Source organism: Ranitomeya variabilis, chromosome 4 (assembly GCF_051348905.1).
Source record: "Ranitomeya variabilis isolate aRanVar5 chromosome 4, aRanVar5.hap1, whole genome shotgun sequence".
NCBI classification, from domain to species: domain Eukaryota; kingdom Metazoa; phylum Chordata; class Amphibia; order Anura; family Dendrobatidae; genus Ranitomeya; species Ranitomeya variabilis.
In genome coordinates this window covers 573,228,096-573,300,184 of record NC_135235.1, presented here as the reverse complement: position 1 = coordinate 573,300,184, position 72,089 = coordinate 573,228,096, and the positions used below count along the sequence as shown (strand labels likewise).

Sequence of the window (72,089 nt, the reverse complement as noted above, 5' to 3'; positions counted from 1 at the left end):
GGACTTGGCACCTGTTCACATTGCCAAAAGTACCAATTCCTGCTTCAAAAACAACAATATCACTACATAGTAACATAGTTAGTAAGGCTGAAAAAAGACATTTGTCCATCCAGTTCACTGTGCTTGATTGGCCAGCAAATTCGTCTGAACTTAATCCCATAGAGAATCTATGGGGTATTGTCAAGAGGAAGATGAGAGACACTAGACCCAACAATGTAGACGAGCTGAAGGCTGCTATCAAAGCAACCTGGGCTTCCATAACACCTCAGCAGTGCCACAGGCTGATCGTCTCCATGCCGTGCCACATTGAAGAAGTAACTGATGCCAAAAAAGCCCCGACCAAGTATTGAGTGCATTTACTGAATATACATTTCAGTAGGCCAACATTTGGGATTTTAAAATCATTTTTTCAAGCTTGTGTTATAATGTATTCTAATTTACTGAGATAATGACTTTTGGATTTTCATTGGCTATAAGCCACAATCATCAACATTAAGAGAAATAAACACTTGAAATAGATCACTCTGTAATTACTCTATATAATATACTAGATGGTGGCCCGATTCTAATGTATCGGGTATTCTAGAATATACAGGTAGTATATAGCACAGGATACGTACTATATTACACAGTGATGTAGTATAAAACACAACCGACATAGTATATAACATAGCTACGTAGTATATAACAGAGCTACGTAGAATATAACACAGCCACGTAGTATATAACATAGCCACGTAGTGTATTGCACAGGTATGTAGTATATTGGTCAGCCACGTAGTATATAGTAGAGCCATGTAGTATATAACAGCCACGTAGTATATTGTAGAGCCACATAGTATATTGCATAGGCACGTAGTATATTGCACAGCCACGTAGTATATAACACAGCCACGTAGTGTATTGCACAGCTATGTAGTGTATTGCACAGCTATGTAGTATATTGGTCAGCGACGTAGTACCGTATATACTCGAGTATAAGCCGACCTGAGTATAAGCCGACCCCCCTACTTTTGCCACAAAAAACTGGGAAAACTTATTGACTCGAGTATAAGCCTAGGGGGGAAAATGCAGCAGATACCGGTAAATGTCAAAAGTAATAATAGATACCAATAAAAGTAAAATTAATTGAGACATTAGTAGGTTAAGTGTCTTTGAATATCCATATTGAATCAGGAGCCCCATATAATGCTCCATACTGTTCATTATGGCCCCATAAGATGTTCCATATTAAAATATGCCCCATATAATCCTGCATAAAGGTTAATAAAGGCCCCATAAGATGCTCCATAGACACATTTGCCCAATATAATGCTGCACAAATGCTGATTATGGCCCCATAAGATGCTCTATAAAGATATTTGCCCCTTATAGTGCTGCACAAACGTTATGGCCCTATAAGATGCTCCATACAGACACTTGCCCCATATGCCGTAGTGCCCTACAAACATTAATTATGGCCCCATACAGACACTTGCCCCATATAGTGCTGCACAAACATTATGCCCCTATATAGTGCTGCAGAAACGTTATGGCCCCATATAGTGCTGCAGAAACGTTATGGCCCCATATAGTGCTGCAGAAACGTTATGGCCCCATATAGTGCTGCAGGAATGTTATGGCCCCATATAGTGCTGCAGGAATATTTTGGCCCCATATAGTGCTGCAGGAACGTTATGGCCCCCATATAGTGCTGCAGGAATGTTATGGCCCCATATAGTGCTGCAGGAATGTTATGGCCCAATATAGTGCTGCAGGAATGTTATGGCCCCATATAGTGCTGCAGGAATGTTATGGCCCCATATAGTGCTGCAGGAATGTTATGGCCCCATATAGTGCTGCAGGAACGTTATGGCCCCCATATAGTGCTGCAGGAATGTTATGGCCCCCATATAGTGCTGCAGGAATGTTATGGCCCCATATAGTGCTGCAGGAATGTTATGGCCCCATATAGTGCTCCAGGAACGTTATGGCCCCCATATAGTGCTGCAGGAACGTTATGGCCCCATATAGTGCTGCAGGAACGTTATGGCCCCATATAGTGCTGCCGGAATGTTATGGCCCCATATAGTGCTGCAGGAATGTTATGGCCCCATATAGTGCTGCAGGAACGTTATGGCCCCATATAGTGCTGCAGGAACGTTATGGCCCCCATATAGTGCTGCAGGAATGTTATGGCCCCATATAGTGCTGCAGGAATGTTATGGCCCCATATAGTGCTCCAGGAACGTTATGGCCCCATATAGTGCTGCAGGAACGTTATGGCCCCATATAGTGCTGCAGGAACGTTATGGCCCCATATAGTGCTGCAGGAACGTTATGGCCCCATAGATGCTCCATACAGACACTTGCCCCATTTGCTGTGATAAAAAAAATAAATCACATACTCACCTCTCCGTCGCTCAGGCCCCCGGCACTTTCAATAGTCACCTGCTCCTCGTTCCGGCGCCGATTTGTCTCCAGCACTGACGTTCAGCAGAGGGCGCGCACTGACCACGTCACCGCACCCTCTGACCTCAGCGTCACTGCTGGAGACAGATCGGCACCCGGAACGAGGAGCAGGTGACTATCGCGCAGCGCTGCGCTCCCCTCCCCGTATACTCACCTGGTCCTGCCGCTGTGTAGATCCTGCTTCCCCGACGCCGCAGCGCTTCATCCTGTACTCAGCGGTCACATGGTCCCGCTGATTACAGTAATGAATATGCGGCTCCACCCCAATGGGAGGTGGAGCCGAATATTCATTTACTGTAATGAGCGGGACCATGTGACCGCTGAGTACAGGAAGAAGCTGAAGCTGCTGCTGCCGGCGCCGGGTAAGCAGGGACCGCGCCTGGACTAGGTGAGTATTTTTAGACAGCCCCCGCTCCCCTCCCCTGCCGACCCCCGGTATGACTCGAGTATAAGCCGAGAGGGGCAATTTCAGCCCAAAAAAGTGGGCTGAAAATCTCAGCTTATACTCGAGTATATACGGTATATAGCAGAGCCACGTAGTATATAACATAGCCACGTAGTATATTGTAGAGGCACGTAGTATATTGCATAGCTACGTAGTATGTTGCACAGCCACGTAGTATATAACAGAGCCACGTAGTATATAGCACAGTCGACATAGTATATAACAGAACCGACACAGCCACATAGCATATTGCACAGCTATGTAGTATATAACACAGGGCACGTAGTATATTGCACAGCCACGTAGTATATTGGACAGTCACATTGTATATTGCACAGTCACGTTGTATATTGCCCAGCTACATAGTATATAGCACAGAGATGTAGTATATAACAGAGCCCACGCAGTATGTAACACAGCCCACGTAGTACAGTATATAGCAATGTGGGCACTATATGCGTGGTTAAAAAAGACTTAAAATAAAAAATAAACATATACTCACCTTCCGAAGGCCCCTTGAAGTCCTGGTGCCTGTGTGCGGTGCACGCGGCAGCTTTCGGTCCCAGGGTTGGTATGAGCGCAGGACCTGACGTCACGGTCACATGACCGTGACGTCATGGCAGGTCCTTCTCGCATAGCATCCTTGGCACCGGAACCTGCCGCTTGCACTGCCGATGACAGCGAGCGACGTCGGAAGGTGAGAATAACCTTTTTTATTGTTATTATTTGTAACATTAGATCTTTTTACTATTGATGCTGCATACGCAGCATCAATAGTAAAAAGTTAGTCACACAGGGTTAATAGCTGCGTTAACGGACTGCGTTACCCCGCGGTCCGTTAACGCTGGCATTAACCCTGTGTGAGCGCTCAGCGCTGACTGCTGGGCAGTAAAGCAGCGGCCATTTCGCTGCCAGACTATGGCCGTCGCTAATTGGTCGTGGCAATGGTCGTGGGCGTATTGCCACGACCAATCAGCGACTTGGATTACCATGACAGACAGAGGCCGCGACCAATGAACATCCGTGACAGATAGACAGAAAGACGGAAGTGAGCCCTAGACAATTATATAGTAGATGAGTTTCACTTTTTGTATTAAAGAGCTGAAATAAATTAACTTTTTGATGATATTCTGATTTTGCAAGATGCACCTGAGTAATATATATATATATATATATATATATATATATATATATATATATATATATATATACACAGTACAGACCAAAAGTTTGGACACACCTTCTCAGTTAAAGATTTTTCTGTATTTTCATGACTATGAAAATTGTAAATTCACACTGAAGGCATCAAAACTATGAATTAACACATGTGGAATTATATACTTAACAAAAAAGTGTGAAACAACTGAAAATATGTCTTAGATTCTAGGTTCTTCAAAGTAGCCACCTTTTGCTTTGATGACTGCTTTGCACACTCTTGGCATTCTCTTGATGAGCTTCAAGAGGTAATCACTGGGAATGGTTTTCACTTCACAGGTGTGCCCTGTCAGGATTAATGAGTGGGATTTCTTGCCTTATAAATGGGGTTGGGACCATCAGTTGTGTTGTGCAGACGTCTGGTACATACACAGCTGATAGTCCTACTGAATAGACTGTAAGAATTTGTATTATGGCAAAAAAAAAGCAGCTAAGTAAAGAAAAACGAGCGGCCGTCATTACTTTAAGAAATGAAGGTCAGTCAGTCCGAAAAATTGGGAAAACTTTGAAAGTGTCCCCAAGTGCTGTGGCAAAAACCATCAAGCGCTACAAAGAAACTGGCTCACATGAGGACCGCCCCAGGAAAGGAAGACCAAGAGTCACCTCTGCTTCTGAGGATAAGTTTATCCAAGTCACCAGCCTCAGAAATCACAGGTTAACAGCAGCTCAGATTAGAGACCAGGTCAATGCCACACAGAGTTCTAGCAGCAGACACATCTCTACAACAACTGTTAAGTGGAGACTTTGTGCAGAAGGCCTTCATGGTAAAATAGCTGCTAGGAAACCACTGCTACGGACAGGCATCAAGCAGGCAGAAGAGACTTATTTGTGCTAAAGAACACAAGGAATGGACATTAGACCAGTGGAAATCTATGCTTTGGTCTGATGAGTCCAAATTTGAGATCTTTGGTTCCAACCACCGTGTCTTTGTGCGACGCAAATAAGGTGAACGGATGGACTCTACATGCCTGGTTCCCACCGTGAAGCATGGAGGAGGAGGTGTGATGGTGTGGGGGTGCTTTGCTGGTGACACTGTTGGGGATTTATTCAAAATTGAAGGCATACTGAACCAGCATGGCTACCACAGCATCTTGCAGCGGCATGCTATTCCATCCGGTTTGCGTTTAGTTGGACCATCATTTATTTTTCAACAAGACAATGACCCCAAACACACCTTAAGGCTGTGTAAGGGCTATTTGACCAAGAAGGAGAGTGATGGGGTGCTACGCCAGATGACCTGGCCTCCACAGTCACCAGACCTGAACCCAATCGAGATGGTTTGGGGTGAGCTGGACCGCATAGTGAAGGCAAAAGGGCCAACAAGTGCTAAGCATCTCTGGGAACTCCTTCAAGATTGTTGGAAGACCATTCCCAGTGACTACCTCTTGAAGCTCATCAAGAGAATGCAGAGTGTGCAAAGTAGTCATCAAAGCAAAAGGTGGCTACTTTGAAGAACCTAGAATATAAGACATAATTTCAGTTGTTTCACACTTTTTTGTTAAGTATATAATTCCACTTGTGTAAATTCATAGTTTTGATGTCTTCAGTGTGAATGTACAATTTTCATAGTCATGTGAAAATACAGACAAACCTTTAAATGAGAAGGTGTGTCCAAACTTTTGGTCTGTACTGTATATATATATATATATATATATATATATATATATATATATATATATATATATATATATATATATATATATATATATATATACACATATGTATATATTTGCGACAGTGTTCACCTCCACCTGGTGGCTTTTTCCCTATTGTGTTACATTACAACCTGTTTAAGTATTTTTGTAATCGGAGTTGTGTGTGATGCATCAGCACTAAATAGTTAGTGAAGTGACAATGATATAGGCATAAACTTATTTTATGGGATCAAATACCTAAAAATAGGCATGTGCATATGTATTCACCCCTTTGGCAATAAATCCACTAAAACCTGCAACACCATTAAACAAGATATCCCAATCTCTGATGTTCCCCTGGCGCTCCATGAAATCCATTATCACCAAATGGAAAGAACATGGTACTACAACAAATCTACCAAGAGAGGACCACCTACCAAAACTCTCAGCCCAGACATGGAGGGCGTTAATCAGAGAGGCAGCACAGAGACCAGAGGTAACCTTGAAGGAGCTGCAGAATTCCCCAGCAGAGACTGGAGTATCTGTCCCAACGATCACAATAAGCCGTGCACTACATGGAGGTGGCCTTTATGGAAGAGTGGGCAGAAAAACGCCTTTACTTACGCATAAAAATTGTAAGATTTTGAGTTTGTCAAAAGACATGAAGGAGACTCCCCAAGTATATGAAGGTTCTATGGTCAGATGAGACCCAAATTGAACTTTTTTGTAAACGTTATTTCTGGCGCCAAACCAACACAGCTCATCACCCCAAGAACACATCATGCTGTGGGGATGTTTTCAGCAGCAGGGACAAAGAAAATGTTTCGAGTCAAGGAGAAGATGGATGGTGTGAAATTCACAGATATTTTTAAGCAAAACCAGTTTTAGTCTGTAAGTGATTTGGGACTGTGATGGAGGTTTACTTGCCAAGAAGACAGTGACTCAAAGCAGACTGCTAAAGCAACACTTGAGAGGTTTAAGGGGAAATGTTTTGGAGTGGCCTAGTCAAAACCCGGACCTTAATCCAATTGAGAATCTGTGGTCAGACTTGTTATTCACCAGAGGAAACATCTAACTTGAAGGAGCTGGGGCAGTTTTGCCTTGAGGAATGGGCAAAAATCCAAGTGGCAAGATGTGGAAAGCTCATAGAGACTTATCCAAAGCGACTTGCACTGTAATTGCCGCAAAAGGAGGTTCTGCAAAGTACTGACTTTTGGGGGGTGAATTGTTATGCACACTGAAGTTTACAGTTATTTTGTCCTACTTGATGTTTACATCACAATAAAAAGAAAACCAAATGCTCAGAGTTGTAGGCTTGTTCTTTACATGAACTGATGCAAACCCTAAAAAATATCATTGAAATTTTAGGTTGTGTGATAGCAAAACTTGAAAAAAGCCAAGGGGGTGAATACTTTTGCAAGCCGCTATGTATATAATTATATATATATATATATATATATATATATATATATATATATATATAATATTATGCAGGGGTATTACTTTTAAAAACAGACCTTCATTTGTCATAATTGATAAGGGGGCACTCGTGGATTTGAGCTAATAAGGGAGCATTGTGTGTTAACAGTGCAATCATGCGGCATTATTACCGTACTTTCTAGTGGAGTATAAAAGGGCATTATTACTTTAAAAGGGGCCCTACATGATTACTACTTTATAAGGGTACACTGAGGCTATTATTTTATAAGGGAGCTCTTGAAGAAATGCAGCCCTCAAAAAGGCACACATGGGACATTACTACTGTTCAGAGGGCAGAAAGGGAGCATTGCAATGACAACACTGTTTCTGAACTACAGTATGCAGTATAGGACACCGTACAATACTGCAGAGTTAGAAACAGGCACATAATTGGGGGTATCAGAGGGATGGGGAGTATGTGTAGGTTTGGAATAGGTGGGGTCGGTGCTAGAAATGTGAAGTGAAATGTGTCATAATGGTCTTGGCCAGGTGGAAAAGATGGGAAAAGTGAAAGGATACCACCTGGGATGTGAGTCATATGTAAATGTACAGTGATCACTTACACAGTCTGCAGAATGGGTATCTACCACTATATGGTCCCTGTATGGCGGTAATATTGGTCTATGATCCAGTATAATTAGGGTACACCTCCGTCATTCTTCACATGTGTTATCTGGATAGGGGGTCCACCCAGATCTGCTTTGCCCCCTCTATGCTGAACCCCTAGTTAACCCTCAATGTCCGACCTTGTAGGGTCACACATCATTGTACCACTTAACAGCCAGTTTTCTATTCTAGAAAGAATTACAGAGAAACTTCAAATCTCTGAGTTCTAAGAAAAGTTCCTCCACGATTGTTATTTTAGGAGAATGCAAGTATTTACTAAAGCTGAGAAGACAGGTTATCTATGGGGCTATAATTGCTTCCCAGACAATTAGGACTCCCAAATCCCATTTTGAACCCATAAAAGGAACAATGACATAAAAATGATGTAAATGTTTGGGGGCCCCGCTATAGATCTTGCTTTGGGGCCCTTGAGCTTTTTGTGCTCTGCAATATTTCTCCTTGCTCTGTCACGCGAAGATAAGTTATGGTTGCTGGCTGCTAAACCAGTGCCCCGGCATGTGGTTGGTGCAGTTTGTAAGCTGTTATGTTTCTCATTTTGATGAAATGAGTATGATGGACCGGTTCCCGAGAGAAGGGTGTGAATATGTGAGACTGCCGGGCCACCACTTTACACACACTGATGCTCAGCGCCACCCCGCATTCATGGTGTCAGTCAGAGACACATGGTATAATTTAAAGGGTGTAACTATGGAGGGCATATACAGCGTCAGACTGGAGCACTTTGGGCCCACCAGAGAAAATCATTCTTGGGGCCCACTATGTAGCTACATAGAAATAAATATAAGACCAGCAATTGTGCTGTAAAACACGCTAATATCAGGGTATAATATAAGGAAGTAAACATCTTAATAATGTAGCAGGGGTTGGTGTAGCCACCCTCATAGAATATAATGTAGCCACCCTCATAGAATATAATGTAGCCCCCTCATAGAATATAATGTAGCCCCCCTCATAGAATATAATGTAGCCTCCCTCTTAGAATATAATGCAGCCCCCTCATAAAATAATGTAGCCCCCTCAAAGAATATAATGCAGCCCCCTCTCACAGAATACAATCCAGCCCCCCTTCATAGAATATAGTGCAGCCCCCTCTCATAGAATATAATGCAGCCCCTTCTCATAGAATATAATGCAGCCCACCTCTTAGAATATAATGCAGCACCCCACAAAATATAATGCAACCCCCTCATAAGGTATAATGCAGTCCCCACCATAGCATATAATGTAGCACCATCATAGGGTATAATGCAGCCCCCCTCATATAGCATACTGTAGCCCCCTCATAGGGCATAATGCTGCCCCCTCATATAGTATGATTTAGCCCCCCAGAATATAATGTAGTCCCCTGAGAGAATAATGCAGCCCCATCACAGTATATAATGTAGCCCCCCATAGAGTATACTGTAGCCCCCTCATACAGTATGATGTAGCCCCCAGAATATAATTTAGTCCCCTGAGAGAATAATGCAGTTCCCCCACAAAATATAATGTAGCCCCCTCATAAAGTAAAATGCAGCCCCCTCATAGGGTATAATGCAGCCCCTCTCCACCTCCATCATTGTTCTCCCACTCCACCCCATCATTGTCTTCTCCCCCACAACCCCCATCATTGCCCACTCCACCACCACCACCATTGTCTTTTCCACCACTACCATCATTGTCATTTACACCACAACCATCATTGCTTTCTCCCCGACCACCCCCATCATTGCCCATTTCAACACTCCCATCATTACCCATTTCATCACCTCGATCATTGCCTCCCCCCACCACCATCATTGTCCTTTCCACCACAACCATCATTGCCTTCTTCCCCACCACCCCATCACTGCCCATTTCACCACCTCCATCATTGCCTCCTTCCCAACCACCCCATCATTGCCAATCTCCAATACACACGTCCAATACACACACAGAGCACCGCACCACTCTCTCTCACTCACTCACACACACAGCACCGCACCACATACACACACACCACCACACCACTCTCTCACACTCACACACAAAGCACCGCACCACATACACACATGCACGCAGACAGACACACAGCATCACTCACCTCTCCCAGCACATCCCGGCAGCCTCTTCCTCGCCAGCAGCTTTCTGTCTGAAACAGCCACGTGCTGAATGATAGCATCATCCAGCTGCGCTGTCTCAGACAGCAAGCGCCGGGCAGGAAGCAGGACGCTGGGATGTGCTGCGAGAGGTGAGTGGTGCTGTGTGTCTGTCTGAGTGCGTGTGTATATGTGGTGCGGTGCTTTGTGTGTGAGTGTGAGAGTGGTGTGGTGGTGGTAGGGCTTTACATGCGGGAGTGTTAGCTGCAGCCAACACTGACCGCTATTAAACTGAAATGGTATTCACTCCTCTCCACGCCCATGGGGGCGTGGAGAAGCGTAAATATTCATTTCTCTTTAGCAGCGGGGACAGGCATGGCTTCCTGTCACCTGCTGCTGCTCCACTGGCACAGGATGGGCCCCCTGGACTCAGGGGCCCCATAGCCACTGGCTGGAAGCCCCTAGAGCAGTGAGGGCTTTAGGCAGCTGCTGGCCAGTATGCCAGCAGGTGTCAGTGCCTAGTTCCACCAAAGAATCCTCCGGTTCTCCGGTGGACCAGAACGTCCCTGGGCGCAGGATTACCAGTCGCGTCTGGACCCTGCAGCCTGAGGGGGCCCAAAGGCCTTTCTATCATATTAGTTGATGCCAGATGGCCCTCGGTAGGTAATGGTCTGGTATAGATTTTGTATTGGGACCAAGCCTCTGTATTACCTTTTGCGCTCCTTGTCGCACTCCATTATATTCAATCTCACAGGGACCCTGAGGCCACAAGACTTACCGGTACGTACTAGCCAGCCAACACCCCTGAGATGGGTATACGTGAAAGAAAACTAAATATGTGACGACCCATTGTTAAAAGAAATCCCATAATAGATCTAATTATTTCTCTACAATCACAATGCATAAGATGAATCTCTGGTGCAAAATCTCTACCAAGGTCCAGGACTAATCTCCGATAACGTCACCAGCCCCTATGCATTCTCTCAAGGCTACTTTAGAAAAATCCCCATATTAAGACATAGGGTCCCACCTAGAGCGGCTGCAAAATGTGTCTCCATCTCGGAGAACTCGGCATGTACGTATATGTTATTGGCTGGGCTACTGATTTCATTAGAAATTTTGCAATGTTTCATTTACCCTGTGGGGGCGTTGCAGGGAAAATTGGCCAATTTCTCTTGAAGATCACAGCTGATAATCCATTATCTTTACTGTAGAATATTCTAAGGGTATAGATTGTATGGATTTTTTTAAAGCAGATCAACCCTACGCATTAAAGTAGTTATCAGGGACTTAAACATTAATGGTATATCCTTAGGCTAGGTCATCAGTGCCTAGCACCCCCACCGATCAGTTGTTCCCAGTGTCGTCGGCTGAAACCGCTCAGTAATGGAGCTGCACAGCATAGATCCGTTAATGGTATAGTGGCCATGGCCGGTTACTGCACATCAGCCACTAAAGGATAGGTCATCAATGTAAAAGTCCCAGATAACCTCTTTAAAAGGAGCACTCCATCCTAAACTAATACGCCATGTTATAACAAGTGCACCTGACATAGGAATTCTCTCATCGGTATGCTATGTATCCCTGTGCCAGCCCACTTTATATTATAATAATCTTTATAATCTTTATTTTTATATAGCACTAATATATTCCTCAGCGCTTTACAGTTTTAGGCCGGTGTCACACTCAGCGTAGGGAAATACGGTCCTTCCTGCTCATCTTCCTTCCTTCCTCTCCCCCGCCGCGTCGTCTTCTGAAGCCGGCAGCTGATTTCCGCATCCAAGAGACAGGGGGCACATGACGTCACTGCCATGCGCCTAGTCACGTGTACGCTGGTGTCAGCTGCTGGCCTCTGAGTGGCGGTGTACGGACCTTGTCATTTCGTGCACTACAATACACTTCAGCTGGATGTGTGTCTGAGGACACGTGACAGCAAAGCCACTAAAAGAGGACTGAAAATCCTCTAAAAACTCAAAAAACAGCAGGCCTCAAGACAAATGCACTCAGGAAGCAGTGGATCCATGTAGTTAAGATGGCAGCAACACAGGTGCAAAAATACCAATGAGACAACCACTCTCGGCCCACCAATCCATGGAGGGGGCGGCTGTTTGGTTTATTAATGCACAATAGAGGCTTGTATGGGGCGCTGTTCACATACAGCTGAAGCACGGCATCCGGCTTACAGCCTATTAGTGACGCCCATACTATTCGATCACGCGGGCTGCCCAGCGCTATCCAAATGCATCCCATGGACTGGTAGGCCATGACTGGTTGTCCCATCGGTATTTTTGCACCTGTGTTGCCACCATCTTAACTACATGGGTCAGCTGCATCCCGAGTGCATTTGTCTGGAGGCCTGGGCAGGTAAATATCGCTGCCTTCTTTCTGCTGTTTTCTGAGGACGCGTGCCATAGGTTCGCCATCGCTGTCCTAGGCTGATCTTTCACTCTCAATTCATGGATAAAAGATTTCATGAATCACAGATTTCACCATTCCTGAGATAGGAGATGGCAGTTGGTGCTGTTAAAACTCAATGGAGAAGGGGGAGCTAGAGGCCGACACAAACATCCTGCTGTAAGGTCCCAGGAGAGGGCGGTTACATTTTTCCATAGAACTTAATGAGCACCAACTGCCATCTCCTATCTCAGGAATGGGAAAATCTGTTTTCACTTAAGAAAAATTTTACCTGTGAAAGATAAATTGGGACCATACGACTTGTCACAAAGAACAAGACCACTGGGTAGAACTTGACAGAGGAGGACAAGAAGGATCTGTATATTTTGTTACTTATAGGGGAAAAGCTCTTTAATGTCTAGAGTGAATGTGACAAAGCCTCCACCTCTAGATTCCCATACTACAATCGTATCTCTATTGCGGCCAGCACCATACGAGTTCTGCAGCTTTGTTGGGAAACAGCAGGACCGGTCTGTCCACTTTGGCTATGGTTTGCCTCTTTCCTGCTGCAGGGATGAAGGAACTTAAACCTGTTCAACGAGTTTGTCAAAAAGAAAGGAAAAAAAAAAAAAGAAAAAAGACAAATTTATTTTATTTGTGTGTTTGGTGTCTGTGCGGTCGGACTGCTGGCTGATATCAGGCTGCGGAGACTCTTCCAAATTTTGCCAAATTTGAAGTCGGTGGACGTCAAGCCCTGGGGGACTGGAGGTGTCTGCGAGGGATATGTAAGTGACATGTGTGCTGTGTATTTATGGTTACGGTCAGCAGATATAGTGCGACTGTAACGTAAGATACAGACGGCGGCAGGACTGCAAAGTATGGGAGGAACAAACTGGAGTGGTGGTCAGCCATTACTCATATTGGACTGTGAGGGCTTGTTCACACGATCCTTTTTTCGCTGCGGAATTTTCAGGTCCTGATTTCTGAAAACCGCAGTGCAAAACCTGTGGTGGTTTTCACTGCGGTTTTCAGTCCTTTTTCTACTGCGGATTCCACTGCGGGTTTCCAGCTGCTTTTTCCTATTGGTGCAGGTGGAAAACAGCAGCGGAATCCGCAGAAAGAATTGACATGGTACTTCTATTTTTCCGCAGAAAATCAGCGTGGATTTTCCAGCGGAAAAAAGGAACGTGGGAACAGCGTTTTTTTTTTTCCATAGGGTAACATTGTACTGTACCCTGCATGGAAAAAGGATGCGGATCCGCAGCTGAAAATCCGCTGCGGATCCACAGCAAAAACCGCATCGTGTGAACATAGCCTGAGGGTCCTAGAGGAAGAGGAACATGTGGTCCGGGGTGCACGGTGTGACCTTCAAAATGAAGCAAGAGCATGGTGGCTATCATTGATTTTGGTGGCCCAGTGTATGCAGAGGAGTATATATAATGTATATGTAATATATATAAATATTTCTATGAATATAATATTGTGGACCAGGACTATATTCAAAAATATATATTTCCAAAAACAGATATTATTGGTAATATCAGATATTGCATGCTAGCGCCATTGAAGAGAATGAGGTTGAAATGCAATACCACATACAACCTGTAGACGGAGGTGGCGCTGTTTTAAAAAATATTTTTTTATTATTATTATTATTATTATTATTGCCAATCCTTTAATAAAGGCCCAATGTCTATCCCTGCTGGGGCGGTGATGCATACTCATAGCACTATATGTAGCCAAGCTGGACAGAGCTGTATGTATATATCAGTGACCATGTGTGTATAGATTTTATATTCCATTGATATAGTGTCATGTGACACAATTATATAAAGATTATGCACCAGGATACAGGACATCCAACTAGACCTGATTTTAAGATAAAATGTATTTTATTTGCAGTGGAAAAATAGCCTCCCCGTGACAGAGGGCATTTTAATCCAAGATTTAAAAAAAAATAAATAAAACATAGCCGCTTTCTTCCAAAAACCGCACCACGCCTATCCACAGGTTGGAGATTAGTATTCAATGGAGCTGACTGCAGTACCAGACACAACCCATAGATAGGTGTGGCGCTATTTCTCATCCTTTAAGGTTATGTATAAAGGGTTAACAGTTAATGGCTGCAGAGGCACCTGACTCTTGAGGTTGGCAGTGACTTTGCCAGTGTTACCCCACAGGAATGCAGGAGTAGAGGCCGCCACATAAGAGGAGCTTTGTGCTCGCACCCCAAGCAGGTGGAATGCCTCTGAAGGAATGGCAGAGCCCTGCCGCCCCGGCAGCCAGAGAATAAACAGTCTTTGTCTGCAGGTCATTAAATATAATCGGAGAGACCTGATGAAATACTCCAGGAGATAAAAAGTTCTCCACGACTTTCTCAGCCAGAGGGACAAGTCATCTGTCATAGCCGCCCTTTAAGATGACCATAGACGTAATCCGTACCCATCAGTCCCACCCAATCGGAATCGGCTTCATTATGTTGGTTGTATTTTTGTACGGTTTCGCCAAGAATTTTGGGCAAAATTAATTTCCATTGTATAACGTTGTCCGCTTCCACTATTATTTTCAATTTAAAAAAAAAGGCTCGAAATAATAAAAATTAAAGAAAAAAATAGTCACCTATCTCCGTCGATCTTATTCTGATACTGCTCAATCCCCCGCTGCTTTCTACTTCCGGCTGCTGCAATGACTCTTCAACACAGGCACAAGTAAACGGTGCAGCCAATCACTGATAGCAGCAGTGGTTGGTCTGTTAGTGATTGGCTGCAGCGCTCACATCTCTCTGTGTTGGGTCATCATCTTTGGGCAAAGTAGCGAATGGCGCGGGTCAACCATCAGGAGGGGAGTGGTGCGGAGAGATAAGAATTGCTATTTTAAGTAAACAGTTTAATTTTTTTAAGATAAAATTGAAATTTTCTTTAAATAAATTATCAGCGTAAAATTAATGTATTACGGTTCTGAGTGGTAAAGCATGACACCAAATTAGCTACAAGACAGAGTGTAGGCGGCTATGTGGGCGGCTATAAAGAGTGCCTCTCAGCCTGGAGGACCCAGCAAGTCCCTGCATTACACACTGAGCTTATTGATTTCAGTATGTACCATGTAATACTTCACTTCTCCAGTGGGAGTGCTGGAGGGAAATTGAAAACTGACTGCTATTCCGTAGCTAGCATGGCTGCTCTGCATCCAAAAAGTACCACTCGTTTGTGGGGTGCTAAATGTGATTAAATAGAGCTGAGCTGCAGTACCACACAAAGCCACTGGACAAGAGTGGCGCTGTACCTGGTAGAATCTAGTTATGTGAATCTAATAGAACCACTTTAAACCTAGGCTACATTGTGTGGGGCAATACATTAAAGTAAAGCATTCACATACCGCAGTACCCCTGTATACCTCATTCTCAGAAATCGTGCCAGCGGTGAAAAATAATCCTCCCCTATTCAGCAAAGGAAGGATTGCGTGTGCAACATGGGGAATTTCTTGTGTGACTAGGAGCATGTGCTGCTATCTGATACAGATCTGCAATCTCCCAGTGTAGACAATAACATTCTGGTGGTCTGAAGTCACCACTAGGGGGAGTTTAGGTGTTTTTTGCATACTGTATTACCATAGACTTTAATCTATTGAACAGTACGCAGTAAGCTCCTGAGCTCCCTCCAGTGGTGGCTGCTGGTGGCCAGAATGTCATTTTTTTTAAGCAGTTGTCTCATCAAGGCAACAACTCCAGTCCTTATACCCTATATATGAAGAAAATATTCAGGTCAGAATGTTGAACCTGACACCCCTAAAGCTCCTTGAAGAGTTATTCTCATCTTTAAAAATTATCCCCTATCAGTGAGGCTCTGAGGGCTGAGACCCCAAAAGCTGGGCTGAGACCCCAAAAGCTGAGACCCCCTAAAATGCAGGGAATGGGTGTCTAAAATTAACTGCCAAAATGGAGTGGAGGGCGAACAAGCGCACAACTGCAAAGCCAAACACAGCACTTGGCTTTTTCCAGCAATCCCATAAAGAAGGAATAAAGCGGTGGGTGTATGCCATGTCTCCATTCAGATGGCCCATTCTCAGGATCACTGGGGGTCCAACACTGGGGGAATCCTAAATCATGAAAATGGGATTAACACATTAAGACCCTTTTACATGGAACAATAATTGGTCGGACGATCATTCTTCTAAAGATGTTTTGCGTTATTCTGTTCAAATGATCGTTCGGGCGCAGAACGACTTGCTCATTTGTGCACGCGGTATGCAGCAGTGGTCAGATCACACCCGTGTGGAACCGTCGGGCACTGCTTGTATACACACAACATTTATTCATGGGTTAATCAGGCCTGTTATGTCAACCAGAATCTGTTTATTTTCTGGGTGGTAATACTGGCAGCTATTACAGGTCTATACGGCGGCGCAACGTAGCGTATCAGGTGTAGAGCCGGCCATCCTATGGGAGGTGGTGCTGGCGGCTATTACAGGTCTATATGATGGAGCGACATAGCGTATGAGGTGTAGAGCTGGCTGTCCTATGGGTGGTGGTGCTGGCGGCTATTACAGGTCTATATGATGGAGCGACATAGCGTATGAGGTGTAGAGCTGGCTGTCCTATGGGTGGTGGTGCTGGCAGCTAGTACAGTTCTATATGATGGCGCGACGTAGTGTATCAGGTGTAGAGCCGGCCATCCTATGGGAGGTGGTGCTGGCAGCTATTACAGGTCTATATGATGGCGCTACGTAGCGTATGAGGTGCAGAGCCGGCCATCCTTTGGGTGGTGGTGCTGGCAGCTATTATGGGTCTATATGACGGCGCGATGTAGCATATCAGGTGTAGAGCCAGCCATCCTATGGGAGGTGGTGCTGGTGGCTATTACAGGTCTATATGATGGCACGACGTAGCATATGAGGTGTATAGCCGGCCGTCCTATGGGTGGTGGTGCTGGCAGCTATTACAGGTCTATATGACGGCACGACATAGCATATGAGGTGTAGAGCTGGCCGTCCTATGGGTGGTGGTGCTGGCAGCTAGTACAGTTCTATATGATGGCGCGACGTAGTGTATCAGGTGTAGAGCCGGCCATCCTATGGGAGGTGGTGCTGGCGGCTATTACAGGTCTATATGATGGCGCGACATAGCGTATGAGGTGTAGAGCCGGCTGTCCTATGGGAGGTGGTGCTGGCAGCTATTATAAGTCTATATGATGGAGCGACGTACCGTATGAGGTGTAGAGCCGGCCATCCTATGGGCAGGTGACAGTGTACATCGAGGATGCATGCATTCCTATCCCTTTGTCAGAAATATCCAAGATGGGAATATCCCTTTAATATTTCTTTATTCAATTGAGAATTTTGTTTTCCTGATGCAAAGAAACGTGGACTTGGGGGTTGTCAACTACATTTCATAAATGTAATAATGGGGCCGCGGTGGCGGTAAAATAAAATGTATATTGTATTTTACATTTTACCACCACCCCGGACAGATTAGCACATTCATGAAATACACTATGTTCCAAATTATTATGCAAATGACATTTTTCTCGGATTTTCCTAAATGGTCTGTGCAAATGACAGTCAGTCTAATAAAAGTCATCACCCGTTAGATTATACATCGAATTTTATTGAAGAAACCTCCCAATGATAACAGTATAATCTCCAAAATGAATAAAAACTGAAAATGCACTGTTCCAAATTATTACGCACAGTAGTATTTCTAAACATTTGATATGTTTTAAAGAACTGAAAATGCTCATTTGTGGAATTTGCAGCATTAGGAGGTCACATTCACTGAACAAAAAAGCTATTTAACTCCAAAACATCCTAACAGGCCAAGTTACATGTTAAGATAGGAGCCCTTCATTTATATCACCTTCACAATTCTTGCATCCATTGAACTTGTGAGTTTTTGGAGAGTTTCTGCTTGTATTTCTTTGCATGAAGTCAGAATAGCCTCCCAGAGCTGCTGTTTTGATGTGAACTGCCTCCCACCCTCATAGATCTTTGGCTTGATGATACTCCAAAGGTTCTCTATAGGGTTGAGGTCAGGGGAAGATGGTGGCCACACCATGAGTTTATCTCCTTATATGCCCATAGCAGCCAATGACTCAGAGGTATTCTTTGCAGCATGAGATGGGGCATTGTCATGCATGAAGATGATTTTGCTCCTGAAGGCACGTTTCTGCTTTTTAGACCATAGAAGAAAGTTGTCAGTCAGAAACTCTATATACTTTGCTGAGGTCATTTTCACACCTTCAGGAACCTTAAAGGGCCCTACCAGCTGGTTCCCCATGATTCCAGCCCAAAACATGACTCCTCCACCTCCTTGCTGACGTCGCAGCCTTGTTGGGACATGGTGGCCATCCACCAACCATCCACTACTCCATCCATCTGGACCGTCCAGAGTTGCTCGACACTCATCAGTAAACAAGACTGTTTGAAAATGAGTCTTCATGTATGTCTGGGCCCACTGCAACCGTTTCTGCTTGTGAACACTGTTTAGGAGTGTCTGAATAGTAGGTTTATGCACCACAGCAAGCCTTTGAAGGATCCTACACCTTGAGGTTCGAGGGACTCCAGACGCACCAGCAGCTTCAAATAACTGTTTGCTGCTTTGTAATGGTATTTTGGCAGCTGCTCTCTTAATCCAATGAATTTGTCTGCCAAAAAACTTCATTATGCCTTTATTTGCATGAACTCTGTATGTGCTCTGTTTCAGTCACAAATCTCATCAGAGTATGATGATCACTCTTAAGTTTTCGTGAAATATCTAATTTTTTCATACCTTGTCCAAGGCATTGCACTATTTAACGCTTTTCAGCAGCAGAGAGATCCTTTTTATTTCCCATATTGCTTGAAACCTGTGACCTGCATAATAATGTGGAACATCTTTTTTGAGTAGTTTTCCTTTAATTAGAATCACCTGGAAAACTAATGATCACATGTGTTTAAGATTGATTTCAGTGATTCATTGAGCCCTGAGACACAATACCATCCACGAGTTTATTTGAAAAACAAAACAATTAAATCTTAAAGACACTTAAATCCAATTTGCATAATAATTTGGAACACAGTGTATAGTGGACGACCCCTTTAAATGATAATATTCTGGTGTGTATATACTGTATGGTCATAAAATATTGATTCGCCTTTAAGCCTCTACTAACATTCATCACGTGCAGAATTAGCGGAGCCAACAGTTCTGAGTCCGTTCCAATTATACTCTGATCACTTACGGTGGGCTCGTTTATGGAATTATTTGGGCACCACATGTCGCCTATTTTGTTTTGTTCTGTGGTGTTCATAGGTCTGATAATTGGGTATAAAACACCCCTTCCCTCCTGACCTGAGATGTAGCCTGATGTGGCGCACAGCATATCAGCATAATTATTGAGTTATATCATAAGAAAATCAATTAATTGGGAATTTTTTTTTTTTTTTTTAATCAAGATCAGGTCTATTAGAAGTAAAGGGTTAATCAGGAATAACTACAGCCTTAAGTGGGGATATTGTAGCAAACAAATACATTTTGAAGGGGGTCTTATGGAGCTTTACAACATATTTTTTGGCATTACTCTAAATACGAGGAGTGGTTAACCTTTATTTCTCACAAGTTCAACCAGACAGTCAACATAAAGTGAAATAACAAGTTCTTCGCTATGTCATCTTTCTTTACAGTGGGTCAAATGACACACAGGGTGTACAGGACAAATACTCACCTGCTCCGCACAGCTTACAGTCATAACCCAGATAATATTTCAGCATGAAAATCAGGAGTTAAGTTTCACTAAAGAAATAGGATTCTCAAAGATGTCATAAAAATAGTCCTTCTAATATCTTTAGTACAATACAGTAACAAAACAAAAAAAAGCTGGCATGAAATGCGTTGTGTTCGAATATGTTGTGCGTGTCTGTATTTTACATAGATAAATACAATACTTCAAGATGTCACGAGCGGTCCTTATGATTTACCTAGTACTGTAGAATACAGAGAAGAAAAGCTGGAGTGAAACGCGTTGTGCTCCCATATGTCATGTGTGTTTCAGCTTGATGTGAATCCCGTCTCTATTTTTCAAGAATTTTGAAGATATCTTACAAGCATCCTTCTGAAACTCCGAGTATTATAGTCGAAAAAGAAGAAAAACTAGATTGAAACGCGTTGGATTTTAATTTGCTATATGTAAATAACTGGTGTGAATTTGTACATAAAAAAATAAGACTTTTGAATATTCAGATTTATTTTTTTATACTAATGAATGCAACAATAAGGAAGGAGCATGGAAAATAGTGGGCGTGAAACGCGTCACATTTATGTATAAGATGTATGCTAATGCTTAGAGTAAATCCACGAGGCTGTATATTGACGCCATGTGTTGGCACCATCGCCAGCTTGCTCAAACACAAAATGCCAGGCAGCACAGCAGGGTCTCTACTGAAAGCATCCATTTCTGAAACAGGATTGCCTGGAGCCATCGCTGAGTCATTAAACCACAAGGTATCAGACTCAAAGTGGAGTTTACTAAATGACTGTTGGATCAATCATTTCAAAAGGCGTTAAGTAAGGTGCAAAATACCTGAGAGAATTGGTCACAGGACAATCGCTCACTGAATGGCCCACCAATATGCGAAGGAAAGGGGGCAGTAAAGTGGGCCCTGTCTATCTGACCCCTAAAAATGATCTCAGCATGCCCCCACCTTCACAACGCTTTGAGGTAGAGATACTGCAGCTGCATACCCCTCCTACCTTTTTCCTATGTCTTCTATTAATAATATATTGGTATGGCAGCTACCAGTATGGTAGCAATGGTGTCATGTGTGAGGACATTAATAACATTATTAATCTCTTTCTATTCTAAGGGCAACATCCAAATGGTTATAACCCAGAATCTGTGAACGTAAAGTGTGGCAATATGGCGAATGAAAGCTTTGGCGAAGCTCTGAACAGACTGAAGGAGATACATGACAAGGAAGTAATCGGTGAGGCCAGAGATATACGTATACAGAACACTTATCACAGCTCTTCTGTGACGAGCCATACACCTATATGAGATGCACATGATCTGCCTGTCCTACATGTAACCATTAGAGGGAATCTGTCTCCAGGTTTTTGCTACCGAATCAGAGCAGCATGATGTAGGGGCAGATACCCTGATTCCAGTGATGTGCTACTACCTGGGTTGCTTGCTGTAATTTTTATAAACTGACTGTTTTATCAGCAGGAGATGATCACTAAATGACTAGTAAACTTGCTGCCAGATAGTCCAGCCATGGTCCCACCACTGATTGACAGCTTTCTGCCTATGCACAGTGTACACAGAAAGCTGCCAATCAGTGGTGAGAACTGCAAGATCTACAGCAGATAAAAATGTTTAATTCAAAACTGCAGCAAGCAGCCCAGTAAGTGACACATTGCTGGAATCAGAGTCTCTGATCATATTTCTTTCACATGGTCTTTCAGTCACATTACTCTTCCTACTCCCTGATGTAACACATGATGGCATTATCATTGACATATTGGTTTGCATTGCCGCTCTCCACAGAATAGGAGATGGTTTTTACAAATTTTTCTTGATTTTATTTTTCATGCATTGGAACAATGAAAACAATGGCTGCAAAATTATTCAAATGTTTTAGAGCATATAGATAGCCCCACCTTATAAGATGTAGGATCGTTTATAAGTTGTGGTGCACTCAGCAGGAAACTGCAGCCTTAATCACTTGAAAATAGCTGTGCTGCTGTTCCCCTGTACAGTCAGTGGTTCGGTGAGAAAGCCGTGCAGAAACTGGAACCCACAAACTTTTATCTATTTTATCGAGATTTTATATAATTACACCAACACCAAGAAGCAAGTATTTGTGACGTGTAAAGAAAATATATGTATGGTTTTCTAATTATTTTACAAATTTAAATCTGAAAATTGTGACATGCATTTGTATTCAACTCCCTGTAGTCAGATATCCCTAAATAAAATGAGTGACCAATTGCCTTCGTAAGTAGTATATTGAGTCCACCTGGGTGTAGTTTATTCTCAGTATAACTACAGCTGTTCTGTGAAGACTTCAGAGGTTTGTTTTGAGAACATTAGGGATAAAACAGCATCATGAAAACCATGGAACACACCAGACGGGTTAGGGATAAAGTTGTGGAGAAAAGTAAAGCCGGGTTAGGTTCAATCCATCATCAAAAATGTAAGGAGTATGGCACAACTGCAAATCTTAAACGATATGGCCGCCCACCTCAACTGACATCCCAAGCAAGGGGAGCACTAATTAATGAATCAGCAAATAGGCTCATTGTCCCTCTGAAGGAGCAGCAGAGATCCACAGCTCAGATGGGAGAATTTGTCCACAGAACAATTATTAATCTTTTACTCTACAAATCTACCTTTATAGCAGAGTGGCAAGAAGAAAGCCATTCTTGAAAGCAAGCAATAAGAAGTCCCAACTGCAGTTTGCAAGTGTGATGGAGGGGTCACAGCGAGCATATGGAAGAAGGTGCTCTGGTCAGATGAGATCAAATTAGAATTTTTTTAACTTAATGCAAATCGCTATGTGTGGGGGAAAACTAACATTGCACATTATCCTGAAAACACCATACCCACCATCAGAAATGGTGGCGGCAGCAAACATACCCCAAAAGAATTGCAGCAGTATTTGCAGTGAAAGGTGGTACTACAAAGTATTTACTCTGAGGAGCTGAATTCAAATGCACATCGCATACATATTTTTAAAATATTTAGAAACCCATGTAGCATTTCCATTGCACTTCACTATACTTGCTACTTTGTGTTGGTGTATCACATAACATTTCAATAAAATACATTTAAATTTATGGGTGTAACATGAAAAAATGTGGAAAAGTTTCCGGGGTATGAATATATACAGTATTTTGTATGAACCTTGTTAGCAGCATCTTCCATTCACCACTTCCACAATCATTTCAACAACAGACAGGATTAATGATTTGTCTTGTCTTTCAAGGACAGGATGAGGCACGTCTGAGAACCTTGAGAAAAATGTTCTGGGAAACACAACGTGCACTGGGCTGTGTTGGTTAAACGAGTACGACTGGTGGTGAGACCGCATTGTTTTCCTCAGCGTTTAGGCAGGTCGGAGGAGAACCGCTCATGAATAAACTTGTCTCACCGATCCCTCCCATGGCTGTTTGGAGCCTGGTGCTTCTGTGGCTTTAAGGGGACTCTCAGCAGCTATGACTGCACACGATAGGTGACCTGGAAGACGATTTAAACATATTTATGCGGATTTTGTTAATATCAGTAGGACCGAGGCAAATCCAGCGCACCTCTTTGCCAAATCTCCGCTGCTGCGCTCCCTACCAGTGAAGTACCGTTGGCTCAATATTGCTAGCGGTCCCCAACCACTCTCCTCTGCTCCTGAATAATGGCTGTACAGGTCTCTGAGTAAATGGGGGACTATAAAATGTAAAAAAAAAACTAAATCAGTAATACTCACTGGTACAGACTTTTTCCTGGACTGAGAAGAGACAGGAAGCAGAGATATCACTGTTCAATGAGCTGCCAGATTGCTGCCGCCAATGACTGGCTGCAGTGGTAAGGCGACTTCCAATGATGTGCTGCTCAAGGGTATCTGAACGCTGCAACAAATCATTATTTTACTCCAACAACCCCTTTAAAGTGCAGAACAAAGAGGTTAGGGAGTACTGACTGCAGAGTCCAAGGCACTTCACTGTTAGGCAACCACTGCCATAGTCACGGCGGGCATGTGCCGTACGACAGCAATTCTCTAACAGGTCGCATGACCCAAAAAATGTGAGCATAATGTATCAAAATAAATAAATTGGACTTAAACACTGATGGCCATCGTTAGGAGAGGTCATCAATGTCTGATCGGTGGGGGTGTGACACCCTGCACCCCTGCCGTTCAGCTGTTCCTGGTGTCAGTGGCGGATGGATCTGCTCAGTTATGGCACCACACAGCTCTGCCGGCGGAATAGTGGCAGCGACCGGGTACTGCAAATCCACCTCACATTGATTTCAATTTGGGGCGGATGTGCAGCTCCGTAACTGAGCACTGGGTACAGCTGATCAGCCGGGGTCTGGATGTCACACCCCTACCGATCAGACATTCATGACCTAAGGATAGGTCATCAATGTTAAAATCCCGGACAACCCCTTTAATGAATCAGGAGAGTCTAACGAGTGGTGTGCGCCTCCATGAGCCGCAGCACAAATCTTACTACAGTCCCCACAGTCTCTGGATTAACAGTTCTGGCTTGCGAACACCACAGCTCCTTATGAATTAGATAAGTTATCGTGATCCTGTGCCACAAAGCTCAGCTCCACTAACAGTGGCCTCGGTCGGTATTGCACATCCACCCCCTCATTGGTTCTAATAGATGGCAGATGTGCAGTACCCGGTCGCCGCCACTATACAAGAAGCAATTTTCTGATGACACCTTACCTTTAAATTACCTGATAAACAGTAGGGGCCCATATACTATTTCTTCACAGGGACCAGATACTGTCTATGTCTGCCCCTTAGTTACCGCCAGAAATGTTTGTCAGAGGCTTACTTTGTTCTCTCCATTGATAACCCATGCATGTCCAGCCAAGCGGATCATATATGTGAAGGATGAGAAAAATATCTGTGGGCAGGACTGGCATGTGAATGTAAAAGTTGTGCCAATGTCTAGAATAAATCTACCATATTGTGGAAGCTCTGTTATTGAGAAATTAATGTGTAATATCGCAGCCATATGTCTTTTCATTATGCCATGATAAATAATGATCAATTAACACAATTGTAAAGGGCTGGTAACCCTTATCTTACCAAATGTATTGGGGCCATGATTTTGTGGCACTTACTAATATACAAATATTACAGGTTCTCCTCCTCCTTCACAGACTGCACAGCTCTTGTCTACAGTATGGCCGCTGATGGAGGTGCATCTGACCAGACCTGTCCATCAAGATTCTCCAATGGAAAAACACTGTAACTGGGAAAGCTGGAAAAGCTGTTTTCTAATTTAAGGAGACTGACGGACAGGTCTGGTCAAGTACTCCTACATCAGCAGCCGTTATATGGACAAGAGAGCTGAGCAGGATGTGAGGAAAGAAGTGCAGGAAGAGAACCTATAAGGCAATACTTGTACATAAGTAAGGAACAGAAAGTCATGTCCTCAACACATTTTTTAAAATGTGGACAATACCTTTAAGTTTAAAAAAAAAGAAGTCCCACTGGCTTCACATACCAGGGCATGTATGGATATGCAGTTTCAGAAGAGATGGTGAACCACAGGTTGGAGATCATTGATATAGAAGGATACAACTTTACTACAGGTCTTTCTACTCTTGAACCTCCTAGAACATTATGGATGGATCTTCTCGGCCTCATACATTTCAGTCCATATGGATCATTTAAACCTTTATGAATACAAGTCTAGGACCATAGAAATGTATTCAAGGATATAATTTGAAAAATGGTCAGTCGATGAGTGGTTGCCATTATGTGGTGACACTTTCACCCGCATGTCCCTGTGTGCAATCAAGATACCCCTCCAGTCGGGCTCAAGACACGTCTCTCAGGTCATGCCATCCTCTACCGATGGCCGGCGTCCTGATAGCCCAGTTTTAACATGACATTAAGGCTTCTCATGCTACATGCCTGTCCATAATCTGTTGGATTTGAGGGTAACAACACTGTCGTTTAACCCCTTTTAACCCAATATCATCTGTGAAGTTTGACCAGATGTTTCATCACCTCGCATCAGATGGAGGTACATGGAATTTAACAAGTAGTAGGGACTTTTTTCAATGTCATTTTCTTAGAACACTGGCAAAGTGTAAGTTGAAGTGCAAATAGCTGTTGGAGTTGTGTAAAAAGCCAGAAACCCGACAGACAGGTTTGTCACGTGTCACGAGTCGTTAAGGGAAAGAATATTTTCTCATTATTGAGCAGACATGTAGCAATGTGTGTGGCAGAGAGTCTCAGACAGCAGAGGTATAAAAGCTGTACTGTATAACATACGGCTGCTCTTATTATACACAGGGAAATTCAGTTCATCATTGCAGATGTTGGCAAGCTTTCTGAAGGGAACAGTTCTCTTCCTCATCCCACCCCGGAACTACTGTTGGCAGATCCTACAAACTTATTGGAGAACCATATACAGTATTTGTGTATGGAAATAAATGAAGGCCCTCAAACAAATTTTACAAAAGTTGGCTGATCCCACTAGTTTTAACTGCATGTATATAGGTACCTTAACATTTCGCAGCATGGCCAGCCACCTTCCTTAGAAGCCGGTATAACTAAACACAATATCGGTCCCTAAGGTCAAGTAGAAGACAACTCTATTTGGAGGTGACAATGGAGACATTCACTTGTCTTTGGAGTCTATTCTTTTTAGGATAGTTCACACATAAACTAAAAGACCTCAGTGAGAACCTGTTCATCATAGATGGAGAGTGGTCCTCAGAATAATTCCTCCACGTTTTCTTATAATTTCTCCATACAGTAGTAGCTAAGGAAGTCACCGTGAATCTCCATTTAACTATAATTACATTTATGACATACAAATGTTTAACATTTTTCTAACTTGTGTAGAATCATACTTAGTTCTCCATTAAGGCTTGGTTCACACTATCTTCACGGCTTCTGTTCATAACAGAGCCAGGAGCTCTGACAGTTCTGAAGGATCAGTTTCTAAAGGCATCCCAACAATTCTCATGGTTCCTATTAGCTTGATATGGTGCCCATAGCGGTTCCAGTATTTTTGACAATGAAGCTGCAGACTAAATCAGCTTTGATGTCAGTAATATCGGAATCATTAATACAAAGAGCATAGAACAGTGTGAACAGAGGTTTACTTTGTCGGATAATGTTTATCAAAAAAAGTGTAAAGTGGAATTCAATGATCTACGTGTACTGCGTTCTTTAAAGGTTAACAACCTTTCTCACTTACAGCAACATTGCTGGTACTCTAATTATTAACCACTCCTTTGATAAACAAGCAAGAAAATCTGCTACAGTCTTCCATCACAACATTGTCTACATACCTGCCATATGGCATCAAAAAAGTGCTGTCTAAACCAGTCACTTTTGACTATGGAAACCCTAAAATGTTGGAAATTTAAACAATTATACAATTAACAATTTTAAGACTGATCATAGTAACTGCTACGCATAGGATATGACCATCAAAGCAGATGATTGAGGACAATCAATAAATTAGAAAATATGCTTAAAAAAACTGCAACCAATTATTTGTAGCTATTGTTATAGGACATATTATTGTTGTAACCTGTGCAATTGCACAAGGCTTAAGAGGTTAGGGCTCACTTAAACTTCCAAAGCAGCAAGCAGTTTCTGTAACAGAGACATAAAGGGGTACATTATGATCTACTATTGGACTGCAAAGAGCCCACATCTGTCTGCAATGGCACCTTTGGTATCTAAGAAATGTTAGATACCAAATGAACAGTTGGTTCTTGAAGTTAATGTTTTAGAAACAGGATAAATAAGCAAGTGTAAAGATCTGAGCAAAGGCCAAATTGTGATGTCTTCATGACTGGTTCTAAACATCTGTAAAACAGGTCTTGTAGGGTTTTCCCAAAATTCAGTGGCTACTACATACTAAAAGTGGTCCAAGTAAGGATGACCAGTGAAACAGTGGTAGGGTCATGAGTCTCTTAACTTTTTTAAGTCAAAATGTTATCGTTTTTGTAAAAAAGTAAACACATCTTTTGTGCTTTTTTAGCTTTAGTTACAACAAACAACTGGACTTTACACTTAGAAATTAATAACTATGTTAATAACTTGCTTTGTTTCAGGTATGCAAGCAAAACTCACAGAATTAACAATGGAGAAGTGTCGGTGAGTGAGGCTTTATTAGACTACTTTTCTCAGTTTTTATACATCACTGATTTGAGTTCCCACTGATATTCCTATTTTTTTCTCACCATTACAATCTAATTAAAATGCATAAGAACAGAGACTCAATGCTGCCCTTCTACTCCCTCTACCTGGAGAAAAGAATATTGCAGGCATCTTTTTTTGCTCCCATTACGGTTCCTTAAAATATTTAGTTATATAAAAAGCAAAGACATCGGTCTTTATTATACATGTTCTTCCTGTTTTTTTTTTTTAATTAACAGTACATGGACACATTATATTTTAAGGCTCTTTTCACATGTCTACGGAAAATTGTTTTTCCTTGCTCTTATTTGCATACCAAACTCACCCATCTTAGCAAATGATCTGGAATTAAAACCGAGAATAGACAGATGCCATCTGTGTTACAGACACATGCTGTCTGTTTGAAACACGGGCATATAAATAATATCTTAAAAGGAATCTGAGACAAGGTTTCTGCCACCTAATTTCAGCTTAATATAGATGCAGAAACCTTGATTGCAGCGATGAGTTAACTACTGGGCTTCTTGCTGTAGTTTTGATAAAATCGCTGTTTTTATCCGCAGGAGATTATCACACTAGGACTAGTAAACCTGCTGCCAAGTTGTCAACCATACTCATGAGCTCTGTGTAGCTTTGTGCAGAAATCTGCAAATCAGTGGTGTGTGCGGGATTATACAGAGCTTAAAGGTACCTTCACACTAAGCGACTTTGCAGCGAGAACGACGACGATCCGTGACGTTGCAGCGTCCTGGATAGCGATATCGTTGTGTTTGACACGCAGCAGCGATCTGGATCTGTGATATCGCTGGTCGGAGCTAGAAGTCCAGAACTTTATTTCGTCACTGATCACCCGCTGTCATCGCTGGATCGGTGTGTGTGACACCGATCCAGCGATGTGTTCACTTGTAACCAGGGTAAATATCAGGTTACTAAGCGCAGGGCTGCGCTTAGTAACCCGATATTTACCCTGGTTACCATTGTAAAAGTAAAAAAAAACACTACATACTCACCTTCTGATGTCTGTCACGTCCCCCGCCGGCGGCTTCCCTGCACTGAATGTGTCAGCGCCGGCCGGCCGTAAAGCAGAGCACAGCGGTGACGTCACCGCTGCTGCCGGCGCTGACGCATTGTCAGTTCAGGAAGCTCTCGGCAGCAGCGCGTAACCCTGTGGACGCCGGGGGATGTGACAGACATCAGAAGGTGAGTATGTAGTGTTTTTTTTTTTTACTTTTACAATGGTAACCAGGGTAAATATCGGGTTACTAAGCGCGGCCCTGCACTTAGTAACCCGATGTTTACCCTGGTTACCCGGGTGCTGCAGGGGGACTTCGGCATCGTTGAAGACAGTTTCAATTATGCCGAAGTCATTCCCCTGATCGTTGGTCGCTGGAGAGAGCTGTCTGTGTGACAGCTCCCCAGCGACCACACAACGGCTTACCAACGATCGCATCGCTGGTCGTGATCGTTGGTAAGTCGTTTAGTGTAATGGTACCCTAACATTCAGAGAACTGGTAGCTCTGCAGCAGATAACAATGGTTTTATCACAAACTGCAGCAAGCAGCCCAGTAATTAATGCATGGCTGGAATTGGGGTCTCTGACACTATATCATGATGCTTTTAGGTGGGGCAGCAAAAACCTAACTAACTGATTACTCTAAAATATTTTCTTTAAAATATTTTTGTCCTCATAATGAAAGCCAATTGTTTAATGTTATTAAAAAAAAAAAGAAACAGAATATTAATTACAAAACTGGTCTGGTGGGTAAATGTGGTGTTAGCACAAGTGTGTGTACATATAACAACACATTTACTCAGCAGCCTAGTTTATCATTAATATTCGTTTTTCTTTAGAACATAAAAATATATACAGTGTGTGTGTGTGTATACAGTACAGACCAAAAGTTTGGACACACCTTCTCATTTAAAGATTTTTCTGTATTTTCATGACTTAGAAAATTGTACATTCACACTGAAGGTATCAAAACTATGAATTAACACATGTGGAATTATATACTTAACAAAAAAGTGTGAAACAACTGAAATTATGTCTTATATTCTAGGTTCTTCAAAGTAGCCACCTTTTACTTTGATGACTGCTTTGCACACTCTTGGCATTCTCTTGATGAGCTTCAAGAGGTAGATGTTGAAATGGAGCACTACGGCACTCGTAATGTGTGAGATAGGTGCTCAAGTAGGGTATCCAACCCAAAACAGTCCAAAACCAGAAAAGACTTGGCACTCTGAAGGAAATTTTGGTGTGCAATGAAAATGTTTACTGATGTGCATTCATAAAGGCAAGTTGAACATTTTCGGTCCACATCCGGACCTTCATCAGAACAAATATACTGGTATATGCAGGCGGGAGTCCTGTATGAGTCAGCGCATGGGGAGAGCGACTGAAGTTGCTTTAGGAGTCGCGATAGAACTGATAGAGACAGGATACATGTTTTTCTCAATACCAGTATATTTGTTCTGATGAAGGTCCGGATGTGGACCGAAAACGTTCAACTTGCCTTTATGGATGCACATCAATAAACATTTTCATTGCATGCCAAGATTTCCTTCTGAGTGCCAAGTCTTTTCTGGTTTTGGAGCTTCAAGTGGTAGTCACCAGGAATGGTTTTCACTTCACAGGTGTGCCCTGTCAGGTTTAATAAGTGGGATTTCTTGCCTTATAAATGGGGTTGGGACCATCAGTTGTGTTGTGCAGAAGTCTCGTGGATACACAGCTGATAGTCCTACTGAATAGACTGTTAGAATTTGTATTATGGCAAGAAAAAAGCAGCTAAGTAAAGAAAAACGAGTGGCCATCATTAATTTAAGAAATGAAGGTCAGTCAGTCCAAAAAATTGGGAAAACTTTGAAAGTGTCCCCAAGTGCAGTGGCAAAAACCATCAAGCGCTACAAAGAAACTGGCTCATATGAGGACCGCCCAGGAAAGGAAGACCAAGAGTCACCTCTGCTTCTGAGGATAAGTTTATCCGAGTCACCAGCCTCAGAAATCGCAGGTTAACAGCAGCTCAGATTAGAGACCAGGTCAATGCCACACAGAGTTCTAGCAGCAGACACATCTCTACAACAACTGTTAAGAGGAGACTTTGTGCAGCAGGCCTTCATGGTAAAATAGCTGCTAGGAAACCACTGCTAAGAACAGGCAACAAGCAGAAGAGACTTGTTTGGGCTAAAGAACACAAGGAATTGACATTAGACCAGTGGAAATCTGTGCTTTGGTCTGATGAGTCCAAATTTGAGATCTTTGGTTCCAACCACCGTGTCTTTGTGCGACGCAGAAAAGGTGGACTCTACATGCCTGGATCCCACCGTGAAGCATGGAGGAGGAGGTGTGATGGTGTGGGGGTGTTTTGCTGGTGACAGTGTTGGGGATTTATTCAAAATTGAAGGCATACTGAACCAGCATGGCTACCACAGCATCTTGCAGTGGCATGCTATTCCATCCGGTTTGGACCATCATTTATTTTTCAACAGGACAATGACCCCAAACACACCTCCAGGCTGTGTAAGGGCTATTTGACCAAGAAGGAGAGTGATGGGGTGCTACGCCAGATGACCTGGCCTCCACAGTCACCAGACCTGAACCCAATCGAGATGGTTTGGGGTGAGCTGGACCGCAGAGTGAAGGCAAAAGGGCCAACAAGTGCTAAGCATCTCTGGGAACTCCTTCAAGATTGTTGGAAGACCATTTCTGGTGACTACCTCTTGAAGCTCATCAAGAGAATGCCAAGAGTGTACAAAACAGTCATCAAAGCAAAAGGTGGCTACTTTGAAGAACCTAGAATATAAGACATAATTTCAGTTGTTTCACACTTTTTTGTTAAGTATATAATTCCACATGTGTCAATTCATAGTTTTGATGCCTTCAGTGTGAATGTACAATTTTCATAGTCATGAAAATACAGGAAAATCTGTAAATGAGGTGTGCCCATCTGTACTGTGTGTGTGTGTGTGTGTGTATATATATATATATATATATATATATATATATATATATATATACATACACCTAACTATATTCACTTTTCAATTTTAGAGATGCACAAAGGATTGAGGAGCTATTTTCTAAGAACCATGTACTAAGAGAACAGCACAAAGTTCTGAATGAAAATATTAAGGTGCTTGAGAACAGGTGAGTTTGCTATTCATACACACTCATCAGTTCTCCAAATGTTGGGCTTGCTTGCTGTTCTCTTCTATACTCTTCGTATATACAGGTGCTTCTCACAAAATTATAAAAAGTTATTTCAATTCTTCAATACAAAAAGTGAAACTCATAAATTATATAGAGTCCATAATAATCAACATTAACAGAAATAAACACTTGAAATAGATCACTCTGTTTGTAATGATTCTATATAATATGAGTTTCGCTTTTTATATTGAAGAACTGAAATATATTAATTTTTTGATGATATTCTAATTTTGTGAGAAGCAGCTGTATACCTTTATATAAATAATAAAGAAATATACACCAGATTTCACATGTTCATGTTTGATCATTCAGGCTGAGAGCTGGTTTGTGTGATCGGTGCACAGTGACACAAGAACTAGCAAAGAAGAAGCAACAAGAATATGAAAACTGTCACTTCCACAATCTTCAGCAGATCTCCTCTCTAAGTGAGTATATTGGGTACTGCAACACTTCGCCAGTTTAAGAGTAACTAAACTTTTTAATTTCTTATATAATTTTGTCCAGCATTAAAAGTTATGAAACTTTCCCCCAGTCTGTGTGCCTGCATTAATATCAGAATGTACTAATTTGGAGTACAGATGATGCCAGTGAGTGGTGACCCTTTCAGTGCCAGCATCTGTACTCCAGATGTGTCTGGCAGCAGCTTACTTTTCTTTTCAAACCACATGCATGGCCAATGCAGATCTAAAACTGCACAAGCAGCCATTATTTGCAACTATGTTTCATTTAGTCAAAGGGGTCACCTAGGCTTCAGAGATATGCATAGTCTCTTCTCTTGTTTTCGTTGTTATAATACCTGGTAGTGTTTTGTGCATGTGTAATATATGGATGTTTGAAGGGGAAAATAATAGACGTTCACATCCAAACCTTAGTGTTCTGCTTAAAATAATATGCATAGTTCTGGGATTAGCGCACCTTTGTGTAAACGTGCAATCACCAGATTTAGATTTAATCTTAAGAAAGTCTTTTCACTTTGCAGCCAATGAAATAAATTTGCTGAAGGAAGAGAACAAGACTCTGCTGGACGAGCTGAGGAAAGCCAAATGTGTGGAAATGAACTCCAGGTATAACATCATCTTACGGACCGTTCATGATGACTGTAATTTTAACAAACTATGCATAAACATTGCACAAACGAATATAAGAAACTTTTTGATATAACTTATCAAAGATATGCTTCTTTCTCCACTTATGAGCCACTTCTCCATCTCCCAAATTCCTAGCTATTGAAGTTCATTATTCACTCTGAAAAAGTGCTAAAATCTGTCAAAACAATATAGACTTCTAGTCTTAATGAGGGATCAGATTGTAGCTGTCTACTGAAGTCTACTAAAGAGACACTGACACATAGAGCATTCCAGTAAGCGTTTTATCCCCAGTCCTGGATTCAGATCTACACTGCTCAGTACTGGTGTATAACATTCTCCATGCTGCAGCTGCTTCTCAACATGTTCTAAATGGAGACAGAGGAGGAGGAATATTTCTCTGTGTGCTGGGTATGGAAGACATCATAGCAACTGGTCTCCACACACTCGCGCAAAGATAAGTCAAAATAATTAAGAAATTGTACAGGGGGAAAAAAGTAAAAAATGCTAAATATATAATGGCATGAATTAATGTAAATCCTCATATAATGCATGGGTTTATTCCAAAAAGCCATCTAAATGGCAGATGAGCTTTAAATGCGTGCTCTATCTGTTGCAAATCTACCATTCCCAGGTGGCACTGCAAAGTCCAAAATGACGCATTAGCATCAGCTGTCATTGCACCGCATCCCTTTTTTTTGCTATTTAGTTCCCCTCTGTGGGCTGTCTTTTGTGAATGAGATCTAGGGGCCCATTACTGGACAGGACGGATGGGAGGGAACATTGAGAGAGTCATCTGCTCTGTTGCGGTGCTTTACGCCTCTGTCTTCATCCAACAGCGCTAGCTGCTCTGCACATAGCTCCGCCTTTGTGGGAAATTCCCTGGACTACATCCACATGTTAGCATATAATAAGAAGCAAGGGTGTGTGCTGGTTATGTAGAACAGGTTCCACCAGTCTGTAATAGGTCAACGTTTGTTTCCAGTGTAATCACTTTGTTTTTTAGCAACAAATACATTTTCTTTAATAACTAGGTACATATATTATTTCACCATTTTTTGGAAAGGAGGGTGGGAGTAAACCTGATTACCCTTTGCCAATGTCACCATAAGTAACTGTCTTTCCACTATAGTTTTTTTCTATCTGTATAGTTAAATGCATGCCTGCAATATTAACTACTGCCACTAGAGGAGGCTACTGTAGTACTAGTCTATATAAGAGCTGTTAAAGGGAACCTGTCCGGTTCCCCATGCCCTCCAGCCCAACAATATGCACCTATGTATGATAAAACTCTTTTGCCTAACCAGCCCTGTATAATGTAATTCAAATAAATATTATAATGTCACTGTCTGCTATGCTAATGAGGGCTTTGACTAGTCAATGGGGCGTTAGTTGCCCCAGATTAGTCAGCCCTCTTTCCATGCTATCACGCCCCTGTGGGTGTGTTAACATAATTTCCACGAGCTGGCGTCATCGCCACTCATTCAAATCTAGCGCATGTGTACCGCTCATATCGGCATCATCAAAGAGTCTCTGAAGCCAGGTGTACACTTCCCGGCTTCAGAGGTGCACACTGCACATGACCGGAAGCCATCTTCTGAACTTCCGGACATGCACAGAGCGTCTCTAAAGCCGGGAAGCGTACACCTGTCTTGGCCCATTACCCCAATATAATATTTGTACAAACACACCCCCCCCAGCTATCTGCCATTTAGGCTGCTGGTGTCTTCTTATTTTACATAAGGGACACTCTTTTTTTTTTTTTTTCGAGTCCCAGGTGCTACTGCCACCCCTTCACTCCATGTATTAACACCGCCACCTGTACTATATCTGTCTTTTAAGCAAGGGCTCAATGGCGTTGTCACAAGTCATGGAAACTTTTGGCAATAACACAATGAAAGTACTTACTTAAGTGGGAAAAAAAAGTTGAGAAACCCCTTCAAAAAGCAATGAAAATCCAACAGAGCGGCACAGAAGTCCCAGCTCAGATTATAAAGTTTTGCACATTATTGGCCGTGACACCATAATTTGCAATCGACTATAATTTTTTACATCAGAAAAATGAAACATGCAAAATGACAATATAACCTACATAAAATATATTCTGCAAAAAAAAAGGAATAAAATATTGTATTCTAATATTTTTAGCGACAGGAGCAGGTCCAGGAGTCAAACCCCTGAAAAGAGTGTCACCCCCGAGGCCCAGCAGCCTGGATTATCCACCGCAAATCGGAAAAACAGCAGTGAAAAGACAATCAAAGACAGGGAGACGCCAGAAATGATGCCTGAACGCCAAGCGCCTGAAGGTCAGACACTGCACTTGTGATATCTATCTGCTACGGTATGGAGATAAGCGGCTGCCATTCTGTCACTGCTTATCTGCTCGGGGGACAAGGATCGAGCCTGTTAAAATCCAACATGTCTGATCCTTCCGTCTCTTGATTTGTCACCAACACCACAAAGGACATTTGTGTGAATTGAAAACCGATTTGATGCCGGCATAACACTTTGATTCTCTATTGCTATGTCAGAAACGTGTGCCGCCGTCCTAAGACTGTCGCCAGCAGTGAAGCATCTGCAGGGGATGGATAACGACGCTCGCCAGGCTGATATGGTACGATGTTTGACCACTACTAATCCGTAATAATACTTTTTATTTAATATATATTACCATTTCGTCTTTGGCCAGGAGGAACAAATGCCGTTGCCCAAATAACTCTGTCCAATCAATGAATCAGCGTGCCCAACCATCGGGGTCAGCGGTGCCCTCTTCAGTTATGATAGGCTATGCACTATGTATTTGATGGTGCCTTTCCGAAAAGCTTATATGACATCACCATACACTTGCATGCTCCACCCAGTCAAGCATGCATGTGTGCTTGATGGGTACAGGGGAGTAAACCGCTGCCAAACAACTGTGGCAGTGGCTTATTGTGATTGATAGCAAAAGGACAAGATGCCGAATTTCAACTTTCATGATACTTCTTGTCCCTCCGCTAGTCCTAGTGATAGCTTGGGCCAAGTTTGCTTTTTTGTATATGATCTCCTGTCCGGAATATCTGAGTGTGTCAGAAATGGCAAATTACAAGACTTTTTTTTTTTTTTTTAAAGGGATTTTTTGTTTTTAATTGGATTATCTGGTGTCAGTTGTGACACCCATTTACTTTCACTGTATGTTATTCTCTAGAATATATCTGGGGTGCAGAAACTTTTCCTGAGCACACAGAACCAGCAAAGAATATCCAACCAGCTCCACGGGACCATTGCTGTAATGAGGCCAGGAGCCAAGAGCGGACCCAATGTGCCACAATCACACATCCATAAACGCAGTCCAAATCATGAATTGTGAGTCACCTGCTTTATATACTGGCATGTGTGAATATATATATAGGATGGCATTACATGGCTATGTGGGGGTGTTAAAGTGGTTGTCCAGCCTTAGGGAACAAGTTTGGAGTCTCTCTATGTGACTATTCTATTCCCCAATGTTGGGAGCAAACGGCCATGTGACTGGAAGTAAGCAATTTGCATACGGCCACATTCCAACTAGACATGTCTGGTCTTGCTCAGTACACTGGTATTAAGCGAGGCCGAGCACGTCTAGTAGGCATGTGACCACATGTATACTAATCACATAAGAAAAGGCAGCACTGCTTACCTGCCCAGGTCTTTGAAAAATGCACTACAGGATGCAGCCAGCCCATATAGCAAAAAGTTGGCAACACAGGTGCAAAATACTAAATAGGCAGCCACTCACCACCTACCCATTCATGGAGGGGGTGACTGCTTAGTATACATTTATGTAGAATGTAAGCCCGCAAGGGCAGTGTTCTCACCCCTCTGTACCAGTCTGTCATTGTTAGTTTGCTTACTGTAAGTGATATCTGTAACTTGTATGTAACCCCTTCTCATGTACAGCACCATGGAATCAATGGTGCTATATAAATAAATAATAATAATAATAATAATAATAATAATAACACAATAGAGGGCTGTATAGGGCGCTGTTCACATGTAGGTAATGCATAGTGTCTGGTTCTCAGCCTATTTGTCATGCCCCTACTATTCGATTAGGCGGGCTGGCCAGCACTCTCTCAATGCATCCTAGTGTGAACACCCCTGTATATAAGACCAAACGTGCTGGGCTGGCTGCACCCTGAAAAATACAGTGCATAAAATACACAAAAATAATGAGGTATTGGTCGATATTTTGCCCAAAACATGCAAGCTCACAACCCACGCCAAGGGTCTCCACACTTGTGAGTCCTATCACTAAACTAATAGCAAAGCCACAAAAGAGGACTAAAATCCTCCAAAAATTAAAAAAAAAAAAAAAACAAACAGCAGAAATACATCCTGTACTGCATTTGTTCAAAGACCTGGGCAGATAAGCGGTGCTGCCTTTTTTTCTGCTATTTTTTTGCTGTTTTTTTTTTGTGGATTTTTTTCTTCCATTTTTCCAAGACCCATCGACATAGCCGTATGAGGGTTGCTTATGACACCTTTCACTCTACCGTATAATGTACTAAAAAACAGAAAAAAATCCAAGTGTGGTAAAAAGAAAATGTAATTCTGCATAGTTTTTTAAGCTCCATTTCCATGGAGTTCATTGAGCATTAAGGGTATGTTCACCGTTTCCCATAAATTTACAGTACAATGTAAACCTATGGGAAACGAAATCCGCAGTGCACATGCTGCGGAAAAAAACGCGCGGAAACGCAGCGGTTTATTTTCCGCAGCATGTCAATTCTTTGTGCGGATTCCGCTGCGGGTTTACACCTGCTCCAATAGAAAACTGCAGGTGTAAACCCACAGCGGAAACCGCACTAGAAACCGCGATAAATCCGCAGTAAAAACCGCAGCGGTTTTGCACTGCGGATTTATCAATTCCGCTGTGGAACATTCCGCAATGGAATCCGCAGCGTGTGCACAAGCCCTAAAAGTTAGCTGGGGGCATGATTATTTAGATCAGCATGTCTGTAATGATATCAAACTTATAGGTTTTTTTTGTATTTTAGTGGCTTTAAAAAATTCTGAACTATGTAAAAATAAAATTGTTTTATGTCACAATATTCAGAGATTTATAACTTTTTTTATTTCTTCACTGATGGAGCTGTGTGAGGGTTTATTTTTTTGCATGTCGAGCCATAGTTTTTAATAACACAATTTTAGGGTACATATAGTTGTATGAAAAAGAGTTTGCCCCCTTACTGATTTCCTATTCTTTTGCATGTATATCACACTTAATTGTTTTGGATCACCAAACAAATTTAAATATTAGAGAAAGATAACACAAGTAAACACAAAATGCAGTTTTTAAATGATGGTCTTTATTAGTAAGAGAAAAAGAAATCCAAACCTACAGGTCCCTGTGTGAAAAAGTGATTGCCCCACTTCATTAAAACACAAATTAAGGCCGGCGTCACACTGGCGAGTTTTACGGACGTATGAGCGCAGAAAATACACCTGTAAAATGATTCTCTATGGCCCAGCTCCTATCAGCCGTATTTTACGGATCCGTATTATACGGTCTTCTACGGCCATACAAAATCGCAGCATGCTGCGTTTGTCACCGTAATGCGCAAAAAAATCACCAATGAAAGTCTATGGGGGCGAGAAAAATATGGATTACACACGGACCAGCAGTGTGACTTGCGAGAAATACGCAGCAGTGTTCTATAGAAAAGCCGGTAATTCAATTGCCGGCTTTTCATTTCTCCTTCACAAACCCGACATGATATGAGACATGGTTTACATACAGTAAACCATCTCATATCCCTTTTTTTTTTGCATATTCCACACTACTAATGTTAGTAGTGTGTATGTGCAAAATGTGGGCGCTGTAGCTTGTAAAATAAAGGGTTAAATGGCTGAAAAAATTGGCGTGGGCTCCCGCGCAATTTTCTCCACCAGAGTGGTAAAGCCAGTGACTGAGGGCAGATATTAATAGCCTATAGAGGGACCATGGTTATTGGCCCCCCTGGCTACAAACATCTGCCCCCAGCCACCCCAGAAAAGGCACATCTGGAAGATGCGCCTATTCTGGCACTTGGCCACTCTCTTCCCACTCCTGTGTAGCGGTGGGATATGGGGTAATGAAGGGTTAATGTCACCTTGCTATTGTAAGGTGACATTAAGCCAGATTAATAATGGAGAGGCGTCAATTATGACACCTATCCATTATTAATCCAATAGTACGAAATGGTTAATAAAACACACACACATTATTACAAAGTCCTTTAATGAAATAAAGACACAGGTTGTTGTAATATTTTATTATTCTCTTAATCCAGCTGAAGACCCTCGTTCTGTAACAAAGTAAAAATAAAAAATCAACAATATCTCATACCTTCCGATGATCAGTCATGTCCCACGAAGTAAATCCATCTGAAGGGGTTAAATCATTTTACAGCCAGGAGCTGTGCTAAAGCAGTGCTCGTGGTTGTAAAACCCCCGGGAATGAATGGAGTGCAGGGGAATGACCTGTAGTTACCTTGAGTTGCGGTGAGGCGCCCCCTGCTGGATGTCCTCATATTAACTCGAGCGTGGGAACTTTTACCAGGCTCCAGTTCATGAGGACATCCAGCAGAGGGCGCCTCACCGCAACTCAAGGTAACTACAGGTCATTCCCCTGCACTCCATTCATTCCCGGGGGTTTTACAACCACGAGCACTGCTTTAGCACAGCTCCTGGCTGTAAAATGATCAGTTAAGGTCAGTGTTTATGGCTCCATCAACTCCATCATAAGAAAGAGACTGGGCAAAAATGGCCTGCATAGAAGAGTTCTAAGACGAAAACCACTGCTGAGCATTAAGAACATAAAGGCTCGTCTCAGTTGTGCCAGAAAACATCTTGATGATTCCCAAGAGTTTTGGGAAAATACTCCGTGGACTGACAAAGCAAAAGTTTAACTTTTTGGAAGGTGTATGTGCCATTAGATCTGGTGTAGAAGTAACACAGCATTTTAGAAAAGAAACATCATACCAATAGTCAAATATGATGGTAGTAGTGTGATGGTCTGGGGCTGTTTTGCTGCTTCAGGACCTGGAAAACTTGCTGAGGTAAATGGAACCATGAATTCTTCCATCTACCATTAATTCCTAAAGGAGAATGTCCGTCTATCTGTTCGTGACCTCAAGCTGAAGCACACTTGGGTTATGCAGCAGGACAATGATCCAAAACACACCAGCAAGTCCACCTCTGAATAGCTTAAGAAAAACAAAATTAAGACTTTGGAGTGGCCTAGTCAAAGTCCTGATCTTAATCTGATTGAGATGCTGTGGCCTGACCTTAAAAAGGTGGTTCATGCTCAGAAACCCTCCAATGTGGCGGAATTACAACAATTCTGCAAAGATGAGTGGGTCAAAATTCCTCCAGGGCATTGTAAAAGACTCATTACCAGTTATCGCAAACGCTTGATTGCAGTTGTTGCTGCTAATGGTGGCCCAACCAATTATTAGGTTTAGGGCAATCACTTATTCACACCGGACCCTGTAGATTTGGATTTCATTTTTCCTTAATAATAAAGACTTTCATTTAAAAACTGCATTTTGTCTTTACTTGTGTTATCTTTCTCTAATAGTTAAATTTGTTCGGTGATCTGAAACATTTAAGTGTGACAAACATGCAAAAAAATAGGAAATCAGGAAGGGGGCAAACACATTATCACTCAACTGTATGATTTTTTTTTTTTTGCTATTACAAATTTTGGCAGAAGTTTTGTTGAAAGAAAAATGGCAATTTTTGAGTTTTGAATTTTGTTTTCTTCACACCATTTACATTATGGGTTAAAGGTTTAGATTTTGATAAATCAGACTTTTATGGGTGTTACACTAATGATAATGAGTATGCTTTTTTAGGCTTTTTGAAGTTTTCTATTTTCAAATGGGGAAAGGAGGCGTTACAATTTTTGTGCTTTATTTTTTTTAACTTTTTGCTTTATATTTCTTATTCACCTTATAGGACTTTAATAAGCTATGATCGTTTGGTTGCTTGTATTATATTCTGCAGCATTGCAGTGTATGAAGGACAGCCTCTGTCGTAAAATTGTCTGCTCTCCAGCTGTTGTAAAATTCCCAATGCATGGTAGCTGATAGTCCTCGATTTGTAGCTATTGAATACCTTTTAATGCTGGATCCCACAGAATGAGATTTTTTATATGTTCATTCATAGTGACTGCATCTTGTTTATCCCATTGTAGACCTACTAAGGAGCCCCCGATTGAACCGTGTGGACCCCATTTCCCGCTTGAACCTTTAAAACATGTGCTCTCAGAAGAACAATTCACCCTCTTGAAACAACACTACATCCAGAAACATCTGGCACAACGTGGCCATGGGTTGCAGAGTGATGGGGCCACTTATATTTTCTCAGACAAACATCGGGAGACTCCTTTAGAGAGGAGACGATCTGAGGATAATTGGGAAGAAAAGGTGGCAATGGCTGAGCTGCAAGGAGCCATGTTATATGTCAGAGAGCAAGGACTGAAGAACAGAATAAACCAAGCAACCCAAAGAGAGAAACTTCACTACTTATTAACCAAGCAAAGCCAAGGGCTTAGGATGCCGAATTCAAGAGGAGACGTCCCAAAATGTCTACGAAGGGAAATTCAAGAAGACAAGGAGATGTCCCTGATACAGGTTTTAAGTGCACACTTGAGAAACAGCAAGCATATAAATAGCCAAGAGGGGGCGCCAGATTGGGAAGAGAAAGAGTCCAAGTGGGCCGAAGTTGAGATGACAGCTGAGGAACAAGAAGAAGCTCCAGACAAACCACTTGACCTCTCAGACACCAAAAAAATTCAACAAACCCATCGAAATGTCATCAAGAAAGAGCAAAGGCATAGTTATGGAGGGCACACGCCGAGCCCATCATCCAGACAGAATGCCTCCCCTCCCATCAGGGCATCGTGTTCTGACCGCATACATGGGACTGGGCTGGAAGATACCACATCGCAGGCGAAGGGGGAACACGATACGGATGAAGACACAAAAGATAAAGTGATTGTAAGTTAGCACATGTTCAGTATTTCCACCTACTGATTGTGGTAGAGAGAAGGTCACACCTGCATTCTCATAAAACCACTAAAATCTGAGGTCGGCTGTTTTCCCAGAAACAGCACCACTCTTGTCTATGGTTGCATCTGGTATTGCAGATTGTGCAATAGCAAATATAGACCCAGGCACACATCCAAATATGAGGAAAGCCTGCTCAGCCATAACATATATTATCAGCATATTCAACTGTGTCTATCCCGGCTGCCGGGCTGCTATCATAGGATGTGGATGCGCCTTTACACCAACACTCACTCACTTTCTCCCTCCTCCAAAGAGCTAAAAGGCATGTTCAGATAAGCCCAATAGTTGCCACAGGATGTGCGGAGGCAGTAACCACAGCCTAGAGCTCATAGTCTTCCCCCCAGGACCCTCATTGCCCCTGGGTCCACAACAAACACTTGCAAAAGTGGCAGTGCCTGATATTGCAGTATTTGTGAATGGGACTGAAATGTAATACCTGGCTTTACCAAGGGCAAATGTGGTGCTGTTCATAAAAGGTGAAAAAACCCCGATATTTACATGGCCTTTTTGTGCTTCTCTTTAGGACTACAATATAGTATCAAAAGAAGATAGAGAATTATCTACTGCAAAGAGAGTAACAAAGGGGCACAAAAGACCCCGAGACTCAGGTGAGTACAGTGATGGAGAAAAGTAGCCAATGGAAACCAATAAAGCAATTGGTGGAGGACCTTGCTGTACTGTCCACGCAACGTTTGGTTCCTGTTTCTCTGTAAATCTCTGCTGTCTACTGTGTGCGTTATGTAACGTTACTGTTGTGTCTCTTTAGATGAGGATGAAGAGCCAACTAGCGACAGGAGCTCCCCACAACAAGACCTGGATAGAGAATCTGACACATCAGACACTGAGGTCCGGGTGCGAAACATAAAATGTGGTATATGTAATGTGTGTATATATCCCACCTAAGTGCCTGTAACCTGCCCCCATATACAGTGCAGCCCCATGGATCAGCAAAGTACCTGCAACGTGCCCCAGTATAGAGTGCACCCACATGGATGACCATATGCGCCTGCAACATGCCCCAGTATAGAGTGCACCCACATGGATCACCATATGTGCCTGCATCATGCCCCACTATAGAGTGCACCCACATGGATCACCATATGTTCCTGCAACATGCCCCAGTATAGAGTGCACCCACATGGATCACCGTATGTGCCTGCATCATGCCCCAGTATAGAGTGCACCCACATGGATCACCATATGCGCCTGCAACATGCCCCAGTATAGAGTGCACCCAAATGGATCACCATATGCGCCTGCAACATGCCCCAGTATAGAGTGCACCCACATGGATCACGATATGTGCCTGCAGCATGCCCCAGTATAGAGTGCACCCACATGGATCATGATATGCACCTGCAGCATGCCCCAGTATAGAGTGCACCCACATGGATCACCATATGTGCCTGCATCATGCCCCCATATACAGTGCAGACACATGCATTACCAGAGTACCTGCAACGTGCCCCAGTATAGAGTGCACCCACATGGATCACCGTATGTGCCTGCATCATGCCCCAGTATAGAGTGCACCCACATGGATCACCATATGTTCCTGCAGCATGCCCCAGTATAGAGTGCACCCACATGGATCATGATATGCACCTGCAACGTGCCCCAGTATAGAGTGCACCCACATGGATCACCGTATGTGCCTGCATCATGCCCCAGTATAGAGTGCACCCACATGGATCACCATATGCGCCTGCAACATGCCCTAGTATAGAGTGCACCCACATGGATCACCATATGTGCCTGCAGCATGCCCCAGTATAGAGTGCACCCACATGGATCACCATATGTGCCTGCAGCATGCCCCAGTATAGAGTGCACCCACATGGATCACCATATGTGCCTGCATCATGCCCCACTATAGAGTGCACCCACATGGATCACCATATGCGCCTGCAACATGCCCCAGTATAGAGTGCACCCACATGGATCACCATATGTGCTTGCAGCATGCCCCAGTATAGAGTGCACCCACATGGATCACTATATGCGCCTACATCATGCACCCATATACAGGGGTTGGACAAAATAATGGAAACACCTGGAAACATCAACAAAAGTTAGTTTAATATGGTGTAGGTCCACCTTTTGCGGCGATTACAGCCTCGATTCATACAAGGTGTGAATTGTTTCCAAAGGAATTTTAGCCTATTCTGCAGTTAAAACACCCTCCAGTTCTTTGAGCGACGATGGCAGCGGAAATTGACGTCTAACTTGAATCTCTAAAATCGACTATAAATGCTCAATAATGTTGAGGTCTGGGGATTGCGGGGGCCAGATGAGATGCTCAACTTCATTAGAATGTTCCTTGTGCCATGCTTTAATTATTCTAGCTGTATGAATTGGTGCATTATCATCCTGAAAGATGGCGTTCCCCTCCGGGAACAGTGTTTGAACCATTGGATGCACTTGGTCGCCCAAAATGCCTAAATAATCTTGGCTGTTAATTCTTCCATGAAGCAATATCATTGGCCCTGTGGATCTCCACGAAATAGCACCCCAGATCATCACAGAACCTCCGCCATGTTTTACGGTTGGGAGAAGGCAGTCTGGATGGAATGCTTCTCTTGGCTGTCTCCAAACGTACACTCGGCCGGAGGTCGGAAATAGGGTAAACGATGATTCGTCTGAGAATATCACATGTTTCCACTGCTCGAGGGACCAATTCTGGAGGTTTCTACACCACTCTAAACGCTTGGAAACATTTGTCATTGAGAGCAGCGGTTTTCTAATTGCAGCTCTTCCGTGGAATCCAGATTTGTGCAGCTCCCGACGAACAGTTTTCATGGAAACTGGGTTCTGTAGGTGTTCATTGAGCTCAGCAGTGATTTTCAGAGCCGTGGTCTTGCGATCCTCTCTCACAATTCACTTTAGAGTCTGACGGTCTCTCTCAGTCAACTTTGACTTTCGGCCGGACCTGTGCTTTGCTGTGGACTTTTTCCTTCTCTTTCAAACGCAGTCATTTCTTTGGAGACAGTACCTCTTGACACGCCAAGCATTCAGGCACTTTCTGTTACACTAGCGCCTGCCATACGAGCACCAACAATTTGGCCTCTTTGAAAATCCAAGAGGTCTGCCATTGGTATCAGGTTCTCATCAATGTTCTTACAATTATGCACAACAAACAGTTAATTTACATACACATATCACATAACACAAATAATCAACTACAAAACATTACCATATGTCACTGTAATGTCACTGCACACACATGCATAAGTGCTTGAAACATGCCTTCATATACAGCACAGTGACATGAATCACCAGTGCCTATCTCATGCCCGATTGTCATGTCAGACGCTATTCACACTAGGGCGTCCGACAGACAGCGGTAATTCCACATTCGTCCACTATACGCTCAGTGGCGCCGGCTAGACTTTATCCAGGTTGTCCGGGGTTAATATAGCTGGTAATCGGGTTGGAGGCTGGGTCACGCCCGTGGCCTTTAAATAGTCATTCTGGACTTTGGGGCGTCGCCGATTATAGCTTGTGTCTTGTGCCTGGTGATCTCGGTTTGGAGTGGTGGTCTAGGAGAAGAAATATCGTATCTGGTGGTGTATTATCCTTTGTCATATTTCTCCTTCCTATATTTGTATTTGTTTTGCCCTGTGCACATTGTAGTATTTTCCTGTGTGTCTGCTGCGTGGTGCGTTTTAGTTTTCCCTGTCTGTACTTTCTGTAGGGGTTGGTGTGTGGTCTTATCACTGGGTGGCGGGTGGAGGTTTCAGCACAGGACTGAAACAGGAGTCAGGGTCAGGCCTGGTGGCCCAGACAAGCACACCATCAGTGTAAATTCTGGGAGAGGGACAGACAGGGTTTTCCCTAGTCTGAGGGATATCGCAGGGGCCCGGGTAACCAGCCTTAGTCTACCCAGTACCCCCGTGACACCGATATACAGTACAGCAATATGTATCACATTGCCAAGTGCCTTCAACATGCCCCATATACAGTGCAGCCACATACAAACCTGCCACATACTCCCATATATAGCCCCTCCATAAGGGTAAACCACAACTATCCTTTCCTCTGTGCTGTATTCTCACTTTTAGGCAATGGTTTCCTCACTATGTCTATAGACATGACAATCAGGACTGATGTCTCTTCTCAAACATGAGGCATGTAATTATTGCAGTTTGTGTAGTCCCCATATGTCTCCATCTCCAGAGACTTTTAGGGACTCATTCAGATTTGGAGGGACTGTCTCATTAAGTCTGGGACACTAGGGGAGTATGTGTATATATATATATGCATAAACTATATATGTAGTGTATGGTTATGGGCATGTGCTGTGTGTGTGTATATAATGTGTGCTTGCAATGTGTATGTGCTCATGTGTAATGTGTATGTGTGTGTATTGTGTGTGCTCGTGTGTAATGTGCATATGTCTGTGTGAATGTGTATGTGTAATGTGTAGTGTGTTTGTGCGTAATGTGTGTGTGCTCGTGTGTTATGTGTGTGTATTGTGTATGTTTGTGTGTATGTGGGTATGTATAATGTGTATGATCATGCAGGTAAATCTCAAATTCATCTCTCTAACAGGGAGAAATGGAAAGACCAGAACAAACCCTAGGAGATGGGCTGAGAAACAGTAACTCCAGTGAGAGGAACCCAGATAGAGCCCGGTGGAAGAAGAGACTGCCTCCAGGTAACAGTTTAGAGACATGAGATTTACCCAAAACTCAAACACCGTATTTTTATACGGTAACATGACCAAAAAAACTCTACAGAGGTAACGTATGTGATATGAGAAAAACCGAAGTGAATACTAAAGTCATCGTAGATATACAGAAAGAAATCAAACCCTGTTCACACTGCTTTATGCAGCGCGTTCAGGGGATTTTTTCCTAAGGTGTCCTTTTTATTTTTTAAGATGATCACAAAAATTCAGTCTACTAGGCTTTTTGCTCATTTGAAAAGACTTCTTCCTGCTGGACCAACTCCTAGCTTAGGCTCAAAAAATGGCTTAAAAAACATAAAGAGGTTGGCCACTACATTTTTTTATTGACGTCCTATAAGTAGGATAAGACATTAATATCTGATTAGTTGGGGTGAGACACCTGAGCCACCGCAGATCAGCTGTTACCATTCCTGGATGCTGCCGACACTGCCATAATGAATATAGTGGCCACAGACGGGTACTACAGATCCACCAATTAATTTAATTAGGGGGTGGATCTGCAGTACCCCACCACGACCACTAAAACATAATGGCGCTGCTGTGTTGCGGCAGCATCTGAGAACGCCTGGCCTCTGCTGGTAACAGCTGATTGGTGGGGGTGATGGCTGTACATTTCCGATGTCCCCCACTGGAGAGACCTATCAAGCGTCCGACCTGCTGCACCATTTTTAACTGTGATTTAAGTTCCCAGTCGAGGATAAAAATTTCCCATTCTGACCATTAATGCCAGTCTCAGCAGTGGGACTCCTGGCGCAAAGTGCGCAATGTTTCTATTTGTCCCTATTTAAGTTTTTGTGTTTTGCTCCATATTGTTAAAATGAAAGAAGTTCAGCTGATCTTTAGTACTTTTCTTTCCTCCTTTTTGAATTACTTCAGGATTTGCCATCAATATCAGCTGCTCCTGGGGTCTTCAGCACCATGTTTTCCTTATTATCAAGCACAGCGCCATATGTTTGACAATGGCTGTGCCTGGTATTGCAGGACAATACAGGACTGAGCTGCTCCTTAGTTGTAATACCAGGCACAACCACTAAAAAAAGTATGGCGCTGTGCCAGGCAAACAATGCTCTAGGGAACCCCAGTGGACGGAATAGGTATTGCAGTGTGTAGAAAACAATGTAAATTGTAACTGAATGAAAACAGTGATTATGGTGACACCACAATGTTTTCCTTGTCAGCCTCCAAGAAATCTCTCGGTAAGAAGAAAAAAGTCAGAAACCAGTCTTCAGAAAACGACACTTCAGAAGAAAACGACCAATCGGAGTGACAGGACAGAGAATATAATGACATTACCTATAAGGCCATGTCTCTCACATGGTGAAGAAGGAGCGGACACGAGGCTGGCACTCTCATAGCAATATCCCCATTATCTGTATATAATTCACACATTTGCTTATGAGGAATAATGAGGCATAATTCATTGTGATTGTGACACTGTATATAACTTTTATTTATTTTTGCCGTCTCAGACAGACTTTACCTAATATGTAGTTAGGTCCGGCATAAGATGGCCAAATGGCTTGTGGTGGTGACAATATGGGGTTAATATGCCACTCTTACACTAGGTGGCAAACAGAGTTACTAACAGTGCCAATTTTCCTGGGGCAGACCTTGTATAGCAGGGGTCAGCTGGCAGAACAAGATCCTGGAATGGTTGTGGGTAATTTTTTGAGACGAATACAATGGTTTAAAAGAACAGTCCCACTGATACTAAGAAAGACCTATGACTTGCTAAAGAAAATTGAGTTCTCTGAACTTATCTGATTCTGCCGCTCTTTTCCGTTTTGCCCTGCGTCGTTCCATTGCAAAGATATTCACATTTATTACTTCTGAGCGCACTATGTGAAATCTCTGTTTTAAGGACCAACTGGGTGTTTCTCCGGAGTCTTCCTGGGTGGTGGGGTTGTGCTTGCACCCTTCTCTCTCAAATGTTGCAGCAGTGTCTGAGACAGAAACACTACTGAGCTGTGATTGGCAACGTATAGGAGGGAAAAGTGAAAGCGCGCCCTCAGAGAAGACTGAGAAGAAACGTCCAGTTGGTCTAAAAGCAGAAATATCCCATATTGACCTCCAGAAGAAACAAATGTGAATATCTCTGCAATGGAGTGACACAGAACAAAACAGAAAGCGAGCTAATGTGTCCTAGGGTAATAATATGGAATTTGGCCTGTGGGGATTTTCTGCGTCTGTTGTATGGGGCAGCAGATCCCAACTCAGCAAAAAAGCTGTCAGCAATGCAAGAGTTACAGCCCTTCTGTCCCTCCAACTGATCCTGCCTATGTGACATATCATGGACTATCCCTTTAAGATAACAGATTCTTCCTGTCATCTCCAGCAACTCATAGAATTGGACGTGTGTAATTCAGAACGATCATATATTCGTCCTTATCTCACCCTGTTAGGACCACGATCCCGTCCTAGCCGCTGTACAGATATATTTGTGTTCTGGTTGAATCATCGTCCGACCGGGTAATCGACGTCACCGGGATTCTGTAATATGTTGTGATTTCATGTATGAAAATAAAGTTGTATAAATCACAAGTAGAGCGGCTACAATGGGGCGGACGTCACATATATCACATTACTGTGCAGCGCCTGGACAAGGGGTAGGGGCAGACCATACTGCAGGTGCTTCCCTGCTGGGTGAGGGGGCATTAAAGTGGGCCGGGACCTAGTACTCCCACATTACAACTGCCAATCACACAGAAAGATAGGACTGCAAAAATAATATTCACATTTTTCTAATACAAAGAACAAAGTGCTGGACAACAACTCCCATTCTCCTGACTGAACATAATGAGAACATGTTAGTATAGGGTGTCATATTGTTCATGCTTGGTATACGGTGGCACTGTAATTGGGAAATGTATTTTGGCATATTCATCTTGTCACAAAAAAATACCTTTTCCTGCTGCTGTATTAAATCTGCATTTTCCAAATTACTAGATGCTGAGAAAATTTCTCTGGAGTTACAGAATAGTGAGTGCAGCTCTGGAGTATAATACAGGATGTAACTCAGGATCAGTACAGGATAAGTAATGTAATGTATGTACACAGTGACTGCACCAGCAGAATAGTGAGTGCAGCTCTGGGGTATAATACAGATGTAACTCAGGATCAGTACAGGATAAGTAATGTAATGTATGTACACAGTGACTGCACCAGCAGAATAGTGAGTGCAGCTCTGGAGTATAATGCAGGATGTAACTCAGGATCAGTACAGGATCAGTAATGTAATGTACACAGTGACTGCGCCAGCAGAATAGTGAGTGCAGCTCTGGAGTATAATACAGGATGTAACTCAGGATCAGTACAGGATCAGTAATGTAATGTATGTACACAGTGACTGCACCAGCAGAATAGTGAGTGCAGCTCTGGAGTATAATACAGGATGTAACTCAGGATCAGTACGGGATAAGTAATGTTATGTATGTACACAGTGACTCCAACAGCAGACTAGTGAGTGCAGCTCTGGGGTATAATACGGGATGTAACTCAGGATCAGTACTGTTGTGGATTCTGTTTGTGGGCTCCCTCTGGTGGTTACTGCTGGTACTGGGTGACTTTGGTGGGTTGCGGCCTTTGGTTTCCACCTGTCCATCAGTGGCTGGGTGTTTCCTATTTTACCTGGCCTTTCTGTCATTTCCCTTGCCGGCTATCAATGTATTCAGATGTGCTCTGTTTGGTTCCTGCCTACCTGCTCCCAGATCTTTCAGGATAAGCTAAGTGCTGATTTTCAGTTGTTTGGTTTTTTGTCCAGCTTGCTTATTATTTCTCTATGCTAGCTGGTAGCTCTAGTGGACTGAGGTTCTCCCCATGTGCCATGAGTTGGCACATGGGTTCTTGTAATCTCAGGATGGTTTTTTTGATTAGGGTTTTTTGCTGACCGCTCAGTCCCCTTTTGTATCGTTCTGCTTTCTAGTTTACAGCGGGCCTCAATTTGCTAAAACTATATATATCATCTCTATGTGTGTGCCTTCCTCTCATTTCACCGTCAATACATGTGGGGGGCAACTATATCTTTTGGGGTTCATTCCGCTGGAGGCAAGTGAGGTCTTTATTTTCTCTGCAGTGCTAGTTAGCCCTTAGGCTGGTGCGTGGCGTCTAGAACCAACGTAGGCACGCTCCCTGGCTATCTCTAGTTGCGTTTGTCAGGCGTAGGGCAGCGGTCAGCCCAGGTTCCATCACCCTAGAGCTCGTCCGTAATATATTTGTACTTTGCTTGTCCTGTGCTATCCCTAGCCATTGGGATTCATGACAGTATAGCCGGCCCACAAAGTGTTAATTGTTTGGGCTGAAGCAGGAGAAAGAGAAGTGTTTAAGGGAAATTTTTTTTTTTTTTTTTTCCCTTCAGAGTTTTGCTGCCTAGCCCTTAATTGCTGTCTAGCTGCTTCTTACCTCCTCTTAACCCTTGAATGGCTCTGATCTTAGCTGTTTAACATGGATGTCCAGAGTTTGGCTTCCAGCCTGAGTAATCTCGCGGCAAAAGTTCAAAACATACAGGATTTTGTTGTTCACACTCCCATGTCTGAACCTAGAATTCCTATTCCAGAGTTCTTTTCTGGAGATAGATCTACCTTCCTGAATTTCAGGAACAATTGTAAATTGTTTCTTTCTTTAAAATCTCGCTCCTCTGGAGACCCTGCTCAACAGGTCAAGATTGTAATATCTTTCCTGCGGGGCGACCCTCAGAATTGGGCATTTGCATTGGCACCAGGGGATCCTGCATTGCTCAGTGTGGATGCGTTTTTTCTGGCATTGGGATTGCTCTATGAGGAACCTAACCTGGAGATTCAGGCTGAAAAGGCTTTATTAGCCCTCTCTCAGGGGCATGATGAAGCGGAGATATATTGTCAGAAGTTTCGGAAATGGTCGGTGCTTACTCAGTGGAATGAGTGCGCCCTGGCTGCAAACTTCAGAAATGGTCTTTCTGAGGCCATTAAGGATATTATGGTGGGGTTCCCTACGCCTACAGGTCTGAATGAGTCTATGGCTATGGCCATTCAGATTGATCGGCGTTTACGGGAGCGCAAACCCGTGCACCAGTTGGCGGTGTCTTCTGAACAGGCACCTGAGACTATGCAATGTGATAGAATTCAGTCCAGAAGTGAACGGCAAAATTATAGGCGGAAAAATGGATTGTGTTTCTATTGTGGTGATTCAGCTCATGTTATATCAGCATGCTCTAAACGCACAAAAAGGGTTGATAAATCTTTTGCCATTGGTACTCTGCAGCCTAAGTTCATTTTGTCTGTGACTCTGATTTTTTCACTGTCTTCCATTTCCGTCGATGCCTATGTGGATTCGGGCACTGCCCTGAGTCTTATGGATTGGTCATTTGCTAAACGCTGCGGTTTTAGTCTGGAACCTCTGGAAGTTCCTATTCCTCTGAAGGGAATTGACTCTACACCATTGGCTATGAATAAACCGCAGTATTGGACACAAGTGACCATGCGCATGACTCCCGTTCATCAGGAGGTGATTCGCTTCCTTGTACTTTATAATTTACATGATGTACTAGTGCTTGGTCTGCCATGGTTACAAACTCATAATCCTGTCCTGGACTGGAAAACAATGTCTGTGTTAAGCTGGGGATGTCAGGGGGTTCATGATGATGCACCTCCGATTTCTATCGCTTCATCTACTCCTTCTGAGATCCCTGCGTTTTTGTCTGACTATAGGGATGTTATTGAGGAGCCTAAGCTCAATTCGCTCCCTCCGCATAGAGATTGTGACTGTGCTATAGAATTGATTCCTGGCAGTAAGTTCCCTAAGGGTCGTTTATTTAATCTGTCACTGCCAGAGCATACTGCTATGCGGAATTATATTAAGGAGTCCTTGGAAAAGGGACATATTCGTCCATCTTCGTCCCCTCTGGGAGCAGGTTTTTTTTTTTGTGGCAAAAAAAGATGGTTCCCTGAGGCCTTGTATAGATTATCGCCTTCTGAATAAGATTACAGTCAAGTATCAGTATCCATTGCCATTATTGACTGATTTGTTTGCTCGCATTAAGGGGGCTAGGTGGTTCACTAAGATAGATCTTCGTGGTGCGTATAATCTGGTGCGGATAAAACAGGGTGATGAGTGGAAAACCGCATTTAATACGCCTGAGGGCCATTTTGAGTATTTGGTAATGCCTTTTGGACTCTCCAATGCTCCGTCAGTCTTTCAGTCCTTTATGCACAATATTTTCCGTGAATATCTGGATAAGTTTATGATTGTGTATTTGGATGATATTTTGGTGTTTTCTGATGACTGGGAGTCTCATGTTCTACAGGTCAGGAAGGTGTTTCAGGTTCTGCGGGCCAATTCTCTGTTTGTGAAGGGCTCAAAGTGTCTCTTCGGAGTCCAGAAGATTTCTTTTTTGGGGTACATTTTTTCTCCTTCTACTATTGAGATGGATCCCGTCAAGGTTCAGGCGATTTGTGACTGGACACAACCTACATCTGTTAAGAGCCTTCAGAAGTTCTTGGGGTTTGCTAATTTTTATCGTCGGTTCATTGCTAATTTTTCCAGTATTGTTAAACCTTTGACTGATTTGACTAAAAAGGGTGCTGATGTTGCTGATTGGTCTCCTGCGGCCGTGGAGGCCTTTCAGGAACTTAAGCGCCGGTTTTCTTCTGCTCCTGTGTTGTGTCAACCAGATGTTTCACTTCCTTTTCAGGTTGAGGTTGATGCTTCCGAGATTGGAGCGGGGGCGGTTTTGTCACAGAGAAGTTCTAATGGCTCGGTGATGAAGCCATGTGCATTCTTCTCTAGAAAATTCTCGCCCGCCGAGCGCAATTATGATGTGGGTAATCGGGAGCTTTTGGCCATGAAGTGGGCATTTGAGGAGTGGCGTCATTGGCTTGAGGGTGCTAAACATCGTGTGGTGGTCTTGACTGATCACAAGAATCTCATTTACCTTGAGTCTGCCAGGCGTTTGAATCCTAGACAGGCTCGTTGGTCGTTGTTTTTTTCTCGTTTCAATTTCGTGGTTTCATACCTGCCAGGTTCAAAGAATGTGAAGGCAGATGCTCTTTCCAGGAGTTTTGTGCCTGACTCTCCTGGAGACTCTGGGCCTACTGGTATCCTTAGGGATGGGGTAATATTGTCCGCCGTATCCCCAGACTTGCGACGTGCATTGCAGGAGTTTCAGGTGGATAAACCGGATCGTTGTCCACCAGAAAGACTGTTTGTTCCGGATGATTGGACCAGTAGAGTCATCTCCGAGGTCCATTCTTCTGTGTTGGCTGGTCATCCTGGAATATTTGGTACTAGAGACTTGGTGGCCAGGTCTTTTTGGTGGCCTTCCTTATCTAGGGATGTGCGTACCTTTGTGCAGTCTTGTGAAGTGTGTGCTCGAGCTAAGCCTTGCTGTTCTTGGGCCAGTGGGTTGTTGTTATCCTTGCCCATCCCGAAGAGGCCTTGGACGCACATTTCCATGGATTTTATTTCTGATCTCCCGGTTTCACAGAAAATGTCCGTTATCTGGGTTGTGTGTGACCGCTTTTCTAAGATGGTTCATTTGGTGCCCTTGCCTAAGTTGCCTTCCTCCTCTGAGTTGGTCCCTTTATTTTTTCAGAACGTGGTTCGTTTGCATGGGATTCCGGAGAATATCGTTTCTGACAGGGGATCCCAGTTTGTGTCTAGATTTTGGCGGACGTTTTGTGCCAAGATGGGCATTGATTTGTCTTTCTCGTCTGCATTCCATCCTCAGACGAATGGCCAGACGGAGCGAACTAATCAGACCTTGGAAACTTATTTGAGGTGTTTTGTTTCTGCTGATCAAGATGACTGGGTTGCTTTTTTGCCACTGGCCGAATTTGCTCTTAATAATCGGGCTAGTTCGGCCACGTTGGTCTCTCCTTTTTTTTGTAATTCGGGGTTTCATCCTCGTTTTTCCTCTGGTCAGGTGGAGCCTTCGGATTGTCCTGGAGTGGACGTGGTGGTGGACAGGCTACATCAGATTTGGAATCAGGTGGTGGAAAATTTGAAGTTATCTCAGGAGAAGACTCAGCAGTTTGCTAATCGCCGTCGCCGCGTGGGTCCCCGACTTCTTGTTGGGGATTTGGTGTGGTTGTCTTCTCGTTTTGTCCCTATGAAGGTCTCTTCTCCTAAGTTCAAGCCTTGGTTCATCGGTCCTTATAGGATCTCGGAGATTCTTAACCCTGTATCTTTTCGTTTGGATCTCCCAGCATCGTTTGCTATTCATAATGTGTTCCATCGGTCGTTGTTGCGGAGGTATGAGGTGCCCGTTGTTCCTTCGGTTGAGCCTCCTGCTCCGGTGCTGGTGGAGGGAGAATTGGAGTATGTTGTTGAGAAGATCTTGGATTCTCGTGTTTTCAGACGCAAACTCCAGTATTTGGTTAAGTGGAAGGGTTATAGTCAGGAGGATAATTCCTGGGTGGTCGCCTCCGATGTTCATGCGACTGATTTGGTCCGCGCCTTCCATAGAGCTCACCCTGATCGCCCTGGGGGTTCTCGTGAGGGTTCGGTGACCCCTCCTCAAGGGGGGGGTACTGTTGTGGATTCTGTTTGTGGGCTCCCTCTGGTGGTTACTGCTGGTACTGGGTGACTTTGGTGGGTTGCGGCCTTTGGTTTCCACCTGTCCATCAGTGGCTGGGTGTTTCCTATTTTACCTGGCCTTTCTGTCATTTCCCTTGCCGGCTATCAATGTATTCAGATGTGCTCTGTTTGGTTCCTGCCTACCTGCTCCCAGATCTTTCAGGATAAGCTAAGTGCTGATTTTCAGTTGTTTGGTTTTTTGTCCAGCTTGCTTATTATTTCTCTATGCTAGCTGGTAGCTCTAGTGGACTGAGGTTCTCCCCATGTGCCATGAGTTGGCACATGGGTTCTTGTAATCTCAGGATGGTTTTTTTGATTAGGGTTTTTTGCTGACCGCTCAGTCCCCTTTTGTATCGTTCTGCTTTCTAGTTTACAGCGGGCCTCAATTTGCTAAAACTATATATATCATCTCTATGTGTGTGCCTTCCTCTCATTTCACCGTCAATACATGTGGGGGGCAACTATATCTTTTGGGGTTCATTCCGCTGGAGGCAAGTGAGGTCTTTATTTTCTCTGCAGTGCTAGTTAGCCCTTAGGCTGGTGCGTGGCGTCTAGAACCAACGTAGGCACGCTCCCTGGCTATCTCTAGTTGCGTTTGTCAGGCGTAGGGCAGCGGTCAGCCCAGGTTCCATCACCCTAGAGCTCGTCCGTAATATATTTGTACTTTGCTTGTCCTGTGCTATCCCTAGCCATTGGGATTCATGACACAGTACAGGATAAGTAATGTAATGTATGTACACAGTGACCGCACCAGCAGAATAGTGAGTGCAGCTCTGGGGTATAACACAGGATGTAGCTCAGGATCAGTACAGGATAAGTAATGTATGTACACAGTGACTGTACCAGCACAATAGTGAGTGCAGCTCTGGGGTATAATACAGGATGTAGCTCAGGATCAGTGCAGGATATGTAATGCATGTACAGAGTGACTGCACCAGCAGAATAGTGAGTGCAGCTGTGGGGTATAATACAGGATGTAACTCAGGATCAGTACAGGATAAGTAATGTAATGTATGTACACAGTGACTCCACCAGCAGAATAGTGAGTGCAGCTCTGGGGTATAATACAGGATGTAACTCAGGATCAGTACAGGATAAGTAATGTAATGTATGTACAGAGTGACTGCACCAGCAGAATAGTGAGTGCAGCTCTGGAGTATAATACAGGATGTAACTCAGGATCAGTACAGGATAAGTAATGTAATGTATGTACACAGTGACTGCACCAGCAGAATAGTGAGTGCAGCTCTGGGGTATAATACGGGATGTAACTCAGGATCAGCACAGGATAAAAAAAATCACAAATGATAAATTGGGCATTATTTTTTTTTTGCTGAAGCTGAAATAATGATGGCAATTGGAAATAAGACAACTAGAAGGTGATAAGATCAAACTACTGCTCCCTTTCAAAGGAATGGGCCCTGTCTTGAAATGTTTTATTTCCATTTTTATGATCTGAAAACAGATCCAGGACATGAGAACAGAGCCTTAGGGTGTGCAGCATGGAGGTGAATGGACTGTATTGAAATAGGCACTCTCATCAAAGATTTTATCTTAATATACTGCAGTCATCATATTATATAGCAATGTGTACTTACAATTGCTCATTTTACCTTTCTAACCAGCTAAGGCCTCTTTCACACTGGCGTCGTGCACTGCACGTCGCAATCCGTCGTTGTGGATAAAAAACGCATCCTGCAAAGTTGTCTGCAGGATGCGTTTTTTCTCCATAGACTTTTATTACCGACGCATTGCCACATGTCGCAACCGTCACATGTAACTTTTTTTGTGCGTCGGGACCACCATTTTCGACCGCGCATGCGCGGCCGAAACTCCGCCCCCTCCTTCCCAGACCTTACAATGAAGCAGCGGAAGCTTCCTAAGACTGTTTCCGCTGCAAACCCGAGGCATTTTCTTCACAGTATGCGTCGGTACGTAGCGCGACAGCCCCGTACCGATGCTAGTGTGAAAGTAGCCTAATTCTTCTCTTTTCCCTGCATTTATCATTCCCTTCTTCTACTCCTGACCAGCTGCTCCCTCCCCCCACTAGAGACTTTTGTAGCAATGACTTATGGAAGGAAAATTGACCTCCTGTTTCCACATAGAGCTTAGAAGGAATCAGTTGAAGTCAGAACTAAAGGAAAAAAAGATAAATTAACTGGGTAGAAGGAGAAAATGAGCAATTGTAAGAACACAGTGCTATACAATATGATGACTGCAATATATTAGGGGGATAAAAACCTTGATGGGAGAGCTTCATTAGTCAATGTTGAGAGGAGAGGAAGAACATATGGTTTCATGGAGGGCAGAGAAAACAGGCTAAAGAAAACAAGAAAGGCACCTGAAGAAGAAATAGCTGCAGAAAAAATGCTATGCTTATACATGAGTTAATGAAGACAGCAGCACCATGTATACATACAGACCTTATATTCAACCTATATTAATGTGAGGGACATTGCCACAAGAGTATAATCTGAAAGTTAGATCACTAAATAACCACTAATGTGTTAAAATCATTTTTTCCTAAGTCAAAGGTGGCCATAGCCTTGAAGTCCTGGAACTTTCTGCATCATCACGGGTTAAGAATAATGATTTACTTCTCACCAAACTGGCTCCATAAACCTGAGCAGGTCACCTTGGCTCTGCTTACCTGCAGCACAGAAGAGGGTTACTTGCTTTATTCTATACGAGGGAAGGTGCGGACTGAAATAAATAGGCTCCATTTACCTATTGATTAGAAAAATAGTTTTCTCTGTCCTGGGTTTCTATGTTTATAGTGGGATCCAAGAAGTATAGTTTCTCCTTGTGGAGAGTGATGTTAAGCATGCCGAGATGAGGTAACTAGTGATGAGCGAATATACTCGTTACTCAAGATTTCCCGAGCCCGTTCGGGTGTCCTCCGAGTATTTTTTAGTGCTCGGAGATTTAGTTTTCATCGCCGCAGCTGAATGATTTAGGCCATGTGCATACGCTGCGGATTCCATTGTGGAATTTTCTGCAGCGGATTTGATAAATCCACAGTGCAAAACCGCTGCGTTTTTTTACTGCGGATTTATTGCGGTTTCCTCTGCAGGTTTTCACCTGCGGTTTTCTATTAGAGCAGGTGTAAACCCGCAGTTGAATCCGCACAAAGAATTGACATGCTGCGGAATATAAACCGCTGCGTTTCTGCACAGTTTTTTCTGCAGCATGTGCACTGCGGATTTAGTTTCCCATAGATTTACATTGTACTGTAAACTCATGGGAAACCACTGCGGTTCCGCAGCAAAATCCGCAGCATGTGCACATACCCTTAGGCTACTTTCTCACTTGCGTTTTGTGCTGTACGTCGTTGTGCAGCAAAATGACGTATCGACGGACGTCATGAAAATAGGGGATAACGTGTGTGACGCACCCAGTGTAATGACAGACCACAAACATATTCCGGGAATTAAATATCCGGTGGGGGGGGGGGGAGGAGGGAAAGGAGGGAGAGAGAGAGAGACTTTTTTTCTGGATTTGAAAATCCTTCCAGGCATGCTCAGAGGGGAAAAACGGGATCCGTCGTTGGATTCCTGTGTGTGACGGTCAGCGACGGATCCTGCGTCCATAGGCTTCCATTATAGCCGACAACGGATAGCACAGGATGCGTAGCTGACCGATTTTCCGACGTGCAGAAAAAACGTTCCTATAAACGTTTTCTCCGCACGACAGACCGCTATTTTCCAACGGATCCAATGCACGACGGATGAAACGGATGGCCATCCATCACAATCCGTCACTAATACAAGTCTATGGGAAAATACAGGATCCTGCATTCTCAAAAATCGACGGATTGTGACGGAAGCTGAAAAAACGCAAGTGTGAAAAAGGCCTTATATCTGTTAGCCAGCATAAATACATGTGGGGGTTGCCTGGTTGCTACGGAATCCCCGCATGTAATCAAGCTGGCTAACAGACGTAAATCATTCAGCTGCGGTGAGGAAAACTAAATCTTCGAGCACTAAAAAATACTCGGAGGACCCCTGAGCGTGCTCAGGAAATCTCAAGTAACGAGTATATTCGCTCATCACTAGAGGTAACTTAAAGCTGCAATGCTCCTCAAGGAAATATGCAAATTATCTCTTCAGAGAGGAAGAGGACTACAACTCTAGTGCCACCTATTGGAAGTAGCAATCCTAACAATCAATGTCGACCCTTTAACGAGCCTTGTCACATGACTTAGGATAAAAGCCAAACCAGAATCTCAATTTGCAGACACTGTGTTTTGGGGTAAGTGGAGATCTAGTTTGGCTGATTGAGAGGCGTCTGACCGCATTGCGGCTTTAAGTCTCCTCATCTTGGCATGCTTAACATGTCACTCTGAGCAAGGAGGAACGATACTTCTTGGATCCCAGTTAGATGCCTCTCACTGAAATACTAGACTCTCTGAAAACTAGCGGTGTGACTATTTCAAGATGCACAATAAGGAGGCACTCGAACATAAATGGGCTGCATGGCCGAATCGCCAGAAGAAAGCCATTACTGTGCAAATGCCACAAAGTATCTCACCTACAATACACAAAACAGCACAGAGACAAGCCTGAAAACTTCTGGAACAAGGTAATTTGGAGTGACGAGACCAAAACTGAACTTTTTGGCCACAACCATAAACGTTACATCTGTAGAGAGGTCAACAAGGCCTATGATGAAAGGAACACCATTCCTACTGTAAAGCACGGAGGTGAATCGCTAATGTTTTGGGGATGTGTGAGCGACAAAGGCACAGGAAACATGGTCAAAGTTGAAGGAAAGAAGAATGCAGCACATTATCAGCAAATACTGGAGGCAAATTTGCAATAATCAGCCCAGAAGCTGCGCATGGGACGTACTTGGAAGTTCCAACATGACAATGGTCCAAAACTCAAGGTCAAGTCGACCTGTCATTGGCTATGTAAGGAGTTAAAAGCACTAGAAGAGTCTGGGGGCGGTTACCTTCTCGGCTCTGTGCCCGGAACTATTGAGCTGAGCTGCAGGTTCCCTAGGGGGAGACTGGTAGACTGGGACGGAAGGGAAGCAGCCAGAGGGCGGGAAAGGGACGCACGCAGGGGACAGAACAGTTTGCAGAGCAGCGTGCAGAGCAGCGTGCAGAGCCGTGTGCAGAACAGTGTGCAGAACAGTGTGCAGAGCCGCGTGCAGAACAGTTTGCAGAGCAGGGTGCAGCTGCGCTCCAGAAGAGAGAGAGAGACTGCCCAGAGAGACTGCCCAGAGAGACTGCCCAGAGAGACTGCCCAAAGAGACTGCCTCTTGTGAGTACATAAAAGCGGACTCGGCTGTGATTGGAGAGGGGCGCTTTGAGACCCGTTTAGAGACTACTACACCCTAGTCCCCGCGGTATCGGTACAGAGACTTAACAGCACAGAGACTAACAGTACAGAGACTTAACAGCGCAGAGACTAACAGTACAGAGACTTAACAGCGCAGAGTCCCTGTTTTCCCGGCACTGAGACAACAGTGCAGAGCCCTGATTTCCTGCTGTGCTGAAAAAGTTAAAGACTGAGAGCCTGTGTATATCACATTGACTCCCTAAACCCCAGGCAGCAGGCTCCCAGAGACTACACTGCCCACGGACAACAGAGGAAAGACAAGTGCCACTGTTTCTCGGCGCCTCCGTTGGAGAAGACGACCCTCCAAGCAAGTCCTCATCAGACTGATAAGTGCTCTTTTCTCAAGAAGTCCTGCTTAATTCTTTTACATCGTTTAACTCCCATATTTTTGGCACTGTTGCATTGTTAGTTATTTTCCATTGCTTCCTCCCTGCGAGGAGAACCTAATTCCTGTTATTAAACCCCTCAACTGTTGGTCTGTCTGTTCCGTGGTGACATACTCAGTACCTGCACGTTATTACATTTGGCGTAGTCGGCAGGATGTCACACGGTAGTGCGGATAGGGCAGACCAAGCAGCTGGAGAAGCTCCCAGGTCTAGCATTTCCCTGGGAGCCATGTTGAATAATTTGCCAAAGTTCACTGGGAACAATGTAATGTTGTGGAGTTGGACAGAGCGTATCCGGGGAATGATGCGGATGCACCCCATGACACCAGCCCTGGAGGCAGAAATTGCATTGATGGCCCTGGAGGGGGAGGCGCGGGATTCTGTCATGCATAGGTCCCCCCGGGAGAGAGATACCCTGGACAAAGTGCTGCGCATACTTGAGGAGGCGCATGGGGACCCCACTGATGTAGGGGAACTCCGCATGCGACTGTTTCACCGGGTACAACGGGAGGGGGAGTCTGTGACCCAATTCATGAACGCCCTACAGGAGCTTCACACTGCTATCAGACGGAAGGACGGTGTAGGGGTTGGGTCAGTTGATGTGGTGCTCAGAGATCAGCTAGTGACAGGACTGCGTGACGCAATGATGAAACAGGCACTGCGAGAGCGCATGCGAGTAAAGCCAGACATGACTTTCTCTGAGGTTGGCAGTGAGGCGCGTGTGCGAGAACAAGAACAGGGAGTGACGGGGCTGGTGGGAAGGGTGCAGAGCGGGGAGGTAACCGCCACCGCAGGCAATATTCCCCAGTGGGTGGAGGACCTGAGAATGGAGATTAGACAGGTCCGTGAAGAAATGGCGGCCTCCAGAAGAACTCCGGCAGAGGGGCCCGGCCCTCTAGTGCGAGACAGAGAAGCTGCCCCCCGAAGGGTGGGTGAAACTACCAGGAGGAGAAGCCCTCTTACATGCTACACTTGTGGAGAGACAGGCCACATTGCTCGATGGTGTCCCCGGCGGAGCCGACCATCCCCGCATCCTCCTTTAAACTAGGTGGCTCTGAGCTTGAGGGGCGCCGCTCAGAGCGTGAAGAACAGAGGAGGAGGAGTAAAAGTCCCCACAGCCTTGTTTCCACGTGCCCTCTGGTCTGGGCAGAAATCAATGGAAGAGCAGTGCGATGCTTGATAGACACCGGTTCACAGGTGACCACCATGCCTGAGAGATATTTCCGCCATCACTTCACAGAGGCGCTACGGCCCGAATGGGGCCCTGTGATCAAACTTATGGCAGCCAATCACTTGCCCATCCCGGTCGCAGGGGTGGTATGGATGAACATAGAGGTCTGCGGAAAAGACCTCAGGAGGAGAGGAGTGGTACTGGTGGATGGAGAGGTAGCTAAAGACCATACCGTGACCCTGGGCATGAATGTGTTAAAAGACCTCGGAAGCCTTGTTTTCAACGAGTCCCCGGAACAGTTCCTACAACAATGGAGCGACCAAACCCCCCAGAGAAGGGTCTTCCAACAACTGATACGGACCGCCCAGGTCCGGGAAGCCTACAGTGACGGGAAGGAACTCGGCAAAGTCGTCGCCCCCGCATCAGTCAATCGAGTGTTGCCCCCTGGGCAGACAGTGCTTCCCCTGCCCGTACGAGCTGGCATCCCGCTGGAGGGGGTTGAAGTCCAAATTGAGCCCAGCAGAGCCGACCAGCTGCCGTCAGGAATAGTGGTCGCACGGTCCCTGGCTACCGTGCAGAATGGAACTGTCCTTGTGCGCTGCATCAATTTGGGGGAGACGGATACAACTTTGCCCCCTAGAAGCGAAGTCGCTCAAGTCCTGGGCCTTCCAGACGAGTTGGTCCCCACTGAGGCGGTACAGCTAACAGCAAGGCCAGAAGATCCGTGGCTGGTGACCGTTAAAGCGGAGGCAGCTCCGGATCCCAGATTACTGCAAGAAGGGCGCCAGATACTAGAACGCATGAGGGCGGAGCTCTCGGAACTTACTCCGCAGCAGGTACCTCAGGTAGAAGCTGTATTGGGGAAATTTCAGGATGCATTCGCCAAAGATGAAGATGACTTTGGACGTACCACGGCCATCACCCATGAGATACCCACCGGGGATGCGGCACCAATCCGGAAACGGTACCGCCAAATACCCCCGCAGATGTACCAAGAGGTGAAGGGAATGCTGTCACACATGCTGAAGAAGGGAGTTATACGTGAGAGTCAAAGCCCATGGGCTGCCCCTATAGTCTTGGTGAGAAAGAAAGACGGGTCCCTGCGGTTCTGTGTGGACTATCGGCGGCTCAACGCTTGCACAGTGCGGGACTCGTACCCACTGCCCAGGATAGAGGAGTCCCTGACGGCACTAGGGAATGCCAGATATTTCTCCACATTAGACTTGGCTAGCGGCTACTGGCAGGTGCCCATGTCTGAGCAAGACCGAGCCAAGACGGCTTTCATCCTTCCGATGGGACTGTATGAGTTCGACCGGATGCCCTTCGGCCTAGCAAACGCCCCAGGAACATTTCAGCGACTCATGGAGAGATGTCTGGGAGACCTGAACTTTGAAGCCACTTTGATCTACTTGGATGATATCATCGTCTTTGCCCCCACCTTTGAGGAGCATCTGCAGAGACTAGAGCAAGTTCTGAGTCGGCTACAGAAGTATGGCTTGAAAGTGAAACCCCAGGAATGTCACCTCTTCCGCACCGAGATTGAATACTTGGGACACGTTGTCTCCGCTGAGGGGGTGAGGCCTTCCCAGGAGAAGATCGCTGCGGTACAAGAGTGGCCAACTCCAAAAACGGTGAAAGATGTGCGTGCGTTCCTGGGACTCACGGGATACTTCAGACGCTTTGTAAAAGACTTTACCCGCCTTGCTAATCCACTCCTGGAGTTGTTGAGGGGAGTGCCCTCTTGCGCCAAAAACCGGAACATACAGTGGGGGAAGCATCAGGAGGAGGCATTCTTGGCTTTGAAGAAGGCTTTGACGGAGGCCCCCGTGCTGGCCTATGCTGACTTCACACAACCGTTCATCTTGCACACTGATGGGAGCCTGCAGGGCCTCGGGGCCGTACTGTCGCAGATGCAGGATGGGAAAGAGCGCGTCATCGCATACGCCAGTCGGTCTCTGCATGACTCAGAAAGAAATCCAGAAAACTACAGTTCATTCAAGCTGGAGTTGTTGGCGTTGGTGTGGGCAATGACTGAGAAGTTCGCGGAATATCTGGCTGGCTCAGAAGTTCATGTACGCACTGATAACAATCCGTTGGCCCATCTCGAGAATGCCAAGTTAGGTGCCCTAGAACAACGTTGGGTAGCCCGAATGGCCAAGTTCCGATACAGAATTTCGTATAAAAGAGGAGCTGAGAATGTACATGCGGATGCCCTCTCCCGAGTAAACTATCGCAAACCAGCACCCAGCCAGGATGAAGAACTGGAAGATGTAGAGGTTCCAGGTTTTGGAGAGACTGCCAGGACGGTGGCAGCGGCGCGGGAAATCGAACAGGAAGAGGCCTGTGTGAATTTGCTGGAGCAGCCCCGCGATGAGTGGGTCCGAGTGCAGCAGGAGGATCCGGAGCTAGCTCAGTTGAGAAGGTGGGTCGTGTCTGAACAAATGCCCAATAGACATGAGAGGAGGTCCATGTCACCTGAAGTACTGAAGATGCTACGCCAGTGGGAGAGGCTCGAGTTGCGGGATGGTATCCTGTACCGGAAAGTATTCCTGCAAACAGAACTCAGTCTTGTATGGCAGACGGTGATTCCCTCGTCCTTGATAGACCAGGTGGCTACGGAAGCTGTTGTGAATTTACCTTTTGGCTCCCTCTAGTGGCTACTAGTGTTTTTACTCTGGGTATGTCTATCATCCCTTGTATGCTCACCTGGGTCGTTAGGTCAGGGGTGTTGCTATATTAGCTCCCTGGACCTTCAGTTCAATGCCTGGCAACGTTGATATCAGAGCTAATCTGTAGTGCTCTTGTCTACTGATCCTGGTTCCTGCTTGATTAAGCTAAGTCTGCTTTCTTGCTTTTTGCTATTGTTTTTGTTTGCATTTTTGTCCAACTTGTACATAATCTGTATCCTATCCTTGCTGGAAGCTCTAGGGAGGCTGGAGTTCTCCCCCCGGGCCGTTAGACGGTTCGGGGGTTCTTGAATCTCCAGTGTGGATTTTTGTAGGGTTTTTGTTGACCATATAAGTTATCTTACTACATTCTGCTATTAGTGAGTGGGCCTCTCTTTGCTAAACCTAGTTCATCTCTGTGTTTGTCATTTCCTCTTACCTCACCGTTATTATTTGTGGGGGGCTTGTATCCAACTTTTGGGGTCTATTCTCTGGAGGCAAGAGAGGTCTTTGTTTTCCTCTTCTAGGGGTAGTTAGTCCTCCGGCTGGCGCGAGACATCTAGCGACCAACGTAGGCATGTTCCCCGGCTACTTCTAGTGTTGGCGTTAGGAGTAGATATATGGTCAACCCAGTTACCACTGCCCTATGAGCTGGATTTTTGTACTTCGCAGACTTGCTGATATCTCTGAGACCCTCGCCATTGGGGTCATAACAGTTTGCCAGGCCAGTATTAAATGTTAAATGCATTGCAGAAGCGGGATTATAAGAAAGAAAGTTCTGAGTTTTTTTTTTTCTCTCTCTCATTTTTTTTCTTTTCCCCTTTACCTCTGAGTGGCTTGTGATTGCTGCAGACATGAATGTTCAGACCTTGATTACAAGTGTGGACCAGCTTGCTGCTCGTGTGCAGGGCATACAAGATTATGTTACCAGAAATCCTATGTCAGAACCTAAGATACCGATTCCTGAACTGTTTTCCGGAGACCGATTTAAGTTTAGAAATTTCAGGAATAATTGTAAATTGTTTTTGTCCCTGAGACCCTGTTCCTCTGGAGACTCCGCTCAGCAAGTGAAGATTGTTATTTCTTTTTTACGGGGCGACCCTCAGGATTGGGCTTTCTCGCTGGCGCCAGGAGATCCGGCATTGGCTGATATTGATGCGTTTTTTCTGGCGCTCGGTTTGCTTTATGAGGAACCCAATCTTGAGATTCAGGCAGAAAAAGCCTTGCTGGCTATGTCTCAGGGCCAGGACGAGGCTGAAGTGTTTTGCCAAAAATTTCGGAAATGGTCCGTGCTGACCCAGTGGAACGAGTGTGCATTGGCTGCAAATTTTAGAAATGGTCTTTCTGAAGCCATTAAGAATGTGATGGTGGGTTTTCCCATTCCCACAGGTCTGAATGATTCTATGACCCTGGCTATTCAAATCGACCGGCGGTTGCGGGAGCGCAAAACCGCAAATTCCCTCATGGTATTGTCTGAACAGGCACCTGAATTAATGCAATGTGATAGAATCCTGACTAGAAATGAGCGGAAAATTCATAGACGCCAGAATGGCTTGTGTTACTACTGTGGTGATTCTACACATGTTATCTCAGCATGCTCTAAACGTCTTACTAAGGTTGTTAGTCCGGTCGTCATTGGTAATTTGCAACCTAAATTTATTCTATCTGTAACTTTGATTTGCTCACTGTCATCGTATCCTGTCATGGCGTTTGTGGACTCAGGTGCGGCCCTGAGCCTTATGGATCTGTCATTTGCCAAGCGCTGCGGATTTGTTCTTGAGCCATTGGAAAATCCTATCCCTCTTAGGGGTATTGATTCTACGCCATTGGCAAAAAATAAACCGCAGTTTTGGACACAGGTTACCATGTGCATGACTCTCGAACATCGGGAGGTAATACGTTTTCTTGTTCTGCATAAAATGCATGATTTGGTTGTTTTGGGTTTGCCATGGTTACAGACCCATAATCCAGTCTTGGACTGGAAGGCTATGTCAGTGTCAAGTTGGGGCTGCCATGGAATTCATGGAGATTCCCTGCCCTTGTCTATTGCTTCTTCTACGCCTTCGGAAGTTCCGGCGTATTTGTCTGATTATCAGGATGTCTTCAGCGAGTCTAAGTCCAGTGCACTGCCTCCTCATAGGGAATGTGACTGTGCAATAGATTTGATCCCTGGCAGTAAGTTTCCTAAGGGGAGACTGTTTAATCTGTCGGTACCTGAACATACCGCGATGCGTTCATATATCAAGGAGTCTCTTGAGAAGGGGCATATCCGTCCTTCTTCTTCCCCTCTTGGTGCGGGATTCTTTTTTGTGGCCAAAAAGGACGGATCTTTGAGGCCTTGTATTGACTATCGGCTTTTAAATAAGATCACTGTCAAATTTCAGTATCCTTTGCCGTTGTTGTCAGATTTGTTTGCCCGGATTAAAGGTGCCAAGTGGTTCACCAAGATAGACCTTCGTGGGGCGTACAACCTTGTGCGCATTAGGCAGGGCGATGAATGGAAAACCGCATTCAATACGCCCGAAGGTCATTTTGAGTACTTGGTGATGCCATTTGGGCTCTCTAATGCACCTTCAGTTTTTCAGTCCTTCATGCATGACATTTTCCGGAAGTATCTGGATAAATTTTTGATTGTTTATCTGGATGATATTCTGGTTTTTTCTGATGATTGGGACTCGCATGTGGAGCAGGTCAGGATGGTTTTTGAGATTTTGCGTGAAAATTCTTTGTTTGTAAAGAGCTCAAAGTGTCTCTTTGGTGTACAGAAGGTTCCCTTTTTGGGGTTCATTTTTTCCCCTTCTGCTGTGGAGATGGATCCAGTCAAGGTCCGAGCTATTCATGATTGGACTCAACCCTCGTCAGTTAAGAGTCTTCAGAAGTTCTTGGGTTTTGCTAACTTCTACCGTCGTTTTATCGCAAATTTCTCTAGCGTTGTTAAACCGCTGACGGATATGACCAAGAAAGGCTCTGATGTAGCTAACTGGGCTCCTGCTGCCGTGGAGGCTTTCCAGGAGTTGAAACGCCGGTTTACTTCGGCGCCTGTTTTGTGCCAGCCTGATGTCTCACTTCCCTTTCAGGTTGAGGTGGATGCTTCGGAGATTGGGGCAGGGGCCGTTTTATCGCAGAGAGGCCCTGGTTGCTCTACTATGAGACCTTGTGCCTTTTTCTCTAGGAAGTTTTCGCCGGCAGAGCGAAATTATGATGTGGGCAATCGGGAGTTATTGGCCATGAAGTGGGCATTTGAGGAGTGGCGTCATTGGCTCGAGGGTGCTAAGCATCGGGTGGTGGTCTTGACTGATCACAAAAATTTGATGTATCTCGAGTCTGCTAAACGCCTGAATCCTAGACAGGCCCGCTGGTCATTGTTTTTCTCCCGTTTTGACTTTGTGGTCTCGTATTTACCAGGTTCTAAGAATGTGAAGGCCGATGCTCTGTCTAGGAGCTTTGTGCCTGATGCTCCTGGAGTCGCTGAACCTGAGGGTATTCTTAAGGAAGGAGTTATCTTGTCAGCGATTTCTCCAGATCTGCGACGTGTGTTGCAGAGATTTCAGGCTGATAGGCCTGACTCTTGTCCACCTGACAGATTGTTTGTGCCTGCTAAATGGACCAGCAGAGTCATTTCCGAGGTTCATTCCTCAGTGTTGGCAGGGCACCCGGGAATTTTTGGCACCAGAGATCTGGTGGCCAGGTCCTTTTGGTGGCCTTCCTTGTCAAGGGATGTGCGGTCATTTGTGCAGTCCTGCGGTACTTGTGCTCGAGCTAAGCCTTGCTGTTCTTGTGCCAGCGGGTTGCTCTTGCCCTTGCCTGTCCCGAAGAGACCTTGGACACATATCTCTATGGATTTCATTTCGGATCTCCCGGTGTCTAAAGGCATGTCTGTCATCTGGGTGATATGTGATCGTTTCTCCAAGATGGTCCATCTGGTTCCTTTGCCTAAGCTGCCTTCCTCTGCTGATCTGGTTCCTGTGTTCTTCCAGAACGTGGTTCGTTTGCATGGCATTCCTGAGAATATTGTGTCGGACAGAGGATCCCAGTTTGTTTCCAGGTTCTGGCGATCCTTTAGTGGTAGGATGGGCATTGATTTGTCGTTTTCGTCCGCTTTTCATCCACAGACTAACGGACAAACGGAACGAACTAATCAGACTCTGGAGGCGTATTTGAGGTGTTTTGTCTCTTCTGATCAGGATGATTGGGTGACCTTCTTGCCGTTGGCTGAATTTGCCCTTAATAATCGGGCTAGTTCTGCCACCTTGGTTTCGCCATTTTTCTGCAACTCCGGTTTCCATCCTCGTTTTTCCTCGGGACATGTGGAGCCTTCTGACTGTCCTGGAGTGGATTCTGTGGTGGATAGGTTGCAGCGGATCTGGAATCATGTGGTGGACAACTTGAAGTTGTCACAGGAGAAGGCTCAGCGTTTTGCCAATCGCCGCCGCGGTGTGGGTCCCCGACTTCGTGTTGGGGATTTGGTATGGCTGTCTTCTCGATTTGTTCCTATGAAGGTCTCCTCTCCCAAATTTAAGCCTCGATTCATTGGTCCTTACAAGATATTGGAGATCCTTAATCCTGTATCCTTTCGCCTGGATCTTCCGGTGTCGTTTGCCATTCACAACGTATTTCATAGGTCCTTGTTGCGGCGGTACGTTGTGCCTGTGGTTCCTTCTGCTGAGCCTCCTGCTCCGGTGTTGGTTGAGGGCGAGTTGGAGTACGTGGTGGAGAAGATCTTAGATTCTCGTCTCTCCAGGCGGAGGCTTCAGTACCTGGTCAAGTGGAAGGGCTATGGTCAGGAGGATAATTCCTGGGTGGTCGCCTCTGATGTGCATGCGGCCGATTTAGTTCACGCCTTTCACGCCGCTCATCCTGATCGCCCTGGTGGTCTTGGTGAGGGTTCGGTGACCCCTCACTAAGGGGGGGGGTACTGTTGTGAATTTACCTTTTGGCTCCCTCTAGTGGCTACTAGTGTTTTTACTCTGGGTATGTCTATCATCCCTTGTATGCTCACCTGGGTCGTTAGGTCAGGGGTGTTGCTATATTAGCTCCCTGGACCTTCAGTTCAATGCCTGGCAATGTTGATATCAGAGCTAATCTGTAGTGCTCTTGTCTACTGATCCTGGTTCCTGCTTGATTAAGCTAAGTCTGCTTTCTTGCTTTTTGCTATTGTTTTTGTTTGCATTTTTGTCCAGCTTGTACATAATCTGTATCCTATCCTTGCTGGAAGCTCTAGGGAGGCTGGAGTTCTCCCCCCGGGCCGTTAGACGGTTCGGGGGTTCTTGAATCTCCAGTGTGGATTTTTGTAGGGTTTTTGTTGACCATATAAGTTATCTTACTACATTCTGCTATTAGTGAGTGGGCCTCTCTTTGCTAAACCTAGTTCATCTCTGTGTTTGTCATTTCCTCTTACCTCACCGTTATTATTTGTGGGGGGCTTGTATCCAACTTTTGGGGTCTATTCTCTGGAGGCAAGAGAGGTCTTTGTTTTCCTCTTCTAGGGGTAGTTAGTCCTCCGGCTGGCGCGAGACATCTAGCGACCAACGTAGGCATGTTCCCCGGCTACTTCTAGTGTTGGCGTTAGGAGTAGATATATGGTCAACCCAGTTACCACTGCCCTATGAGCTGGATTTTTGTACTTCGCAGACTTACTGATATCTCTGAGACCCTCGCCATTGGGGTCATAACAGGAAGCACATGAGAAAGGAGCACACTTTGGGCCAGAAAAGACTTTCCAGTGGTTACAGCGCCTATTTTATCACCCCCACTTAAGGAACATTGTGGATAAAGTATGTCAGCAATGCAGAAGTTGTGAGCTGGTCAAACCACCAGAACAACGAGCTCCCACAGAGACGGTGAGGTCTTCTGGCCCCATGGACCTACTGGCAATAGATTACTTGACAATTGGACCAGCACACCAAGGCTATGAGCATTGTTTAGTGATGATAGACCACTTTACTAAATTTGCCGTAGTGACGCCCACGCGGGACCAGACTGCCGAGTCTGCTGCTCACGCAATCTGCAAACATTTCATTCAGGTGTACGGGTGTCCCAAGCGCATCCATTCTGATCAAGGGGCCTGCTTCCTCGGAAGAGTGATGGAAGAGCTGCACCAGCTGTACAAAATAGATAAATCCCGGACCACCCCTTATCATCCACAGGGGAATGGGGCTTGTGAAAGATTTAACCGCACTCTGATTCAAATGCTGAGGACCCTGGAGGACCAGAAGGCGAAGTGGACTGAGTCCGTCCCTGAATTGGTGTGGGCGTATAACAATCGTAAACACTGCACCACCGGATTCACCCCCTACTCTCTGTTCTTTGGCCGACCCGGGAAGGGACTGGCAGAGCTGGCGCTGGAACCCGAGGAGGACTACCCACGGACGGGGGTGTACTCCTGGGTTCAAGAACATCGTCGTCGGCTGCGGACAATTCAACGTCTAGTGCAGAACCGGCTGCAAGAATTGGAGCATCCCCAGGTAGCTCCTCAAAAGGGGACAGCCCTGCGGCCTGGAGACCGAGTCTTAGTGAGGGAAAAGCGCCCACACAACAAACTAGAGTACCGGTGGGAGAAAAGGCCGTACCGAGTGAAGCGGCGGCTCGGCAACGGGGGTCCCGTGTATGAGGTCCAGCCCGAAATGGAGGGAGGGACTCCCACCCGCACGCTGCACCGGAATATGTTGCGTCCATGTTTGTCTCGAGATCCTGAATCAGTCCAATTGGCTCCAGCACCCCCACCGGCTGCGCCAGTGGTC

At 44.5% G+C, this 72,089-nt stretch overlaps 1 protein-coding gene across 2 annotated transcripts; it reads left to right on the top strand.

Annotated features, from left to right (window-relative positions):
- The first annotated feature begins 12,950 nt into the window (after positions 1-12,950).
- RBBP8NL (RBBP8 N-terminal like) lies at positions 12,951-49,778 on the top strand. Of its 2 annotated transcripts, none has more exons than XM_077252886.1 (14): positions 12,951-13,087; positions 21,138-21,257; positions 28,091-28,133; positions 32,224-32,319; positions 32,695-32,807; positions 33,362-33,446; positions 35,616-35,773; positions 35,999-36,081; positions 36,655-36,812; positions 41,668-42,472; positions 43,068-43,152; positions 43,311-43,390; positions 47,096-47,201; positions 48,413-49,778. In XM_077252886.1, exons 2-14 carry the CDS (start codon positions 21,191-21,193, stop codon positions 48,499-48,501), a joined length of 1,968 nt encoding a protein of 655 aa, XP_077109001.1. In that variant the 5' UTR covers positions 12,951-13,087; positions 21,138-21,190; the 3' UTR covers positions 48,502-49,778. The 2 variants fall into 2 exon arrangements, with proteins under 2 accessions (XP_077109001.1, XP_077109000.1); XM_077252885.1 differs by having other exon boundaries at positions 43,311-43,396.
- Positions 49,779-72,089: the final 22,311 nt, after the last annotated feature.

What these genes read in the sequence shown, in the direction of transcription:
- RBBP8NL (XM_077252885.1), top strand. Translation starts at nt 21,191, where the DNA reads ATGGCGAATGAAAGCTTTGGCGAAGCTCTGAACAGACTGAAGGAGATA. An exon ending in ACATGACAAGGAAGTAATCG is followed by an intron (nt 21,258 to 28,090) that starts GTGAGGCCAGAG and finishes GCTTTGTTTCAG; the next exon opens with GTATGCAAGCAAAACTCACA. An exon ending in ACACAAAAGATAAAGTGATT is followed by an intron (nt 42,473 to 43,067) that starts GTAAGTTAGCAC and finishes GCTTCTCTTTAG; the next exon opens with GACTACAATATAGTATCAAA.